This window comes from Henckelia pumila, chromosome 2 (genome assembly GCF_033568475.1).
Source record: "Henckelia pumila isolate YLH828 chromosome 2, ASM3356847v2, whole genome shotgun sequence".
NCBI lineage: Eukaryota > Viridiplantae > Streptophyta > Magnoliopsida > Lamiales > Gesneriaceae > Henckelia > Henckelia pumila.
The window spans coordinates 175870657-175942745 of record NC_133121.1 but is presented as its reverse complement, the minus strand read 5'-3'; the positions used below and the strand labels follow the sequence as shown (position 1 = coordinate 175942745).

The 72089-nt window shown below is 35.2% G+C and overlaps 3 protein-coding genes across 3 annotated transcripts; all 3 read left to right on the top strand.

Moving 5' to 3' along the window:
• The first annotated feature begins 913 nt into the window (after positions 1-913).
• On the top strand, positions 914-3424 carry LOC140878992 (uncharacterized). Its single transcript, XM_073282618.1, has 3 exons — positions 914-1170; positions 1330-2312; positions 2463-3424. The coding sequence occupies exons 1-3, from the start codon at positions 914-916 to the stop codon at positions 3422-3424; spliced, it is 2202 nt and encodes a 733-aa protein (XP_073138719.1).
• A 27000-nt stretch (positions 3425-30424) lies between these two features.
• Positions 30425-37611, top strand: LOC140878990 (putative late blight resistance protein homolog R1A-3). Its single transcript, XM_073282617.1, has 2 exons — positions 30425-30826; positions 34915-37611. Exons 1-2 carry the CDS (start codon positions 30425-30427, stop codon positions 37609-37611), a joined length of 3099 nt encoding a protein of 1032 aa, XP_073138718.1.
• Positions 37612-38403: 792 nt separating this feature from the next.
• On the top strand, positions 38404-41447 carry LOC140884365 (putative late blight resistance protein homolog R1B-14). Its single transcript, XM_073291106.1, has 2 exons — positions 38404-41070; positions 41193-41447. The coding sequence occupies exon 1, from the start codon at positions 38489-38491 to the stop codon at positions 41033-41035; it is 2547 nt and encodes an 848-aa protein (XP_073147207.1). The 5' UTR covers positions 38404-38488; the 3' UTR covers positions 41036-41070; positions 41193-41447.
• The last annotated feature ends 30642 nt before the right edge of the window (positions 41448-72089 follow it).

The following is a 72089-nucleotide window of genomic DNA, read 5'->3' as shown; positions in this document are numbered from 1 at the left end:
TGCTTTTAATCTGGCCAATTAATTGCATGTATGTCGTTCGATCTGGACTTGAAAAAGAAAAGATTGAAATTTAGATTCAAAAATATTGATCAACACATGGTTAAACCGACTAGAAATAATATTCGGTTTCAGTGTGCGATTTTAGGCGAAAGCTGAAATTCCATAACTCGTGAATGCGTTTTTGTTTAATTAAATTCATTTAGAAAGAATTGGACTGCTAAATGAAAATAGGGTTATTAATTCTAGAAATAGGTTAATAATTATTCTAGGGAATTTTGTCGTGAATATGAATGAGTTTTGTTTGATTAAATCCAATACGTGGCAATTATCGATGTCTGGTACCGTTGTGTGTTCCTGGTAGTTTTTCTAAAATTTGAATCAGTTTTAAAGCTTTTCTGCTCTTTTAATTTAATTTAAGTTTCTGTTTTAGAATAATTTATTTTAATTTAATTAGTTTAATAGTTCAGAAAAATCCTTCATTTTATTTAGCCTAGATTAATTTGAATAGTCTATATCTTAGTATTTAAACATTAGTCTCTGTGGGATCGACTTGGACTCTGTCCAACTATATTATAACTTGACCTGGTACACTTGCCAGTAATTATTTTTAATACCGAAATAATCAGTCAAGTTTTTGGCGCCGTTGCCGGGGACTATTTGTTTAATATTAGGATTGATTATTTATTTGAGACTAGGTTTTTATTTTATTTTGTTTAATTTTTATTCAAGTGGTTGATTTGTGCGCTTTATTTTTTTTCAGGAGTATATCTCATGTTATATGAGCCGTGCTCGAGATTTTGAAAACCACATACCACTTGATCTAGAGATTGAAAGCACTATTCGTCATATACGTAGAGATCGAAGGCAGCATAATTTGGCTCTAAATTTTGAATCTGAAGAGGAGCTTGAAGATATGGCTGAAGAAGAGAATAACCGCACTCTGATGGATCTTCATAGACCATTGGTTGGAGGATACGGATCCAGCATTGTTCATCCTGCAGTTCAAGAGAACACTTTTGAACTTAAACCAGCCATCATCCAGATGATACAGATGCAAGTCAGATTTGGAGGGGCGCCTTCTGAGGATCCGAACGCTCATCTGGAGCAATTCTTGTCAATATGTGACACCTTCAAATTTAATGGAGTGACTTCTGATGCTGTTCGGCTGAGGTTATTTCCGTTTTCAATACAAGGAGAAGCAATTGAGTGGCTTCGAGATTTGCGAGAGGGATCGATTACTACCTAGGATGGTCTGGTTGAAGTGTTCATGCACAAGTATTTCCCACCAACCAAAGTTACACAGTTGCGGAATGAAATCATGTCTTTCAGGCAAAAGGATGGGGAATCTTTGAATGCCGCATGGACAAGATTTAAAAAGATGCTGAGAGTATGTACGGTGCATGGGTTATCAGTGGGCCAACAAGTAAAAACTTTCTACTATGGAGTTGATTCATCTGTTCGTTCTATGCTTGATGCAGCTGCCAATGGCAGCCTCTATAGAAAGACTCCTACAGCAGCACTTGAAATCATATCAAATATGTCTGAAAGCAATGTTGGTTGGCAAGACAGCAGGAGAGAAAGGAAAGTTGGATTCCTTGAGATGGATGCTCTAACAGCGATTACAGCAAAACTCGATGGACTGAACCATCAAGTGTCCCAACTGCAAGCTAATAAATCGGCACCAGTAAAACAAGTGAATCAAGTCCAAGGAAGCACTGAGGCAGTTGGAGGACCATCAAGTGGCATTCCATTCATGCCAGATGCATTTTTTGATGGGATACCAGTTTTTGAAGGAGATTCGGTTAATTATGTGGGGAACCAAGGGCGACAACAGTTTAATCCGTACAGTTTCTCATACAATCTGGGTTGGAGAAGTCACCCAAATTTTGGGTGGAAACAGGCTGAAAATTCTGTCGAGCCTCAATGTTTTAATCTACCTCAGCAGCCTACACAGCAAAGGCCTCCGCAGCAAACAGTTAGACCTCCACAAGGTGCTGGACCTTCTATGCCGCCGGGTTTCAACACATCTGAGAACAAGTCAAATCTTGAAGATATGCTTGCAAAATACATAGCTGGAAACGAGATGAGATGGCAGAACCATGATGCCATGATGCAAAGGGTGGAAACTCAGTTGGGACAATTGGCGAACCAGTTATCTTCCCGGGCTCCAGGCTCACTACCTAGTGACACAGTGAAGAATCCTAAGGAAGTGAATGCCATATTTGTGCAACAAGCTATGACAGTCAAGACAGAGGAGAAAGAAGTCAAGGTAGAGCACACACCAGAACAAGTCATTCTCTCTCCACGCAAAGGTAAGAAAAGTAAGGAAGATGACTTAAATTCTAATGTTGATATTTCTAGTCTTCCTTTTCCCCAAAGAGCTAAACAATTAAATTTTGATCATCAATTTAAAAAATTTCTTGAAATTTTCAAGAAACTCCATGTTAACATCCCTTTTGCAGATGCCCTAGCTCAAATACCGAGTTATGCTAAGTTCTTGAAAGAAATTCTAGCAAATAAAAGGAAGCTGACCAATTTGGGTACCGTGAATTTGAATGAGGAATGTTCGGCAGTACTTCTAAACAAGCTCCCACCAAAAATTCAAGATCCAGGGAGTTTTTCTATACCTTGTGCTATCGGTAGTATGTCATTTGATAAGGCTTTATGTGATCTAGGTGCTAGTATCAATTTAATGCCATATTCACTTGCAAAAAAATTGGGTATAGGCGTAATGGAACCTACCACTATGTCCCTCAAGCTTGCTGATAGATCAATTAAACATCCTAAGGGAATAGTGGAGAATGTTTTGCTTAAAGTTGATGAATTTATCTTTCCTGTGGACTTTGTGGTACTTGATATGGATGATGATCGTGAAACACCTTTGATATTAGGACGTCCATTCTTGGAAACCAGTAGAGCATTAATTGATGTTCAGAAGGGGGAATTAATACTTCGATTGAATGAGAAGCAAGTGGTGTTTAATATGTTTAAAAGTGATTCTTCTTATCCTAAAGTAAATGATTTTTGTCTGAATGTTGATGCTCGTAGTACATGTGTAGGTAGCAATGTTGGGGTACGAAATGAAGTGAAATTGTCCTCTTTGAAGAAGAAAGAATTAACTGCAATCTCGCAAAATCCAAAATTTTCTGTCGAAGAGCCTCCTGGACTTGAATATAAATCTTTTCTCTCTTATTTGAAATATGTGACATTGGAAGATTCAAGTACACCTGTAATTGTGTCATCTTATTTGGCAGGTAGGGAAGAATCAAAGCTTGCTAGGCTCTTACGCGATTATATTCGCACAATGGGGTGGAGCATCGATGATATAAAAGGACTTGGACCCATAGTGATGGTGGATGACAGCATAGGCAGAAATCGTGGTGACGAAGGATATAGATCCACGACATCAAATGATCCACCTTAAAATTGAAAGGGAAGCATAGTCGGGCTATAGACTATAAATTTAGCGCTTGCTGGGAGGCAACCCAGTTTCTTTTCCTTTTGTTTTTTTTATTTTATTTTATTTTTTATTTCGTTTTGTTTTGTTTTTATTGTTTAATTTATTTTTAGTTCTTCTTTAGTTAATCTCGGTGAATTTTTGTGGGTGCAGATTTTTACTGAATCTGAGTAAATCGATGATTGAGGAGGAGAGAGAGCGCGTATTGTTGGGCGTCTTATCATTCAGGCTGTCACCTGCCCCTTGTGTTGCATGGCCAACGACATTTTTCAGGGAAGTGTTTTTGCTATTACTATTTTTCTTGCTTTATGTTTTATTAGCTTAACACTGAGGACAGTGTCGCATTCTAAGTGTGGGGGTAGGTCGTTCATTACGCTCTGTTTCACATCACTTAGCAAAAACTTTCAAAATAAAAGGAGATGAGCACTTGTGGTTTACATGACATACCAATTAGTTTGCTAGATTTTTGATCGCCTGAAAAATTGTTTTGTGCCTAGAACTGAATGAGATTAGCTGTAGTTGCAAGGAGAGACTTTGATATGAACTAGTTTTGCATTGACTTTATGAGACACCTTTCATGCACTTTTGTCAGACTTATGCAAGTTAATTGTGAATTGGTAAGAGGTGATCTCATGGGAAAAAAAATTTGGTAAAAGAGAGAAAAATTGCAGTTGTTATCCCTAGAACTTGTCTGATTAGTCCTCGAAGCGAAAATTTGAATGATTATGACTTAGGGATGATTTAGGCGATCTTTGGACCGTTTGAGCCTTTCAAGACTACCTGAGAAATCATTTTTTTTCCTAGTAACCCCATTGAGCCTGATAAAAATCGAATGGTGTGTGCCAATGGCACACAATTAGACCCCATTCGTCATCTCTTCTGTCCTACATTGACCACCTGATTTTTAGCCATACACTATTTTTCCTACCTAAGTTTTGAGAGAAACAAACCTTTTTGGCGCTTTTAAATATACAAAAAACTCCAAGTATTCACAAAAAAATATTTGAAGGATTTAGTGAATTATTTTTGAATGAAAGAAAGGGTTGAGTTGAAAAGAAAAAAAAAAAGAAAAAAGAGAAGAAAGTACCCGAAAAAAAAATTTAAGGGGTATTGAAAAGAAAAGGAGGAAAAAGAAGAAGAGAATGGGTTGTATTGATGAATCAAAAGAAAGTGATGAAATTCAATAATAGATGGAGAATGAAGCTTTTTAATTGCGCTAAATGGCAACTTGTTTGTTGTCTCTCATTTTTGCTTTCCTATCCTTTATTGTAGCCGTGAACCATGGCCGAACGTTATAAGCTTAAAAGACCTATTGACCGAGTCATAATTGTTCCATATTTAGTAGAGAGGGATATGAAAGAGAAGCATATGGGGCGAGAAAAAGAAAGAAAAATTTTAGTTGGTGAATAAACATGAGAGATCTTTAAACCGAAAAACTTTTGAGGAGTATAAGTTCTGACACTCACACTATACACGTCTCATTCTGTTGATCTTTTCTGGGTAGTGTTCGAGTTTTAAATTGCGACGAAAGCGAGGCTTGTGATTTTCGAAGTATGAGCTTTTGATTGGGTGTGACGAGATTTGGTAGATTGAAATATTTTGATTGTGCCACTCTGTGTCGATATTTCTCATCTCTAATTTCTTCTGATTTGTTCGAGGACGAACAAAAGCTAAGTGTGGGGGATTTGATAAGCACGAATTTTATAGATTATTTGGCATTTTATTTTGTCGTATTCGTGTTTATTTGGCATTTATATTCCGAGTTTTGTGCATAAATCGTCATATTTTCTATGTTTGTAGGTTTGACTAAGATTTGAGAAGAACTGAATATTGAAGAAAAAGTCAAACAATTCAATGACACGTTGGATCTTGGCCGGAGAACACGGAAAAATCTTAAGTAGCTAAGAGAATTGAAGGAAGGAAAAATACACGGACCCCGTGCATCGTCTGGAAGAGGGTCCGTGCATGTTCAAAGCAAAAGACCTTGGAAGAAAAATAATACACGGACCCCGTGCACTGTCTGGGAAAGGGTCCGTGTACCTTCGGCGTTTGAGATTTTCATAACAGAGAAATGCACGGACCCCGTGCACCTTCTGGAAGAGGGTCCGTGTGGCTTCGTATTTTGTTTGGGCTGAAGTTTTAATACACGGACCTAGGCACGGACCTTGTCCGGGGTCCGTGTACACTGCAAATATGGAAAAAAATAATTCGTGCAGAATTTGGGATTTTTGGAATTCTGATTATTTTGGGCAATATTAGACATTATTTTGGACGAAAATAAAGGAGGTATAAAAGGGAATAAAGCCCTAATTGGAGAGGACTTTTGAACTTATGATTTTAGACTGATAAGTTTTGGAGAGATTTTCGGGATTTGACGGCTGGAGCTTGGAAGAGAAGAAACGCGCAACGCAAGCAAGATTCGGCATTATTGCTGAGAATTTTCTTTTCCTCTTTTTTTGTTTTATTTTATTATGAATTCAAACATGAAACTTTTGTTTGATTTTATTATTATGGAGTAGTCGTCTTTTGACCGGGGCCACAATAGGGCCAGACTATTGATTTTTGTTCATGGAACGGATTGATTGAATTTTGATTTATGGAATATTTATTGATTAATGTTTGTGCATAATTCTTGCTTTTAATCTGGCCAATTAATTGCATGTATGTCGTTCGATATGGACTTGAAAAAGAAAAGATTGAAATTTAGCTTCAAAAATATTGATCAATACATGGTTAAACCGACTAGAAATAGTATTCGGTTTCAGTGTACGATTTTAGGCGAAAGCTGAAATTCCATAACTCGTGAATGCGTTTTTGTTTAATTAAATTCATTTAGAAATAATTGGACTGTTAAATGAAAATAGGGTTATTAATTCTAGAAATAGGTTAATAATTATTCTAGGGAATTTCGTCGTGAATATGAATGTTTTGTTTGATTAAATCCAATACGTGGCAATTATCGATGTCTGGTACCGTTGTGTGTTCCTGGTCGTTTTCCTAAAATTTGAATCAGTCTTAAAGCTTTTCTGCTCTTTTAATTTAATTTAAGTTTCTGTTTTAGAATAATTTATTTTAATTTAATTAGTTTAATAGTTCAGAAAAATCCTTCATTTTATTTAGCTAGATTAATTTGAATAGTCTATATCTTAGTATTTAAACATTAGTCTCTGTGGGATCGACTTGGACTCTGTCCAACTATATTATAACTTGACCTGGTACACTTGCCAGTAATTATTTTTAATACCGAAATAATCGGTCACCTAGTAAGCTAGATTCGTTCCCTTCGTTCCTTTGACGAGGCGACGAAGGGAATCCGCGGTGGAAGCGGCGGAATAACCAAGCAAAAGGCTCGACTCCATATAAAGTTCCAGCTTCGACTAAGAGCATAAGTCTTGAGAACCTACGATTTCCCTTCCCGCAAGTTGTAAGATAGAAAAACATAATGGCATCCCAAGTAGACGACATCGGGATCGAACAGATGGAAACATATGAGCTTCAACTCTTTCCTGATTTCCCATGTCTCGCACTCGAAATGGACATCTTGAAGAATATCGGTAAAGCTGGCTCTATGTTGCAAAAACCAATTGTCTCCGCGACCGTATTGTAAGAAAATATGGCACATAATTAAAAACGAGATATATACGATGACGGAAGCGGTGGCGACCGATGCCGCCATACTTGAACACTGTGCATATGGCGTCTCACATTCAGAAAAGTGAGACACGCAACGCACACTTAGTTTGAATCTCGTGCTCCCGAACTCATTGATGGTATGAAAATTTGCCTATAAATACCGAGGCTCTTGAGGTCCCTAAATACACAACTCATAACAACACAAATACACCATCTGCTAGAGAGTTGGAGTGTTTAGAGGGCTTCAACTGGAGAGGAAAGCAGCACACATACAAATTATTCGATGGCTGGAGGTAACGTTCGATCTTGCTTCCGCATATTATTTATCATGTTCATATATTGTATAAACATGATAATTGAGAAAACTCTAACATTTGGTATCAGAGCCATGATACCTCTGCCTTGAATATTTGTTCTTGATTTTGCTCGATTCTTCGTACGGTGAAACTTCGAAAAATTGATTCTCAAATTTTGATATGCAAATATTTTTGAAGCATGTATTGAGAATCGAGAGTGGACACAAGATTTTGGTAAACTTAAGAAAAGAAATTTTTTTTAAATTTTTCTGTTCGTAATTTTCAAAGAAGAATAATGTTTTCTGCAAGTTCTGAAATGAGAAACGAAGGTTGAAGATGAAGTTGTGCATGTGAAATATTTAGATATATGCATTAATGATTAATGCTAAGGAACCTTCACGTGGAGTCAGATCATTTCATTCAATTGTTGAGATAACATGTGTCGGCAAGTTGTATTTTATTTTTAATTAAAATAATAAGAAATGCCGACAAAAGTTGTATATATATATATATATATATATATATATATATATAATTTCCAATATATGTTTAGTAATTTTGCATGCTATATGTTATGTCAAATACTATGGGTATTTATTTATTTGATTAACATGCAAAATTAATATTATGTTTGACATTTATATTTTGAATTTTTAAATGCAATTATATTGGAAAATATTGGTTATATTCACATTATGTTCATATTAAATTATTATTATGATATTTATGATTTATATGAACAATTCATGTTAAAAATGTGAATAAAATTTTTGATAAAAATTTTTTTTGGCATAAAGATTCACATTATGGAGTTGAATAATAATTATGAAGTAACATTATAAAACATGATCTAAGGGAGTTTTTCACAGACCGGTTTAAACTGCCTTGACTTGCGACTAGTCTCCCTGATGAACGTTGCTCTGTCTAGAAAATAGGTTTTTAAAGAGGCCTCGCCCTACCTATCAACTGGGAGCACTCTTAGAAAGTGTCGATTATGTTACTAAGTAATTATTCTTATAAAACATTAAGTGAAGCCAAAATTTTTGTCCGGTGAACCGTATAATTTTAAATAATTAAGGTTTAGCCTCAGCACCCTTAATTATGCAAAATTATGCATTAAGTTGATTTGGATCACATAATGGACATAAATTGTAATTAATTGCATAAATATGATAAATTTTACCCCACAGAGATATTTATTATATTTATGTGATTAATTAGAATAAAATATCAAAATTATATTTTTCTTAATTTACCCACAGGAGTTAAGGAAAATTATTTTTGATAGTTTTATTATAAAATTAAAGAAAAATCTTATTGAATTAAAACTTTAGCCCATAGGCAAGTTTTATGTCACTAGATTTTTATGACATGTTTTTTAAAACATGAAATTTACCTCAAAATTTTTAAGTTAATAAGCATATATATTTTTATGCAGTTATGCAACTTGCGAGTTTTTCTGATATGAAATGTGATATTTCCGAACTAAAGGGCGATAATTATAAAATAAGGAAAGAAAGAATTCTTCTTCAATTAGGGTGGATGGATATTGATTATGCTATTCGGAAAGACAAATCACCTGCTATTACTGAAAACAGCATTCCGGATGATGTTGATCTTTATGAAAAGTGGGAGCGATCTAATCGACTCTGCGTAATGTTCATAAAGACCAAGATCTCTGCTGGTATGCGTGGTTCTGTCGATCAGCATAATAATGTCAAAGATTTACTGAAGGCTATTGATGAACAGTTCCAGTCTTCAGATAAGGCACTTGCCAGCACCCTAATTATGGAATTCTTTTCGTTAAGGCTCACCAACGTGAGAGGTGTGCGCGAGCACATCATGAAAATGCGGGATATAGCGGCTCGACTGAAGATACTTGAGGTGGATATATCTGAAACTTTCTTGGTGCATTACATTTTGAATACCTTTCCACAACAATACGGTCCCTTTAAAATTTCTTATAACACACATAAAGATAAATGGTCAATTAATGAACTTATGACCATGTGTGTTCAAGAACAAGGGAGGTTGTTAATGGAATCGGGTGAGAGTGCGCTACTGACGATAAAAGGAAAGAATCAGAATCAGGCCAATAAGAAAGGGAAAGGTAAAATACCGTCCCAAGGAGGAATTAAAAAGGAATCCAAGTGTTTTTTCTGTAAAAAGAAAGGGCACATGAGGAACGATTGCTCTAAATTCCAGAAATGGCTTGAGACAAAAGGTATTCCAATCTCATTTGTCTATTATGAATCTAATATGGTTGATATGATTTATAACACTTGGTGGATTGATTCTGGTTCTACAATCCATGTTACAAATACCTTGCAGGGTATGCAAAACCTAAGGAAACCTTTGGGAAATGAGCAAAGCATCTATTCTGGAAACAAGATGTCTTCGCTTGTCGAGGCTATTGGGACTTGCTACCTGGTTTTGGATAGTGGTTTTATTTTGAAATTGAAAAAGACTTTTTATGTTCCTGGTTTTTCTAGGAATTTGATTTCTGTATCAAGACTTGTACCATTTGGTTATTCCTTTCAGTTTTTGAATAATTCAATAAATTTATTTTATAAATCCAATCTTGTTGGGAATGATACAATTATTGATGGTCTTTTCTCTCTTTCTTTACAAAATAATACAAATACCACTATGCATGTTCAGGGAGGTATTAAAAGATGTGTTATAAATGAAGATTCCTCTATATTATTGCATCGGAGATTGGGACATATCTCCATTGAAAGAATAAAAAGATTAGTCAAAGATGAAGTACTTAGTACTTTAGATTTTGCTGATTTTGAAACTTGTGTGGATTGCATTAAAGGAAAGCAGACCAACAAGTCTAAAAAGGGTGCCAAGAGGAGTACAATATATTAGAAATCATACATTCAGATATATGTTGTCCAGACATGGACATGCAAAATCCGAAATATTTCATCTCTTTCATTGATGATTACTCACGATACATGTATATCTACTTGCTTCATCACAAAATGAAGCTTTGGATGCCTTTAAAATTTTCAAGGCCGAAGTGGAGAAGCAATGTGGAAAACATATTAAGATTGTGAGGACTGATAGAGGTGGAGAATATTATGGTAGATATACCGAGAATGGACAAGCACCTGGTCCGTTTGAAAAGTTTCTCCAAGAACATGGGATTTTTGCCCAATATACTATGCCTGGTTCTCCAGACCAAAATGGCGTAGCGAAAAGGAGAAATCGAACATTATTGGACATGGTGCGGAGCATGTTTAGTAGCTCCAAACTTCCTAAATCCTTGTGGATTGAAGCTCTTAAAACAACTGTGTATATATTAAATCGTGTTCCAACTAAGGTTGTTCCAAAAATGCCATTTGAATTGTTTAAAGGTTGGAAACCGAGTTTGCAACATATACGCGTTTGGGGCTGTCCTTCTGAAGTAAAAGTTTACAACCCACAAGAAAAGAAGCTGGACCCAAGAACTATTAGTGGATATTTCATTGGATATGCCGAAAAATCCAAAGGGTACAGATTTTATTGTCCATCTTATATCACTAGAATTGTGGAATCAAGAAATGCAAAGTTTCTTGAAAATGACTTGAATAGTGGGAGTGATCACTTTAATGACGTATTTTTTAAAGAAGATCACTTTAATGAACAACCCTCTTATTCAGGTAAAAGATTGATTGTTGTTCACACTCCTCAAGCACAAACGAGTGTTAGACAACCGATCACTGAAGTTCCACAAATTGCTGATGATATTCCAACAGATCAAGTTGTTAATGAGGATCAACAAGAAATTTTTGATCAACCAGTTACTCAAAATAACAACCTAAGGAGATCTACTAGAATAAGAAGGTCAGCGATATCTAGTGATTATATTGTGTATCTGCAATCAGATTTTAACATTGGAGCCGAAAATGATCCTGAAACATTTTCACAAGCCATGAGTTGTAACGAGTCAAAATTATGGTATGATGCTATGAAAGAAGAGATGAATTCTATGGCATTTAATGGAGTCTGGGATTTTGTTCGGTTGCCTGATGGTGTAAAAGCCATTGGATGTAAATGGGTTTTCAAAACAAAGAAAGACTCATTGGGCAACATTGAAAGATATAAAGCAAGACTCGTCGCCAAAGGATTCAATCAAAGGGAAGGAATCGATTACAAGGAGACATTTTCTCCTGTATCTAAGAAAGATTCTCTCCGTATCATTCTAGCATTAGTTGCACACTTTGACTTGGAATTACAACAAATGGATGTGAAAACTGCATTTCTCAATGAAAATCTAGAGGAAGAGGTTTATATGAAACAACCTGAAGGATTTTTCTCTAGTGATGGTGAGCAATTGGTTTGCAAATTAAAAAAATCTATATATGGATTGAAACAAGCTTCTCGCCAATGGTATTTAAAATTTCATGATGTTATCTCTTCATTTGGATTCGTTGAGAACATCATGGATAATTGTATATACCAGAAGGTCAGTGGGAGTAAGATTTGTTTCATTATTCTATATGTGGATGATATATTGCTTGCAACCAATGATATGAGTTTGCTGTATGAGGTGAAACAATTCCTCTCTAAAAACTTTGATATGAAGGATATGGGTGATGCATCTTATGTCATTGGCATTAAGATTCATAGAGACAGAATTAGAGGAATTCTAGGTCTGTCTCAAGAAACCTATATCAACAAGGTTTCAAAGAGATATCAGATGAAAGATTGTTCACCAAGTGTAGCTCCCATTGTAAAAGGTGACAGGTTCAATTTGAACCAATGCCCAAAGAATGATCTTAAATGGGAACAAATGAAAAACATTCCTTATGCTTCTGCTGTCGGAAGCTTGATGTATGCTCAGGTTTGTACTAGACCTGACATTGCATTTGTTGTTGGGATGTTGGGAAGATATCAGAGTAATCCAGGTTTAGACCACTGGAAAGCTGCAAAGAAAGTAATGAGGTACCTTCAAGGGACCAAAGACTATATGCTTATGTTCAGACGAACTGAGAATTTGGAAGTAATTGGCTACTCTGATTTAGACTACGCTGGCTGCATTGACTCTCGAAAATCCACTTCAGGATATATTTTCATGCTAGCTAGTAGAGCTGTATCTTGGAGAAGTGCAAAGCAGACATTGACTGCTACTTCCACTATGAAGGCTGAGTTCGTATCTTGTTTTGAGGCCACCTCACAAGGTGTTTGGTTGAAGAGTTTCATATCGGGGCTTAGAATTTTTGATTCTATATCTAGGCCATTACGGATATATTGTGACAATTCAGCTGCTATCTTTATGCCTAAAAATAACAAAAGTGGTAATCGAAGCAAGCACATCGACATTAAGTATTTAGCCATAGAGATCGTGTTAAAGATAAAACAGTGGTTATCGAACACATTAGCACCGAATTGATGATTGCCGATCCTTTGACTAAAGGCATGCCACCATTGAAATTTAAGGATCATACTGAAAGCATGGGACTTGGTTCCTATATGTAAATTTGTTGTAAGAACAAATTAATGAAACTCTGTTGTGATATTTTCTCATATTTGTTGTGTACACATTCATTGATTCGAGAAAAATATCAATAACGTTGGACCTCGAATAAACATAAAGTTAAGGTTTATTCATAAAGCTTGAGAGACATAATATATTGTGATACATGGAAGATAATACTCGCTTATCAGAGGACTTATCGTCATGATTCATGTATTTTGTTTTCTTATATATATTGGCTTGTATATGTGCCAAGTGGGAGAATGTAAGAAAATATGACACATAATTAAAAACGAGATATATACGATGACGGAAGCGGTGACGACCGATGCCGCCATACTTGAACACTGTGCATATGGCGTCTCACATTCAGAAAAGTGAGACACGCAACGCACACTTAGTTTGAATCTAGTGCTCTCGAACTCATTGATGGTATGAGAATTTGCCTATAAATACCGAAGCTCTTGAGGTCCCTAAATACACAACTCATAACAATACAAATACACCATCTGCGAGAGAGTTGGAGTGTTTAGAAGGCTTCAACTGGAGAGAAAAGCAGCACACTTACAAATTATTCGATGGCTGGAGGTAACGCTCGATCTTGCTTCCTCATATTATTTATCATGTTCATATATTGTAAAAACATGATAATTGAAAAAACTCTAACACGTAATCGTTCAGCACCCAAACTCTCAGGCTCTGCCCATCAAATTCTATATATCTTAGATGCCCGTCGTGTGTTGCGTGCCACATATCCCCATCTCACGACAAAGCCCGTCCGCGGCAGGAACAGGGATTACGCGGCAATTATTTCTGCTGGGATCATATGCAAGTATCCCACTACTGTATGAACATATGATCCAATGTAGGATTCCACAAAAATCAGTGGGTGTCCTTTGCAAGAAAAAAGGCTCAGGACTATTATAGGCACGTGAGAGTTTCCACTCGCCGGTTTCCGACGAGAACACTTCGAATTGGCACAGTTCCACCCCATATTTCACCACCGTAAAGCTCATGACAACCACATTTTCAATTCGAGTGAGAAATCCGCAAACGTCTCGCCAGTAGTGCTCACTAACGCCTCGGGGAAGGGCAACACACTGCCTGGTGACAGGGTTGCATACACCCCAATCCGAACCGCGCTCGTCGTTTCTTGGACCACGCGACCACCACTCGTACAAAACCAGCCCATTGCTCACTCCCTTTATCCTATAGCAATAACTCTTTTCGTTCGACCGGTTAGGAATTGGGCACTTGAGATCGCCTGAGTGCAAGTCGATCAGCAATCATCATGAATTTCAGAAAAATAGTATCCCTTATCCGAAACGAAGGCCCAACGAGGTGATATCGATCCTCGAGAAGCATGTGAATTATATTCGCCTAGGAAATAAGGGGTCGAAGTCAGGGAGCGCCACTTCTTGCACACAACTTTGAACCTATGTAATGCCACGAACGGAAGCCGCAAAAGAACTTCCATTAAAAGCGACTCCGGAAGATCATCCATCTCTCAAAGTGAAGTTTTATTGAGACGTACTGAAAAACAAACCATTCATCCTTAAATAAATCAATAGTTTTTTAACTAAGGATTATAATGTAACCAAGATCAACTTTTGAAAATTTGAAAAACAATGATTAGATGTTTGCTGAAGCAAATTTTGGTGTCACTATTATTCACCTTTTCTGGCCTAATAATTCAGAGAAATTGTAAAAAAATTCCAAATTTTGGCTCTCATAAGCAAATTGTTCGGACCAAAATATGAGATTTAGTTATTATTTAACCCGCCTCTCGCGAGTTAAAAATATGAATCCCTCTTAAATTAACCTCCCTATTGAATCCATGGATCGGAAACTTGACTTCAACTACGAACACAATTCCATGTTGAGTTTTCCCAGAACTGAATTGGATTAAAATATATGTAATATGCATGGGAGAATTTTAAAAAAAAAATTGTGTATAAATTCCAAAGAATATCAGTGGTCACTAATTCATATACAAAAACACTATATTACGGAGTATTAAATAAAACTGAAGAAATTACCGTCACTGCAACTTTAGTCGATTGGCTTTTTTTTTTTCCAAGAATTTTTCGTTCGAAAATTTTTAACCCACACACTTCTCCTTTTATGATTATTAGTATTCCACCTTGCTATGAACAAAGTATTATTTTTATATAATTATTGATAATAATTAGTAGATAGTGTTTGAATAAATAATTAAAATATAAATAAAATTAAGGTTGTATTTGGATGAAAATATTTGAAATATATAGATTTAAATGTATTTTCAATATTATTTAGATAGATAACTTTAAAAAAATCTAGAGTGTGTTTGGCAGAGCTATAAGCTCTTTAAATTTATTTGACAAATTTTTAAAAAAAAACAGTTTAAATTGTTGAAATAAGTTATTTGACATCAAATAAATTTGTTTTTTTTTTTAAGTTGTTCTACCCCTAATTTTTTTTAAATGTATTATTTTAATTCCCCATGTTATTCTTGTATATCACATTAAACTAAAAAATTAACAGCTTATTTTTCGGTCTTATTTGTGTAACATTTTTTTTAAAATCTATTGTTAAATATATAATCTAAAAAGGAATTATAACATTTATGAAATTTAAATTTAGCATTATCTTTGCAAAACATTTTTAAATTTGTCGTTGAATATATCATCTAAAACGGATTATAAAATTTAAATCGAGCATTATCTCGTAAAATGGATTATGCTGCTTTTAAAATATGTTATATTTTTTTTTGCCTTTTTGCGTAACATTTTTTTAAATATGCTGTTGAATATTTTTTATGTCGTTTCTTATCATCGTAAAAATTTATATTTAATAAATTAATCGGTCGAAGTCAGAGAAAGCCAATCCTTGCAGACCACTTTGAACCTATGTAATGTCACCATTAACGGAAGCCGGAGAAGAACCTCCATTAAAAGCGACTCCGGAAGACGATCATCCATTTCCCAAACAAGTGATTCTTATTGAGACTGAAAAACAAACCATATATTCCATCCTTAATTATCAACCGAAGTAGGTGGAAAAATAAATCAATAGTTTTGTACTAAAGATTATATAGTAAAGATGATCGAGAAAATAGTACTTTTTTGGGATAAGTAACCTTCACTACTTTTTTTCGTTTTCATCCAACAAATTTTCATTTTTTCGGTCTTGATTCGATAAATTTTGGATTTTGAATATTTTGGTGTATCTACCATGAGAATGTTCAATTTTGGAGGGAAAAAAAAACTCTTGTAGATGTTGTTGGCTAATGAAAAGTTTGATCTTTTTGTTTTATCACTCCTAAAATTAATTAACCTCACTATTTGAGAATCCATGACACCGAAACTTGATTCTATGAACACACTTTCATGTTGAGTTTCCCGGGAACTTGGATGTTGGGTTTCCCGGGAAATTGGATTGAATATACGCATGAGAATATTAAAAAAAGGTTGGTGTATAAATTACAGGGAAAATCATTCTCACTGATTCAATAGCCAAAAATCATATATTATTATTATTATTCAATAAAAACGCACCAAGAAAATTACCGCACAACGTACCTTATCGTAAATGGATCTCCAAGATTGTTCCAATATATCTATGTATGATCGGTTAGGTAAAGCTTTTTCGAAGAACTCTTCTCTGGAAATTTTTTTTACCCACACGTCTCGCCTTTTATTGTTATGATTAAGAAAAAAAAATTGACTTGATTATCACACAAAATATCATGACAAAGATTTGATTTTAATATATTTTAAACTTTGAACAAATAATATCTCTTGAAATATCTATTTTATCTCTTCTCTTTCTTGATTCTCACGTTTTTTATGGTTAAAAAAATCCTCAAGATTTTTGTTACCTTTTGTGACCAGCAAAAGTGACTAGCTCGCCGAGGATGAAGATTTTGAGATGTATTTATTGAGATTTTACTTGATGAGGGACCACTGAAATTGAACTCGAGCCATCTTTTATTGTAGGACAATAAAAGATTGATTATGAAAAATTATTTTCTTTATCAAAAATTTTCATTTTAATCGCAAATATAGATTATGTCATCTCGCTTCTCTCACAAAAGACTTGCTCTACCATGACTCTCAGCTATATACTTTCTCCGTCTCAATAATTTGCATCATTATCTAAGAAATTTATATTGAACAGAGTAGTAACTAGATAAATTCAAAGATAACAACAAAAAATAAAGAATAAATCATCAATATACCCATCCACCAATTTGACTATTGAGTACAAAGTAAAGCATCGATCCATCTTCCATCAATAGAATAATAACATTTCTTGCCAAAGAACAACGTGAGTACTGGAGCAAAACTCATGTAACAAGACAAAAGATTGTTCAAACACTACGTACATCCATGGAAACCAACAATGTTATTACTCAAATCCAACATCGATCATCAAAATCATAATAGCCTTAGCTAGTAAGATTCATTCTCTTCATTCCTTTCGGAGAGAAGGCGAGGGAACCAGTGGTGGAAGAGGCGGAATAACAAGGCAAAAGGCCCGACGCCATTTATACTTTTGGCTTCCATTTCTACGACCACGAAAAGTCTTGAGAACCTGCGACGTCCCTTCCAACATGTTGTAAGATAGAAAAACACGATTGCATCCCAAGTAGACGACGTCGGGATCCAACGGATGGAAACATATGGGCTTTAACTTGATCTTGTTTCTCAATTTCTCGGGATGGACATCTTTCAGAATATCGGTACCCGTGGCTATATGTTGCAATAGCCAATTGTCTCCGCAACCGTAATCGTTCAGCACCCAAACGCTGAGGCTCTTCTCAGCAAATTCTAGATATCTTAGATGCCCGTTGTGCATGCCACATATTCCAACCCGGCCCGTCGGAGGCAGGAAGAGGGATGACGCGGATTGCGCGGGGGCAATGAATATTTCTGCGCGGATCATATGCAACTATCCTATGATCAACATGGTGTGAACTCATGATCCAATGTAGGATTCCACCAAGATCAGTGGGCGCATGATGCAAGAAACCACGCCTGATATTACAAGCATGTGAGATTTTCCACTCGCCGGTTTCGGACGAGAATACTTCGAATCTCGCCAGCCATAAAACTCGTGACAAACCCGTCTTTCATGTGAGCGAGAAATCCCCAAACGTCTCGCGCCCGCCAGTGGTGCTGGTTAATGCAAGGGGGGAGGACAACACACTGCCTGGTGACGGGGTTGCATACGCCCCATTTCGGACCACCCTTCCACCAGTACTTGTACAAAACCAGGCCATTGCTTACTTTATTTTTACGAAGGTGGTGACCACTGACAAACTGAAGTTGTGCTCGATTTCAGTTGGACTACAAGCGTAAATAAAGAAGACATGAGCTGCTGTATTGACTGTGTGAAGCCATGACTGAGATCAAGTCTTCAAGTGGGAGAAATGTTAGGTCAACATTAAATGGTTTGTCGGGAAACATATTTAATGCTAGTTGGATGGTGGACTGCAGATGGCAGGTGAGGACGCGTGAATTAAATTCACGCGTACCGGGAGCTCTATAAATAGAGCTCCATTTCTTCAGTTTTAATATATCCCAGAGCGAGAGAGCAAAAGAAAAGAGAGTTAAGAAAAAAGAGTTTCTTGGGTTTTCTTGAGTGTTCTCTTGTGTGAGTTAGAGAAATATTTTTTTCGGTAATACTCGGGTGTTGGGATCGTGTGAGAGATATAGTATTTTGTATACACTTGTAATATTTCTCCGGTTATAAATATTTGCAGCAGCTCCGTGGACGTAGCCTATATTGGGTGAACCACGTAAATCTTTGGTGTCCTTATTGATTATTTTATTCCGCATTATATTATCGTCATGATCACTCCGGCATAATCCATAACACACTCCCATTATCCTATAGAGATTCGTGAGCGAGTCACGGTTCGACCAGTTAGGAATCGGGCATTTGAGATTGCCGGAATGCAAGTCGATCATCAATTCATGTGCATCGACTGGATCATGAGGTTCAGAACAATTGTAGGACTTACGCAAAACGAAGGCCCAATGAGGCGAGGTCGATCCTCGGGAAGTATATTGACGGTGGAAATAAGGGGCCGAAATCAGAGAGAGCCATTTCTTGCAAATGACTTTGAACCTATATAATGACACGAACGGAAGCCGGAGAAGAACCTTCATTAAAAGCCACTCCGAAAGATCATCCATCTTGAGACTGAAAACAACAATTCATCCTTAATTATTATCATCAACAAAAGGGTTTAGTACATGTCACCCGCTACTGCGGGTGTCGTGTCAAATCATGATTGGATAAAATCAGTGGACCACACATGGGACCCACTAATTTTACCCAATCATGATCTGCCACCTCATCCACAGACCTTACCCAACAAAAGTATGTGGAAAAAGGAGAATCTAAGCGACTATGCAAACATTGGTTCTTTATTGGCTGAAGACAGAACCCTGTCACATTCGTAGGTAGGCGAATTGTTATTTAATAAAAATACACAACGTACCATAATCCATGGATTGATTGTGACCAAAACTTGATTTCGAGGGTGTTTGGGAGAGCTTTTAAGCTCTTAAAAACAGCTTTTAAGCTGTTTTAGAGCTTAAAAGCTCTCCGGATCTGTTTGGTAAATTTTTTTAGAAACATCTTATAAGCTGTCAAAATAAGCTGTTTGACAGCTTATAAGCTGTTTTTAAAAAAGTAAGAGGGGAGGTACTTTTTTCAAAAAGATCTTATTTTAACATTTTATCTCTCTAAAATATCCTTAAATATTTTAATAAATCTCTATCATATCCTTCACCCATTAAATATTAAATATTATTTTTTAAAAAAATTCCAAATCACATAAATTTTTCTAAAATAAAAATATTATAACAATTTTATTTTTTAATATATGTTTATTCTAAAACTATTTTCATATATATATAACTCGAAATATTATTTTTATATAATTATACCCTTTTTGGTAATTTCGATAATAAAAAGATCTTATAATACCAAACACATCAACATTTTTAAGTTATTTAAAATAAGTTTATCCAAACACTTTAACACTTAGATTATAAAAAAAAATTATTATTTTATTAAATATACGATTTAGAAACTTATATTTATAAATAAAAATAAATATTTAACTTAAAGAATATAATATTAAAATATTTTGGATAATATTTCAAGGTTTTGTTAAGAGAAAAAATGTATCGGATAATTATTAATAAAATATTCGAATACAATTACTAAATAAATGTTGTTAAATAGCTCTCTTGAGTCTTGTTCTACATATTTGTTCTAATTAGATAATTATCAATATGAATTAATTAAATTATTAATTTATTTTTAAAAAATACACAAAAATAAAATGTCATTTCGTGATTTTACAATTTTATCGTTCCAACAATAAAAATTATGCGAATTAAGTTCACAATTAAGTGTTATATGAGTTGAAACCTAATAATATTTAGCTTATTATATTAATAAAGTTATTAATAAAATATATTATTATATTATTTCGGGACGGGTCGGTAATCTGTCGGGATAAGGTTTTATTCACGATCCCTCTCCCGATATTAATCGGGATGAGAAAAATTTCGGGTTGAGATTTTTTCGGGACTGGAATGGGATGAGATTCGGGAAGGGTCGGGATTTCGAAAATTTTTGTCACCCCTAGTCATGATAATATATCTAATAGGGTTTTCATTTTATAATTTTTTTATTTTTAATTTAATTAATGTTATATATTAATGATATTTTTAAAAAAATGTCATTAAAAAAGTATTAGGAAAGCTATTTTAATTTTCTAGTAGTGCCTCCAAACTCTGGAGTTGGGGGTCAAAATTTTGTTATTCTGAGGAACCTTCAAACTCTCTCGAGGCTTAGAAATTTTAGATCTACAAATGAGACCATTAAAAGAATTCCAAAACTAAATAAGTTAAAAGTGTTTTATGATGTGGAATTTAAGGACTGGTTGCACTACCATCTTAGCAATATCATGTGTCTAAATGAACTGGAAACATTGGAGTTTACTTCATGTAATAAGACTACTTTTTCTCTGAACGTCAAGTTCCCAGTAGCACTCAAAAAGTTAAGTTTCTGTGGTTGTCTTCTTCCTTGGGCAGATTTGACAATGGTTGGTTCCTCACCCAATCTTGAGGTTTTCTATTGGGGTTTGGCCCCACTCTTATATTTATCCCATCCACTATCATTCATATATTCCCCTTCCCATCCTCCACTTTGTCCCCCTACTTTTTCCCGTGTTTTTTTCCCATGCATGCGCCTCCTCTCCCTATGCAGTGTCCTCCCCTTTATTATTGGGTCTCCCTCTGAGCGTGTGTATTCCTTCTCTGTGTGAGATTGAGAGATAGAAAGAGAGCAAGGCCGAAAGAGAACCAGCGTGAGAGGGATTGATGGGGCAAGAGAGTGAGGCGTTCGGGCTTAGTGTTGCTGCCCTCTCTTGCCTCGTTCCTATGTGATGCTTCCTTGTGAGGCGCCTGCTGGAAGCTTTGTGCATGTAGTGGGTCGAGGGCAGTAGGCGTGAGTTGGGTTGGGAAGAGCCTTTGTGGTCTTCGCCGTGAATTGCCGGTGGTTTGGAGAGTTGTAGCGTTTGAGCTCCGGTCTCCCTTTGTTGTTATTCACGTTATTATTCCTGCCTTTTGTTTGGTTGTTGTTTTCTTGTCTTGGACAGGTTAGGAACGGAATAAACTTGATGGCGGATCGAACGGCTCGGTTGATTATTTCCCAACAGTTGTATCAGAGCTTGGTTGTCGTTGGTTCGTCGCTGAGGAACCGCCGCCCTGGACTGCCGCCGCATGGACAACCACCTGCCGCTGCCCTGCAGCCCGACTTTATAGCTGCCTGCTGCCCGATGTCGCCGCTATGTGCCGCGCACCGTGCCGCCATGTTGGTGCGGATGTTGTGTGCATTTATTGCTCTTAGAAGCCTAGGATATGTGCATGTGTTTCTGGTAGAAGCCTAGGATTTATGTGCATTTGTTGCTGATAGAAGTTTAAGATTTATGTGCATTTGTTGCTGGTAGAATCCTAGGATTTTTGTGTGATTGGTTACTGTTATGTTTTCATGCTTGGTTACTGTCTTGTTTCCATGTTTTCGCGTTTCTTTGTGATTCGCCCATGTCTTTGTGACCATGTGCGTCTTTGTGACCATGTGCATGTTTTCTGTGTGAAAATGTGTTAGCTTTGTGCTTGTGTCTCTTTGTGAGACCTGTGTCTTTGTGACTGTGCAGTTTTTGTGTGAAATTTGCTAGACTGTTTTTTCTATTTTTCTTTGTGAAAAATAGTTTTGTAGGAATATTTTTTCAGAACTTGACTGGGCTCCAAGCGAGGTGGAGAATTTACTTGGTTCAAGCCTTGTTTTGAAAATGTTGAAAAGTTTAATCTTTGTCTGAAAAATTTTAAACTTTCATATTTTTGACAGATGTGTTCTGTTTTCGGTGCGTGTTGTAGCTTACTTTATGTTTGCTGCATATTTGTATCTTGGACTAACTTTGTGTTTTGTTGTGGGGCGATGATGATGACTTAAGTGACTCTCGTAACCAGTGAACCGGTGTTGGGCCAAAAGGTGGAGATTGTTGGGGTTTGCCACTCTTATATTTATCCCACCCACTATCATTAATATATTCCCCTGCCCATCCTCCACTTTGTCCCCATACTTTTTCCCGTGTGTTTTTCCCATGCATGCGCCTCCTCTCCCTATGCAGTGCCCTCCCCTTTATTATTGAGTCTCCCTCTGAGCGTGTGTATCCTTCTCTGTGTGAGATTGAGAGATAGAGAGAGAGCGAGGCCGAAAGAGAACCAGCGTGAGAGGGATTGATGGGGCGAGAGATTGAGGCGGCCGGGCTTAGTGTTGCTGCCCTCTCTCACCTCGTTCCTGTATGATGATTCTTTGTGAGGCGCCTACTGGAAGCTTTGTGCATGTAGTAGGTCGAGGGCAGTAGGCGTGAGTTGGGTTGGGAAGAGCCTTTGTGGTCTTCGCCATGGATTGCCGGTGGTTTGGAGAGTTGTAGCGTCTGAGCCCCGGTCTCCCTTTGTTGTTATCCACGTTATTACTGCCTCTTGTTTTGGTTCCTTTGTTTTCTGTTTTGTGCAGGTTAGGGAACAAGGAAGAGGATGAAAGGTGGCTGATCGGTCGACGATTTCCCAACTGTGGTATCAGAGCTGGATGGCGAGGACGACGGATTCCCAACATTCTCCAACTGTGGGAACCTCATGAAGGATAATTTTGTGAGCTAAAATTCTTGCATCTTCATTTGTTAAATTTGGTGCATTGGAGAGCCGACAATTCTCGATATTTCCAGTTGCGGGTCCTTGGAGGAGATCCCATTTGAAATTGGAAACATAAAAACACTTGAATGGATCAAGTTTGAGGGGTGCATATATACCCTAAGCAATGACTTCTGTGCGATTCATACTTGATCAACAACGAAGCTTTGACAATGATGATCTTCAAGTTTGTATTAAGTAATATGTGTCAATATTGTTGGATGCGGCAAATGTGGTTGATTACCTATTAATATTCAACTTGACTTGCATGTTATAAATCAGGTTACTGTCAAGTTTCAACTATCAATGAAGTTAATTTGGTATTACAGTTCTATCTAATCTGGCGATTGATAGCTACGTACCATCTTTTGTTTAACATCCTTTGGCTTCATCATCTCCTTGTTCTTGAAGGCATCAGTGATTTACTCGTTTACAATGGAAAATGTTGGATTCGAGGAAGTATTGTTTGTAGAACGCCAAAATAACTTATCCCATTAAACAGTTTGCAAAATAATTGCTGATTTAATCTTTTTAAGTTCATACAATTTTGTTTTGCCATTTTAATGATGCAACTGGTTGGTGTTTTTGCTTGTCCTTTTGGTGTTCTTGACGTAGCCTGCAGAAAATATGTGTGCGCAAGTATTTGACTGAGAATTACAAAAGTTGTGGTTCACACATCGAGCGGGGATATACTCTCCATTGCGCAAACTATAAATGGTTAGTTTTCTTTATTTTATTTTTCCAAAAAAAAAACTATATATTGTTGGCATGTTCGACACAAATTTGTGGTTTATATAATATATGTTATTTGGATGAATCAAGTTGTCCTTAATTTACATATTTCCATAAAATAATTTAGGAAATTTACCACTTTGTTCATAAATATTTGTCATTTTTCAATTTTAATTTTCTATATGGTCAAATTTTAGTTTTAGTCTACTATTTTTGTAATTGTCAAAAATTAAAAAAAAATATAGGATCAACTCTCAAGTTCAATAACATATATGATCAAAATTGCAAAAAGACAAATATATATGATTGAAATTGTAATGTTCTCAAACTCCTCTGATCAGGGACGAATCTATATAAGGACCCGGGGGGCCACGCCCCCCCCCCCCCCCCCCCCGGAAATTTTAAACTTTTTTAGTGTTATATATGAATTGTTTTTAACAATAATGTATATATATATTAATAAGCTATTTTAGTTAATGCTTAGGCCTTTAGCCCACTGTTCGAATCCCTTTGTAAAGACCCGATATTCATATGTTAATTAATTTTTGTGTTAAAAATATGTATGAATAAATATCGGTTTATAGACGATATTAAAATACATATTTTATTTATAGAGCACACATGAGTTGAAATAACTCAAATTTGGGTCAAGTTTTAACCCCGAATTAATAAAATAAGACACACATTAAACCAATGCATTCCTTCTCTACGTCGTCTTCTTTCTTTTCTTTGTTAAATTTTTCCCATCACTTCAAATCGCCGTAACTTTGCCGTTGGTTATAAATTTTTGAAAATAAATATAGTTCCGAAATCCTCACAAAGTAAGCTTTCTTTTGATTCCGATTTCGCAAGTTTTCTCGCGACCTGTTCGAACCCGATTCCGACCATCCGCCATCGTTCCGCTTGTTTCGCCGTTGCCGACCACCGCCGAGCATAGAAGAGGTGTTGTTAGTTAGTTTGAAGCTTTCTTTTGAAGGTTTGAAGGTATAATTCGAACCTAGGATTTTTAATTTTGGGAATTTTGGTTCAATCGAATTTCTATAATTGATATTTGATTTATTATTGGTTGTAGGTATTATATTGAAGCCGATTGAAGATATCGGTTAATTTTCAGAATTTAATTGGGAATTATTTCAAAATTTCAGATTATATTATGTGGGATTTTCGATTTGTAGAGATGTTTAAATCATGGTTTAGATGTTTAGATGTGTTAGAATTGTTCTACATTAAGTTCAGGAATTATTAGCCATTTTCTGAAAATTTTAGATTATTCAATGTTGGGTATTTCGACTTTTTGAGTTTTAGCCTTAGCTCTGAAAATTTTTAGATTTGTAAAGGAATAGGAATTGATATGAAATAAATGGTTTTTCCACAGGATTGGAATTTTCAAGAATTACTTGAGATATTTCTGTCGTAAATTAAGTGTTGGTTGATGTACGTATGAGTTGTTTATATTACGACGCCTATAATGACATGTAATGATATTAAGTATTTTGTAATGAGTGATAACGTGCTTTTATGTGCTTATGTGAATTATATGATTGAATTCACTCATTTTCATTTATTGTTATATGAAGAATTGAGAATAATCCCTATTTTCTTTTAATAAAATAAAATAAATTTAATATATATTTATTGGAAATATTAAGGGATATTCGTCAAATAAACATGTTGACAATTTTTCATAGCACGTTGAGGCTTGACTCCTTTGATTGCTATTGATATTGATATCTTGAGATGTATTGAGTCATCGATGGAGCGAGTGACATTATTTAGTGCACTTCTGAGTTAGCACGAGACCGAGCGGGTAGCAACCGTGCTCTCGATGCTACGTACGACACTCCTGATGACAGCATGAGGCCGTGCGGGTAGCTCCTGTCGCCCTCGATGCTACGTGTGTGGATTAGCAGTGATGATTCGAGGTCTGTTGCGTTCCTGGCATAGGTGGCCACTGAGATTATTGTGATACGATTATTTGGACTCCATTTGGTATCCCTTATTCTATTGATACCTGCCACACATTGCATTGCATTTCATTGCATTGTACTTGATTTTATTCATATCAGTTATATTTGTCGTAATTTTCCTAGTTCTTCGTACTGGGGTCCGACCCATGTTTTCTTTTATGTTGTGATTGTTTGTGATTCCATAGCAGGTTATCCAGAGGGATTTGACGTATCTGGTGGAGCGTCATCTAGTGGTACCCAGTGAGTCGAGCGTGGAGTCGAGTTCCCAGATATATATATATATATATATATATATATATATATATTTTCCAGGGACATGCCCTATGTATCTGTATTGATAGTTTTTACTTCGTTTTGGATTTGTTGGTGTGATCGAGCCTTGCCGGCTCTGCATGTGTTTAGTCTTAGCCAGTGCAGCTATAGGTTTGTAAATTGGTGTTGTGACTCTATTTTCGAGTATACATATATTGCTGGTTGTGTTCTACAGGTTTTTGGGATGTCCTATTTATGAATAGGTCATGCCGAATTTTCTGTAGGCCCAAAACGCAAATTTTAACTCGTTTTCGCTGTTTACATTCATTAATCTTGGTTGTTTGATAATTAAATATTAAATCAGGATACGGGCCCTGTTGAAGTATGCTTCTATCATATTGAATGAGAATAGAGAAGAGATCGGATCGAATAGTACAGATCAGATGAGCTCGGTGATCAGATGAGTTCATGGCCAGATCGTATACTGGGATCAGATTGATGTGATGGTCAGACGAGTCTTCGGATGAGTTCATGCAGATAGATTGCTCGAGTATTGTGACTTGGTTAGAAGTCAGATGAAGTGTCTAAGAAGTTATACGCTTGCAGGCAGATCGATGCAGATCGAAATACAAGGGCAGATCAAACTGATGAATGAAGACTTATCGGGCTGGACCATGTTGAATTTATAATTGGGTCATAAGTTACTGTTGACCTAAAGCCCAAGATGAAAGTCGGTCTAATTCTCTATATAAGCAGATGGAAGCTGGCCGAAACGAAGAGAACAGAAAATCAAATTCTTCAGAATATATTGAGAGAAGAAAAGAGAGATTTCGGAGGAGAGAAACAAGCGAAGATTGTGACGGGAAGAATTCAAGTATCAAAAGCTTGAATTGAGTCTGTATCTAGTTTGAGAGTTTTTCGTTGTCCATCACTATAATAAGCTATGTTCTTGAGCTTGGATTGTTCTGTTGGTGATTAATAAAAGAGTGTGTGTTGCTCTCCCGTGGACGTAGGCATATCTTTGCCGAACCACATAAATACTTGCGTCGTTTAATCGCTTTTGCGTGAGTTGGTTGATTGATCTGTGTGCGTTGGTTTTATCTGATTTGTGGGATTATAGTTCTTATCTGTGTGTTTTGTTTGCCTGATGAATTCTCGATCTTCAAATTTCGGATTGATTCCTTACAAGTGGCGCCGTCTGTGGGAAATCAAGCAAAGATGGTGGGATCAATGAAGTTTGATATTGAGAAGTTTACTGACAAGAACGATTTCTCACTCTAGATGATTAAGATGCGTGCAATCCTGATATAACAAGGATTGGTGGAGGCTCTTAAGAAGAAGGAGGAGATGTCCGATGAGATAAGAACAAGGATGAATTGCTCGAGAAAACACACAGTGCAATTATTCTCTGTCTGGGAGATAGACCTCTTCGGGAGGTGGCCAGAAAAGAATCTGCAGCGGCGGTGTGGCTCAAACTCAAAAATTTATACATGACGAAATCCCTGGCTAATCGTCTGTAAATGAAACAGAGATTGTATTCCTTTGTGATTAAGGATGAGAAGAACCTTGAAGACCAGATCGAAGAATTCACCAAGATATTGGATGACTTGGAGAATATTGAAGTAAAGCTTGAGGATGAAGATCGAGCTTTGATACTTCTGAATGCTCTTCCTAAAGCATATGAAAATTTCAGGGATGCTTTGCTATATGGAAGAGAACAGACGATAACAAGGAACTTGGGTAATATGAAGTGCTATGCCTGTCAGAAGGTTGGACATCTGCGAAGAGATTGTCCTGAAAGGAAAGGGAAGCAACAGGAAAAACCCAAGGATGATGGTACTCTGGCCATAGCTACAGATGGATATGACTCAGCAGAAGTATTGGTGGTTTCTAAAGGTGATCAAAACCACGAGTGGATACTGGATTCAGGATGCTCCTTTCACATGTGTCCTATAAGATCTTGGTTTGAAAAATTGGAGGAATCAGATCAAGGCATGGTACTGTTGGGGAATAATCAATCATGCAGGATAAAGGGCTCTGAAAATATCAGAATAAGGATGCATGATGGAATCGACAGAGTACTCACCAAGGTGAGGTATGTGCCCGAGTTGAAGAGAAACTTGATATCATTGAGAACGCTTGATGCTCAGGGATATTCATTCAAATCAGGAGCAGACAGTATCTCAGTGTCAAAAGGATCTCTTGTTGTGATGAAGGCTGTCAAAAGGAACCTCCTGTATGTACTACAAGGTGATACGATTATTGGAAGTACAGCAAGTATTCAGGAACAGCAAGACAGAACCAAGCTATGGCATCTGAGGCTTGGACATGTAAGTGAGAAGGGATTATATGAGCTGTCTAAACAGGGTCTGTTAGGTAGAGATAAGATCGAATCGCTTGAGCTGTGTGATAGTTGTGCTCTTGGGAAATCTAAAAGAGTATCTTTTGGTCAAGGAAGTCACACAACTGAGCAACCATTGGCCTACATTCATTCAGATCTATGGGGTCCTTCTCGGACAAAAACTCATGATGGAGGCAGATACTTCATGTCTTTGATAGATGATTACTCAAGGAGAGTATGAATATTCATCTTAAAGACTAAGAATGAAGCTTATGACAAGTTCAGAGAATGGCTGCTGGCATTTGAGAACAAGAGTGATCGAAGAGTGAAACACCTGAGAACAGATAATGGGCTGGAATACTTATCAGATAAGTTTGTCAAGCTATGCAAAGAGAAAGACATTACCAGACACAGAACAGTGGCAGGAACGCCACATCAAAATGGCCTGGCAGAGAGAATGAACAGAACTCTTCTGGAAAGGGTCAGATGTATGTTGATCAATGCTTCTCTTCCTAAGTCCTTCTAGGGATAAGCATTATCTACTGCGTGCTATTTGGTTAATAGGTGTTCATCCAGTGCGATTGGTTTCAAGACACCAATGGAAAAGTGGAGTGGAACACCTGCAGACTAGTCAAACTTGAGGGTATTCGGATGTCTAGCATATGCTCATATGAAACAGGACAAGTTGGAAGTAAGGGCAGTCAGATGTATATTCATTGGGTATCCGGATGGTGTGAAGGGTTATAAGGTTTGGAACCTGGAGTCAAGAGGTCCAAAGTGCTTCAACACCAGGGATGTGAAGTTTGATGAATCCAAACTGGGATATAAAATGAATACAGATGGAAAGGATAGTCAGATCACTGTGAATGATAAACTACCGATTGAAGTGGAGTCTTCTGTGCCAGATGAAGAGGCATATGAGATGCAAGATGATGATATGACAGCGAGTGATCCAAAAGAGGACTTAAGAACTTATAATCTTGCAAGGGACAGAACCAGAAGGGAGATCAGAGCTCCTAAGAGGTTTGGTGAAGCTGATCTGGCTTGGTATGCACTGAAAGTAGCTGAGGAGGTGGAGTATTCAGAGCCAAATACTTATGATGAAGCTATGGCGAGTAAACAGAAAAACAAGTGGATTGAAGCTATGAATGAAGAGATGAACTCACTTGAGAAGAATCAAACCTGGAAGCTAGTAGATAGACCGAAGCATCAAATAACATTGGGATGCAAGTGGATCTATAAACAGAAGGAAGGAACTCCTGGTACAGATCAAATCAAGTATAAAGCAAGATTGGTTGCAAAGGGTTTTGGTCAAGTAGAAGGGATATATTTTAATGAGGTCTATTCTCCAGTGGTCAAACATTGTTCCATCCGGATTATGTTAGCACTGGTGAACCAGCTCAACTTGGAGCTTGAGCAGATGGATGTGAAAACTGCGTTTCTACACGGTGACCTGAAAGAAACCATTTATATGGAACAACCAAAGGGCTTCATACATCAGAAAACCCAGAACAAAGTCTGCTTACTGAGAAAATCATTGTATGGGAAAAGTCCTAGAAAGTGGAACAAGAGGTTTGATGAGTTCATGATTGATATTGGTTTTGTGAGAAGCCAATATGACAGATGTGTCTATGTGAAAAAGGAAGATGGGCAGGTTATCTTGTACCTACTGATTTACGTTGATGATATCTTGATCGCAAGTAAAAGTAGGACAGAGATATCATCCTTGAAACAACAGCTCAACACAGAGTTTGAGATGAAAGATTTGGGTGAAGCGAAGAGAATTCTGGGCATGGACAAAGTGAGAAACAGAAAAAGACAGGAGATTCATCTGAGTCAGAAGAACTATTTGAAGAAGGTTGTTCTGCGGTATAACATGAATCATGCAAAATCTGTCTTGACCCCTCTGGGACAGCATTTGAAGCTATCTGCGAATCAGTCACCTGAAAGTGAGGAAGACAAGATGAAGATGGCTGGTATTCCATATGCTAGTGGAGTGGGGAGTCTCATATATAGAATGGTGTGTAGTAGGCCTGATCTGGCATACGCAATCAGTGTAGTGTCAAGATTTATGGCTAATCCGGGAACATATCATTGGGAAGCTTTGAAGTGGATTCTCCGATATCTCATAAACACAACTGGGCTGAGATTGAAGTTTGAGAAACAACAAGATGAGATTGATCCGGTAGTTGGATATGTGGACTCAGATTTTGCTGGGAACTTAGACACGAGAAAGTCGTTGACTGGTTATGTGTTCACTTTTTATGGCACAACGATCACCTGGAAGTCTAATTTACAGTCAGTGGTTGCTCTTTCTACCACTGAGGCAGAATTCATAGCTGTGATTGAAGCCATAAATGAAGGATTGTGGTTAAAAGGGATGATAGCGGAGTTGGGTGTAAAACAAGATCAAGTTGTAGTACACTGTGACAATCAAAGTGCAATACACTTGACGAAACACCAAATCTATCATGAACGATCGAAACACATAGACGTGAAAATGCATTTCGTGAGAGATGTAATTGAAAAAGGAGATGTGATCCTTGTGAAGATAGCATCAGAAGAAAACCCTGCAGATGCTATGACTAAGTCACTGCCGTATGCTAAGTTCAAGAAATGTTTGGACTTAGTTAATGCGGTGATTGGAAATTAGCCAAGGCGGCTAGGATGGAGAGCAGCATTCCTTCTGAAAGAATCAAGGTGGAGATTGTTGAAGTATGCTTCTATCAGATTGAATGAGAATAGAAAGAGATCGGATCGAATAGTACAGATCAGATGAGCTCGGTGATCAGATGAGTTCATGGCCAGATCGTATACTGGTATCAGATCGATGTGATGGTCAGACAAGTCTTCGGATGAGTTCATGCAGATAGATTGCTCGAGTATTGTGACTTGGTTAGAAGATAGATGAAGTGTCTAAGAAGCTATATGCTTGCAGGCAGATCGATGCAGATAGAAAGAGATCGGATCGAATAGTACAGATCAGATGAGCTCGGTGATCAGATGAGTTCATGGCCAGATCGTATACTGGTATCAGATCGATGTGATGGTCAGACAAGTCTTCGGATGAGTTCATGCAGATAGATTGCTCGAGTATTGTGACTTGGTTAGAAGATAGATGAAGTGTCTAAGAAGATATACGCTTGCAGGCAGATCGATGCAGATCGAAATACAAGGGTAGATCAAACTGATGAATGAAGACTTATCGGGCTAGACCATGTTGACTTTATAATTGGGTCATAAGTTACTGTTGACCTAAAGCCCAAGATGAAAGTCGGTCTAATTCTCTATATAAGCAGATGAAAGCTAGCCGAAACGAAGAGAACAGAAAATCAAATTCTTCAGAATATATTGAGAGAAGAAAAGAGAGATTTCGGAGGAGAGAAACAAGCGAAGATTGTGACGGGAAGAATTCAAGTATCAAAATCTTGAATTGAGTCTGTATCTAGCTTGAGAGTTTTTCGTTGTCCATCACTGTAATAAGCTCTGTTCTTGAGCTTGGATTGTTTTGTTGGTGATTAATAAAAGAGTGTGTGTTGCTTTTCCGTGGACGTAGGCATATCTTTGCCGAACCACATAAATACTTGCGTCGTTTAATCGCTTTCGCATGAGTTGGTTGATTGATCTGTGTGCGTTGGTTTTATCTGCTTTCTGGGATTATTGTTTTTATATGTGTGTTTCGTTTGCTTGGTGAATTCTCGATCTTCAAATTTCGGATTGATTCCTTACACGCCCTTTCACCCTTTCACCTCTTTTCAATGTTTTTTTTAAAATTTTCCTCTTTTCATTTTTTTTTCAATTTTTTTTATTTATTTGTCTTAGGCTAATGAATTAATTGACACATGCCAATATTTTTTAATTGGGTCAATTTTAATGTCTATTATTAAGCTTTTATTAAATTGAATTATTTTTTTTGTTTCATATATTGACGTTAAGCTTGAGTATTTCCTATAAAACTAAAACTTTATTTTCAAAATTTTATTTTAACTCACTTTTTTTTTTGAATTAAAAAACGTCTAAAAATTAGTAAAATTATAAAATCTTCCAAACTTTAAATTAAAATTTTAAAATAGAATATAAAATGAAAAAAAATTAGGATTTTTATTAAGTTCAAATTTGATTTCACTAATAATGACAAATCTTGTGGAAACATAAAGTTTCTTAATTTTTTCCTTTCTATACATTCTCACACTCAACACATAAAGTTTTAAGAAAATAACGCAAGTCAAAAGAACGAAACTAATAGTTATTGCTGAAAATTGGTAGCTTCATCACCGCCAAACATTGCCACCACTTAATATGCGGCCCCCCAAACCTAGCTTATATCCTGGATCCGCCCCTGCCTCTGATTGTTTTCATCATTCATCTCTCATATAATATCATGTTTTTGTTTGTTTCTCAGAATTATATATGTATGCGTTCGTCGAAATTCCCGCTGACGATACTCTACTTAATAATAAAAGGGAAAATAAGTTTTTTGGTCTTGTAACTTTATTCCCTTTGGGTTTTGGTCCATTAACTTTTCCGATGTGGGTTTTGGTATACTAACTTTGCATTTTCAGTGTTTTTTGGTCCAACTGTATACGTGTCAGCTTCTGATTGGTCCACGTCATCATTTTGAACCAATCAAAAATTGACACGTATGCAGTTGGACCAAAAAACACTGAAAGTGCAAAGTTAGTGTACCAAAACTAACATCGAAAAACTTAATGAATCAAAACCAAAACATAGACAAGTTAATGGACCAAAAAACTTATTTTTCGATAATAAAATAAGTAAATAAAAGGAACCCCGAAAAAAAAATGTTGGAAAGTCAATAGAAAATAAAATACTTGCCAAGTTGAGTGATTTATCCAAAGTTTTTATGTGTTACTTGTGCTGTTGGTTCTCTTACGATTGCAGAAAATTATGTTCAAGTATTTTACTTTATTTAATATTTTTTTAATTGGTTAAGGAGCTCGCGTTGCATACTTACATTACCAAGTCCATGTATGAGTCTATGACAACACTGAGGAGGAGAATTGGCTTTGATGGTTAAACTTTTGTCAACATATTCTATAACTTTTCCAAGAAATTTTATTGAAATTCAATGAACTAGTGTTTTTATTTTAGTGTGAATTAGATCACAAATTTATTATCTTTAAAGTTGTCTTTCTATATAATAAATTTCAAAGTCTGTAGATCCCACAAAGGAAGATAAATGAATGGTACGTAGGTGAAAGTGAAACCATCGATAATCTTATTTTGTTGGAATAGTCGATAAACGAAGTGCCAAATTGAGTCTTATTCAAGTTGGGTACAAATGATGCTTGTGATATTGGTTTTCTTACGATTGCAGAGAATTATGTTAAAATAAATTAATCTATGTTAATGTGGGGCCCATCATCATCTCAAGTTGCAAATAATTTATGTAATTGAGATTCCACAAGTTGTCGATTTTATGACCAAGTCCATGTAAAACAATATGAAGGAACACAATTTTGTCAAACATCTATAACTCGGTGAAGAAAATTTTATTGCAATTTTGATTTATTTTAGTTTTAATTTTTGTGTGATTTTATTAAGAGTAACACTCCTGTGAGACGGTCTCATCTGTGAGACGGTTTTATCTGTGAGACGGGTCAACCCTACCCATATTTATAATAATAAGTAATACTTTTGACATAAATTGTAATACTTTTTAATGGATAACCCATACAAGAGATCCGTCTCATAAAAATGATCCTTGAGACCGTCTCATAGGAGTTTTTGCCTTTTATTAATGAACTTGACTGGAAAGAGTACAAATTATTTAGTGATTATGATAATAGAAATGAAATTATTGCATGTTTCAATGAAAAGTGAGCTGTACATAAATAAATTTTTTGGGTAAAAATTTTCTGGGAGTTATATTAATATATAGCATGAACATTATTTTTTTGAAATTTCTTTGGGGCTCGTGAACATCTTCTATATCAGTTGCAACCAAAAATACCTTTTAATTATTGTTAGTCAACTTAAATTCATAATTCTTTTTTATGGCACTGGAACTCTCAAACGCAACTTTTCGAGACGTGCACTGAGTCAAGTTGCAATATAAATTCTTTTTCATGGTAATGACCTAACTCAACCAGAATTGTCCAAGACCATATATAAAATTCTTTTGTAATTTTATCCAACCGACATAAGATAATTACGCACTAACATGACATCCCTCACGCTCAAGAATAAACATCTAAAGCACTATAGACGAATATTTGTCCAAGTCCATATTTACAACTCCAATAATTTTATGCAACCGATATGCGAAACGATTATACACTAACACAATAAATTCATTAAAATACGTACAACTTATCTTGTTAATTAGTCAACCCAAAATAGAATTTAAAGAATGTTCATCAGTGCAAATGTTTGCAAAAACCCACAAACTATTTACTACACTTTAGTTCTCGCAAACACCAAGAGTTATTACAGCAAACAATTCTGTTGTCGCATAACAAACTGCTGATTCATTCAACATCACAGTTGGACACGTTGTTGCAAGACATACGTACCCTTTTTGAGGAAGTAAAGTATCAGAGATCGATGGCTTATTCGGCTGTTTTATCTCTTACGCAGATTCTTCAACAAATCAAGGCTCCTGCTGGTCACTGCATTCTTTATAAAAAACAACAGATTGAATCCCTCGAAGAGAAGGTTAGTTTCCTGCTTGATTTTTTGGAGAATAATTCTGCTTATACTAGCGAAGCAGTAAAAAATTTGGAAATGAAAATTCGAGATATGGCTCATAGAGCCGAAGACATAATTGAATCCTATATATACAATTCCATTGTAGATGGTAGAATCATGAGGAGACTGAGATACCTAATTTGCAAAGGCATGGACACATTAATAAAAGAAACACATATCATTCACCAAGAGGCATTGAGAATTCATAAGCGTATATTAGAACAAATATATGCACAACAAAGGACACATTTGCCTCATGTCAATAGACCAACACTCACATTTTGTGACAAAACCCCACCTATGGTTGGATTGGTTGATGACACGATGAAAATAAAGGAATGGCTAACAAGTTCATCGTCTAAACGTGAAGTCATTTCAATTGTTGGGATGGGAGGCATTGGAAAAACTACTTTTGCACGAAGTTTGTTCTATGACTCACTTATTGTCTATCATTTTCAAGTTCGTGCTTGGGTGACGGTATCTCAGGAATATCATATGCATGACATCTTGATAGGGCTTCTTGATTCAACTATTCAACAGAGTCCAGAAATGAGAAAAGAAAGTTGTGAAGAACTAGCCGAACGTCTGTACAAAAGTTTGAAAGGTAAGGCATACCTCATTGTGATGGATGACATGTGGGACACTAAGGTGTGGGATGAGTTGAAGAGGGTTTTCCCTGATGATAATAATGGAAGCCGGATCGTTTTGACAACTCGACAAACAAATGTGGGAGTTCATGTAGCCTCATTTGACCATCTTCATACCATGAGTTTTCTCGGTCCTAATGAAAGTTGGAACTTATTTTGTGAGACGGTGTTTGGAGGAGAATGTTGCCCTCCGCATTTGGAGAGAATCGGTCGGGAGGTCACAAGAAAATGTATTGGACTTCCACTCTCAATTGTTGTGATTAGTGGTCTGCTATTGATGGACAAGACAGTTAGTTACTGGAAGGCTATTTCCATTTCTCTAAACTCAATTCTATCTGCAGATGGATCCCAATGTTCATCAGTCTTCTCCTTGAGTTATAATCACTTGCCAGTTCACTTGAAGTCTTGTTTTCTATATTTTGCAATTTTCCCAGAAGATTATGATATCGAAAGGTCCAAAATTGTCAAGTTATGGGTTGCTGAGGGATTCATCAAGCCCAATGAATCTAAAACCCTGGAAGATACTGCAGAGGAGTATTTGGAAGACCTTTTGAAAAGAAATCTTATCATGGTTTCTAAACTAGGGAGTACTGGCAGAGTTAGGACATACAGAATCCATGATCTTTTAAGGGACTTTAGCACAACAGAAGCCCAAAAAGAGAAGTTTTTTCTTGTCACCACCAGGACTAGGTTCACCACCATTCATCCTGAAGTCATAAGAAGTCAGCGCCGTGTTAGTTTTCATAAATGCTGGCTTGAGGATGACATTCATTTCTTTAACTCAACTAAACCAGCTTTAATCCGATCACTTGTACGCTTTGACTCGGCTGATCATTGTAAATTTATGAGCAAGCTTTTTTGTTTTAGACTGCTAAGAGTAGTGGTTGTGACTGGTGTGTTATCTGAATTTCCAATTGAGGTTGTTAGATTGGTGTATTTAAGGTACCTTTCTCTTAATTTTTGGAAAGATATTAATATTCCGGCATCTATATCCTCTATTTGGGGTCTTCAAACCTTAATTATTAATATATCAGGAACACGTAAGTTTTCACCTGAGTGGACTCTAGCAGTATGGAAGATGCCACATTTGAGGCATGTGTGCATTGGAGGCGCTTGTTATTTACGGTGTCCTCCAAGTTCAAGATTTGAGGGTGGAAATTTTGGTATACTGGACAAACTTGAAACTCTATGGTGGGTAAGAAATTTCAGATTTACGGATGAGGTCGTTAAAAGAATTCCAAATGTGAAGAAACTGAAAGTCTTTTATGATGAAGAAGCTGAATGGCCGCCGCACTTCCATCTGAGTAATATCGTGCTGCTGAATAAGCTACGAACATTAAATATCACTCACTCATTCTTTACTCGGATATTGGGAAGAATTTCTCTACTAAACAATATCAGGTTTCCCAAATCACTCAAAAAGTTAACTTTGCATCATTGTTCCCTCCCTTGGAAAGATCTGACAATTGCTGGTTCGTTGCCTAATCTTGAAGTTCTCAAACTAAAAGCTTTATCCTGCCAAGGTGAAGTGTGGGAACCAAATGAGGGAGAATTTCCAGAGCTAAAATTCTTGAAGCTTGATAGTTTAGATTTGGTGCATTGGAGGGCCGATTATTACCACTTCCCCAAGCTTAAGTGCCTTGAAATACGTGACTGCTACCAATTGAAAGAGATCCCAATTGGAATTGGAAACATAACAACACTTGAGATGATCTTATTGGATTTTGCTATTCCCTCAGCTGTGGCTTCTGCTAAGCTCATACTTGATGAACAACGGAGCTTCGGTAATGAGGTCCTTCAAGTTGGTATTGTTGGAATATATATGAATCGATCGAGTTTAGGGTAGTATTTTCGCTTTTATATTTTGTATAGCTACATAAACTCTTTTGTACTGTACACATCATTCAATTTTCAAATAATACAATTACTTATAACGCGTGATTAGGGTGAACACAACAAGCTGCCTTGTAAATATTATACGCTAAACTTCTGTTTGGATTGATTAATTTCAAATGCATTTAAATGTATTCTCGTTGTAAGACCATTGAGATTCAACTTCACCCATTACATGTTTATATAGAATTTTAAATAATCGCAGTTTAAAATTCATTCTATCTTTATCACTAACTTTGGTACACTTGATAAGTATATTGTTTCATTGTCAGAAAAATATACTCAAAATCCATACGTTTGAAATTAATAATTACAAACACAACTTCATGGATTTCATTACTCGTATCACGTCACAACAAAGGTCGAAATTAGAATTAAAGAAACGTTAACCTTAAAATAAAGGTTGTATGAATGGCAGGGGATCATCTATATAATCTTTTGTAATCAACAAAAGATACAGGAATTTTTAAAGATAGTTTTGCGAATGAATTTAAAATATTATAATGATCTACTTTTAAGATTTTTGAATCTTGGAATGTGATGTTATGGATTAAATAATTGCAGAGCGAGGCAAAAGAACACTGAGATCCGACAAAAATGACATACAGCTAAAAATTGCACTATTTCTGAAGAGAAAAAGATTCAGTGATCAATCAAACCACAATCTATTGTTTCCTTTACTAATCATCCACTTAGCATTCCAGCTACTCTGAGAATTTGATCATTTTCTAATCCTGATCCTTACAAACTCTGTTCTTGTTTGCTGTAGACAAAATATCCTTTGATTCTTGTTCCGCTGCTTCGATTTTGTATTTCAGAGAACAAAAGGGATGGCTTTTGCTGCTGTTCAATCTTTGATGGAGCTTCTTGAACGAATAATGGATGCTGATTCCATTTGGGTTCTTGATAATGAAGAGCAGATTGAACTTCTCCAAGAGAAGGTCAGTTTCCTGCGTGATTTCTTGGAGGACTTTTCGATGGCTACCGGCGAAGAAGTGGAAGATTTGGAGATAAAAATTAGAGATATAGCTTATGAAGCTGAAGACATAATCGAATCATATTTGTGCGATCTGCTTCATGCAAAATCTGACGAAACGAGAGACCAAACCTTGTGCCAAGATTTGGAGAAAGCCATCGAAGAAACATGTTGTATCCATGACGAGGTGATGGAGATTAGACGCCGTAGATTCGACCCAAAATATATGCAGCAAACGGATTGTTTGTCCGTGGATAGATCAAGACTCACGTTTACGGGCAAGAACATGACCATGGTGGGACTTGATGGTGAATTGATGACGATAATGGATTGGCTCACGAGTTCATCTTCTAAACTAGAAGTAATGTCGATCGTGGGGATGGGAGGTATTGGAAAGACTACTCTTGCCAGAAATGTTTTCGACGACCCGCTTATTGTCTATCAATTCGACATTCGGTCTTGGGTAACAGTGTCCCAAGAATATCAAGTGAGTGAGATCTTAGCGAGGCTTCTTGGACGTTCAACCAGCGAACAAAGTCAAGAAAGCGAGGGAAAATTAGCCCAGCGCCTGTACAAAAGTTTGAAAGGCATTAGATATCTGATTGTAATGGATGATTTGTGGGAGACTAAGGCGTGGGACGATGTCAGAAGGTTGTTCCCTGATGACAACAATGGAAGTCGAGTTATTTTGACGACACGGCTAGCTGATGTTGGTGTTTATGCCACCTCAGATGACCATGTTCTCAATTTGAGTTTCCTGAGTCCCAGTGAGAGTTGGAGCTTGCTATGCAAGAAAGTGTTTGGAGAAGAATCTTGTCCTGATTATTTGGTGGGAGTTGGGCAGGAGATTGCGACATATTGTCGAGGGCTTCCACTGTCACTAGTAGTTGTTGGAGGCCTCTTGTCTATGGAGCAAACAGTTGGTTACTGGGAGACCGTCGCGGATTCCATCAACTCACTTCTGGCCACAGATGGTGGCCAGTGTTCAGAGATCCTGTCCTTGAGTTATAATCACTTGCCAGCTCGTTTTAAACCTTGTTTCTTGTATTTTGCAGTATTCCCAGAAGATTATGATATCCCAAGGTCCAAGCTTATCAAGTTCTGGGTTGCCGAAGGATTTTTGAAGCCCGAAAACTCTAATAGCTTGGAAGATACAGCAGAGAGATGCTTGGAGGAACTTGTGAACAGAAGTCTCATCATGATTTCTAGGCCAGGATATGTCCGCAAAGTTAAGACGTACAGAATCCACGATCTTCTGAGGGAGTTCTGTGTAACAAAGGTTCAAAATGAGAAGTTTCTACATTTAGCTAATAGGCATCATGTCCCTGCACACCATGAAGGCATAAGAAGTGAGCGTCGTGTTGCCGTCCATCCAAATTTTCCTTTGCAAGTTTATGATTATAAACCAATTGGACCAGCTATACTACGTTCATTTCTATGTTTTGCTATATTATCGTCTGTTAATCTTACTGGTTATAGAATGCTAAGATTATTGGATTTTTCTAGAACACGGTTACATGATTTTCCGAAAGTTGTGGTGACTCTAGTGCATTTAAGGTACCTTTCTCTTCGTTGCAAACAAGTGAGCGTTTCTCCCATGATATCCTTAATTTGGGGTCTTCAAACCTTGATTATTGATACATATGGGTACAATATCGAGTCTCTTTACCATTTACCCCACGGAATATGGAAGTTGCCAAGCTTAAGGTATGTGCGGATCGGTAGGTGTCATCTACCAGATCCTCCATGCTCGAGTGCCTTGATGAACCTGCATACTCTTAAGATTATACCGAATTTCAGATTTACGGATGAGATAATCGAAAAACTTCCCAAGTTGAAGAAACTGGAAGTCTATTACGACAAGGGATTTAAGGATTGGCCGCAGTATCATCTTAGTAATATTGTGTCTCTACATGGATTGGAAGCATTACAAATCACTTCTTGCTCGGAGATAGATTTTCCAGATAACTTCAGGTTTCCATCGTCACTCAAGAAGTTGAATTTGTCAGGTTGTCTTCTTCCTTGGGAAGATTTCTCGACGATGGTAGGCTCGATACCATGTCTTGAGGCTCTGATACTAAGAAATGATGCCTGTGAAGGTAACGTTTGGGAACCAAATGAAGGAGAATTTTGTGAGCTAAAATTACTGAGGCTTTGTTCTTTAGATTTTGTGCATTGGAGAGCTGATGATTCCCATTTTCCCAAGCTGAAGTGCCTGAAGATTTCCTGGTGCAACGGCTTGGAGGAGATCCCGACAGAAATTGGAAACATCGCAACACTCGAGATGATTGAGCTGGAGCGTGTACGATCCTCAGCTAGGACTTCTGCCGAAAATATACTAGAGGAACAGCGAAACTCCGGTAACGATGCCCTTCAAGTTCATTTCAAGAATATCTGGTGAAAGCTCTCAGAATATCTTTTCAAGTCATAGTCAGTGTGAGTAAAATTCTTTTTAATTTCGAACTAAAGATGAGTATTAAGATCAAAACTAATAACTTTCATGCTATATATACTTGCTTGTTAAAATTTGGGATGGATTCACAGTTATTTGTTTGTAGGGCGTCTCTTCCTAGATCTGGCCAATCAAGGATTCAATAAGCAGTCGTATTGCAACTCAGAAGTATCGGCTGTTTTACGCGGACGGACGAAAATCGCCTTTCGAGATGATGTGAAAATTGAAGGATATAACTGAAGTATAAGCAGTCTTTCGTAGAGTTTTTTCATTTAATGAAACAAGCGATCCGTGTTTGGCTTTTGTTCTGCTTTTCTTGTCACTGGGATTGATTGTAAAAGTTGTTTCTGAAGGTGGAGCTTTGTATTGAAATATACACTATTGTGTTAAGTTGTTTTTCCACCATAAATTTGCAAGTAAATTAATGTTTTTATGCTTACGTACGTGCATCATAATATACAATCCATTATATTGTTTGGTATATGCATGATAAAGATTATGATAGGTCTGTCCAACCCACACTTGACTCGCACATTAGAGATTATTATCATTTTTACGAGGTTTAATAATATCTTATTGGAGGAAGAATAAAGCTTGACAATGTTTTTTCTCTATAATACCCTACAATTTAAATAAGTATAAATTCAATGGCCTATGTTGGGAATGTATTCAGTGTGAGTATTATATTCTATTTACTTTTTCAAACTGTCGGTGAATATCAAGCTCAAAATATAGTTGCTGAGTGTATTAATTACTTTCTTTGCGTGCCATTAATTCATGATGTATATATTCACAATTCGAAAATTAGAACTTATAATAATTTTCATGATGTATACATGTTTATTATTTGGGATGAATTCACAGTTATTTTTTTTCCAATAATTGGTGGATTTGAATTAAACTAGTAAACAGCGCGTGCGATACACGTGGTGATACTTTGTTTATATAATATATATGTATTTATTATTTTTATAATTATTGAGATATTTACGGCCTTATAATAAAAATCATATAAACTTTAATTATTTATTATGAAAATCAACGGAAATAATACAATGATCATTTTTTTTTCATTTTTAATTATGTTAATGGTGAATTTGTAATTTCAATCCTGTAACTTGAATGTTTTCATTTTTAGTTATATTATTTTGAATTTTTATTTTTAATCATGTCACTTGTATATTATTTTTATTTTGATCATTTAACTCGCATGTTTTTTTTTGTTCTGTTTTGGTATATACATTTTCATTTATAGTCATGTAATTTGCATATTATTTTTATTATTTGTCATTTAACTTGTATTATATTCCTATATATTTTTATATGACCTTACTTATAGTATAAATAAAATTGCAAATTTGTTATTTCACAATGATAAAACTTTACCCTTATATTCACACTTTTAGATAGGTAATAGATAATAGATAGATAGATTTCACAATGATAAAATTTTACCTTTTTTATTCACATTTTTAGGTAGGTAATAAATTTAATTTATACTCCTATATTAATTTCGTAAATATATGTTTTTAACTCTAATTTTTAATATTATTACCGAAAAATTTTAGTTTTTAGTTTTGTTATTTTCAAGATTTATATTCTTATATTTTTTTAATTCTAACTTTTTATATTAATACCGTAAGTTTTAATTTCTTTTCTTTTGTTTTTTTAAAAATTTATTTATCTATTTGATTAACTGCAACTCAATTAAGTCACAAACTAAAATTTAGTTTATTCTTATATATTTTTATATTGCCTAACATTACATAAGGTGTAAAATAAAAAAAATTGAAAAAAATGAAAAAAAATAGTTTTTTTAAAAAATAATAATTAAAAATAAATTATGTAATGGTGTTAATGGACGCATTAGTTGCAATTTAATGAAAGTGTATGATGTATTTATGGATATTAATATTTACATATAATATAATAAAAATATTTATTTACTTTTATGTCCTAACTAAAATGTTGTTTTTACTTTTATATCTCTATATATTTTTATACGACCTTACTTATAGTGTAAATAAAACAACAAAGTTGTTATTTCACAATGGTAAAATTTTATATTTTTATTCACACTTTTAGATATGTAAGGTAATAGATTATTAAATATACATGATTTTATTTTAATAATTTTAGTGAAAATATTTTTTATTTTTCAAACACACACACACACACACACATATATATATATTCACTTTATATATCATTTTTAATATTTTTAAAGCATCATGTAGAAAATTCCAATACAATTAATCGAAAAATACACAATCTAAGGACAAAATAGAAAATTTAGAGTGAAAATATTTATTATGTTAATTGTTTTAAATTGAAATAATACACAATCTAATAAAATAAATATTTATCATCTTTAATAATTTTAATAAATATATATTTTTATTTTCCAACATCTAATCATTTTTATGTTATCGAAATAATACACAATCTAATAAAATAAATATTTATTATCTTTAATAATTTTAATGAATAGATATTTTTTTCCAACATCTAATAAATTTTATTCTAATTTTTTTAGATTTTTCTAAGAATTATGTACGATAAAATGTTATTTCTCTAATTTATTTTTATTATCAAATTTTTATTCAATTTTGATGTATTGTTGTTTTCAAATTTTCTTAAAAGTATGTTGTAATCAAATTTAATTTTTCTGTTATATATTTTTTCATAAAAACCATTTTGATGCTCACGTGTTTTAAATTTTGTTTTCTTAAATTTATAGCAAATAATTCAAACCAATTCACTGAAGATGAAGTTTTATAATTAAATAAGATGCGAATTAACACAGTGTATTTTTAATAACAAATAAATTATATGAAAATAATTTATTATTTGATTGCATTTATATTCTAATAGTATATGATTAACTTTATAAATGTAGTATGATATTTAAAAAATCAATTAACACGTGTCTTGCACGTTAGATACGTGAAAATGTATTAGATATAACATAAAACAAATCATAAATTTAAATTTATTCACCTTTAAAATAAAAGTAAAATAAGTAATAATTAAAATTTTGAATAATATTGCATTTGTTTTATTTTTTTTAAATATATAGTAAATTTCTAATATTTGATAAAGTCTTATGTTTGAGTCTTAAATTTATTTAGATAAATATGCATGGATTACATTTTGACATTTATTTTTGGAAAAATTGCTTTTTTGATTCTATAAGTTTCTTTATTTGTAATTCCGATATTCTGTGTATCAGATTTCAAAGTCTGTTGTATTTGTTTAGTTTTGTTTAGTTTTTTTTTTTTTTTTTTACGATTTTAGAGTCCTTTTTTCGATGTGATACTTTTGTAGCGTAAACGTTTATAGTATTGCATCAGCATTTTTGATGAAAAATAACTAAAATTTCCAAAAATCGAAATACACAAGATAAACTGAAAGTGAAATTTCGATATCGCTAAAAATCATCTATATCTGTTAAGTCCTTGTGTTTCAAATTTTGAATACAAATGCCTACCAAAACACGTATAAAAAAGGGGATGCGCTCAAACTTGAAAATATTGGGATATAAGTGCACAAGATTTGAAAACAAAAAGAGTTAATAGATAATTCATTTTTCATAATGGGTTTTTAAGAATCTTGAGATTTTATAGGGGTAATTATCTAATATGAAAATACAGACCCAAAATCATAATTTTCAAATATTAGCGGACCAAAATTACAATTTTTTCTTTATTTTCCATAATTATCTTTGATTTATTAATATTTATGAATGAGATTTATAATATTTAATTTTATTTAAATTCCAATTATCCATAAATTTTATATTATATTTTTCTTTAATTTTTTACATTCATTTTCCACCAAATGTTCAAGAAATTATTTATTGAAAAATTCTTTAATGAAATATTTTTTATTTCTATTCACACTTTTAAAGATAAAATTATTAAATATACATGATTTTTTAAAAATAATTTCAGTTAAAATATATTTTATTTTTCAAACATATATTCACTTTATACATCAATTTTTATATTTTTAAAACACTGTGTAGAAAATTTCATATCAATGCAATTAATCGAATGAAAATACAATCTAAGGAAAAAATAAAAAATCCACAGTGAAAAACTTAGTCATTCTATTTAGACTTTTATAGTCATAATAAAATAAATATATATTATCTTTAATAATTTTGAATAATACATGCATATTTTTATTTTTCAACATCTGAATCATTTTTATGTTAATTGTTTTTAGATTTTCCTAAGAATTATGTTTCGATAAAATTTTATTTCTCTAATTTATTTTTATGATCATATATCTATTGAATTATGAAGTAACATTATTTTAAAATATTTTTATAAGTATGTCGTAACAAAATTTTATTTTTTTTATTAGAACTATTTTTAAAAAAATGTGTTTTAAATTTTGTATTCTTAAATTGATAGAAAATAATTCAAACCAATAATTCATTGAAGGTGAATTTTTATAATTAAATAAGAGGTGAATAGACACAATGTATTTGTAATAACAAAGAAACTATATGAAATAGTTTATTTTTTTATTTCACTTATATTGCTATAGTATATGATTAACTTTACAAATGCAATATGATATTTTAAAAACCAATTTAAATGTTGTGTTTAAAGAGTTCAAAAAATTTTATATTATTTTTTATTTTCTTTCTAATATAGCATGCTTTAATTAACAGATTATCACATTATGAAACTTATTCTCCATAAAATTTATGGTGATGTTATATATCTATATATGATATTAAACACAAATTTTGTAGAAGTGTAAATATTGCTTAAATATTTTAAATGATCAATTATTTTATTCTCATAGTACAAAAAGTATGTGAATTTTTCTATTGCTCTTCATTCACCCTTTTATAGTAGAAATAAAAATCCAAATGTTTATTGACTACTAAATGACACAAACCGAATTTCTAACTGTTACACACCAAAAAAATTGAGCAACAATATTGTTAAAAATTAAATATAAATTATTTTTATTTAAATTAATAATGAGAATAATTAAGAGTTTTTTTAATTAATTTGTTCATTAGCCTATTTTTTTTAATTTTTTTTCATATTTTAAATTTGTTCCTTAGCCTATAACTTCCATTTTACTCCCTTTCTACTATTAATTGTGTCAAATTGTCAAAAATTTGTTATGCATAAATTTCATATGTTATTATTTGTTTTTCATTTAATCCATGTATTTTCAATATTTCAATATAAAATTTTGTAATAATATTAAACCATAATTTTTCAAGATAAAAAATCATTATTACCCATAAATATTAATATTAAAAATAAAAATAAAAATGATTCACTTAGAACATAATCCACCAGATCAGACCAAATTAAAAAAACCCAAAAAAAAACTCACTAAAAAAAACTCAGATATTAAGAGTCAATTAAAAACCCAATAACAATAAGACGCAATAAAACAAACAAACTCAATATTTAGATCAAATTAAAAAAACCCAAAAAAAAAAATTACACTCACTAAAAAAACTCAGATATTAAGAGTCAATTAATTTAAATAAAAATAATTTATATTTAATTGTTAACAATATTGCTACTCAATTTTTTTATGGTGTGTAACAATTAGACATTCGGTTTGTGCCATTTAGTAGTCAATAAACATTTGGATTTTTTTTCACCTTCCAAAAGTAAAATATTTTACATTATAAAAATATTAGCCAAATATTGTGTGTGAAATTTTATATTATATAGTATACATAGTTTATCAATAATTAATTTTGAGGTAATAAAAACAAACTCAATTATTAACAATAAATACAAACTCAATTATTAACTCATTAATCCATGTAGGGAGAGGGAGGAGTTATTGTGCTTTCTCAAACGTCCTTATAATTTTCATGTAGTTCTAAAAAATATCCCTTGCATTTAACACTCCAATGAACAAAATTTGGACAATTATGACAATACACAATGAAAAATCTTTGCCCTCCATTCACCCTTTTATAGTAGAAATTTTGTAATAATATTAAACCATAATTTTTCAAGATAAAAAATCATTATTACCTATAAATATTAATATTTAAAAAAAAATGATTCACTTAGAACATAATCCACCAGATCAGACCAAATTAAAAAAACAAAAAAAAACTCACTAAAAAAACTCAGATATTAAGAATCAATTAAAAACCCAATAAAAATAAGACACAATAAAACAAACAAACTCAATATTTAGATCCAATTAAAAAAATCCAAAAAAATTACACTCACTAAAAAAACTCAGATATTTAGAGTCAATTAATTTAAATAAAAATAATTTATATTTAATTTTTAACAATATTGCTGCTCAATTTTTTTATGGTGTGTAACAATTAGACATTCGGTTTGTGTCATTTAGTAGTCAATAAACATTTGAATTTTTTTTCACCTTCCAAAAGTAAAATATTTTACATTATAAAAATATTAGCCAAATATTGTGTGTGAAATTTTATATTATATAGTATACATAGTTTATCAATAATTAATTTTGAGGTAATAAAAACAAACTCAATTATTAACCCATTAATCCATGTAGGAAGAGAGGAGTTATTGTGCTTCCTCAAATGTCGTTTGACCATAAAATATGCGCACAAGGGCACTACTATGGTGGGATTTGATGATGAGTTGTTGAAAATAAAGGATTGGCTTACGAGTTCATCATCGAAACTTGAAGTAATCTCAATTGTTGGGATGGGAGGTATTGGAAAAACCACTCTTGCAAGAAACGTTTTTGACGACGGGCTTATTGTTTGTCACTTTCACAATCGATCTTGGGCAACAGTGTCTCAAGAATATCAAGTGCATGACATCTTAGTGTAGAAACGTTTGGGGAATATATTTTTCATATATTCAGAAAGAAAGATACAATGTATATTTGATGCGATCATGGATGGCTCGCATGCTGATCAAGTGACTAAGGATCTGTTGGAGATACCACGAGGACCGGTTACGAGAGGCCGAGCTCAGAAGTTTAAGGAAGCACTTCAATCTTTGTTGTTGAAGACACAAGAGGGCGTTGGATTTCTTGATATTCAATTTGGAGGAAGTTATAATCTTATTGAGGTCAAAAGAGGTCAAGAAAGTGAAGAAATTGAAGACCCTGCTCGAAGCCAAGGCGCGCCCGCGCCCTAGAATCGCGCGCCCGCGCCATTATTTTGCGAAGAAGAAGCGCGCTCGCGCTTACGGATGCCAAATTGACGATGTTTTGCGAGCTCTCGGCGCGCCCGCGCTACCTTATCGCGCGCCCACGCCATTGTCTGCGCAACTTCGGCGCGCCCGCGCCATGTCCTTTTACACGCACCGAAGGTGTTTATGTGTGTGTTCGGGATTTTTAATATTTTGGATTTACTTTGTTTATTTTAGGTCTTTTATTCCTACTAGGAAACTTTAGGAGATATCTTTGATATCTTTTTGATTTATTTTGCGTTATCTTTCAATATTTTGGGTTGTAATATAAATACTACAATATTGGAGAGCCGATTCCCACTTCCCCAAGCTTAAGTGCCTTGTAATAGGTTGGTGCTTCAACTTGAAGGAGATCCCGATTGAGTTTTGAAATATACCAACACTCGAGATGATCGAATTGGATGATGCAAGCCTCCCAGCTGTGGCTTCTGCAAAACTGGTATTTTAATTTAAAATATCATGTTGTGCATCAGTTCAATTTAAATATCATGTTGAGATATGGTAAATTTAGTTGATGACCTCTGGTTGTTCAATTTAAATATCATGTTGTGCATCGGTGATCAGATGAGTTCATGGACAGATCGTATACTGGGATCAGATCGATGTGATGGTCAGACGAGTCTTCGGTGACTTCATGCGGATAGATTGCTCGAGTATTGTGACTTGGTTAGAAGTCAGATGAAGTGTCCAAGAAGCTATACGCTTGCAGGCAGATCGATGCAGATCGAAATACAAGGGCAGATCAAACTGATGAATGAAGACTTATCGGGCTGGACCATGTTGACTTTATAATTGGGTCATAAGTTACTGTTGACCTAAAGCCCAAGATGAAAGTCGGTCTAATTCTCTATATAAGCAGATGGAAGCTGGCCGAAACGAAGAGAACAGAAAATCAAATTCTTCAGAATATATTGAGAGAAGAAAAGAGAGATTTCGGAGGAGAGAAACAAGCAAAGATTGTGACGGGAAGAATTCAAGTATCAAAAGCTTGAATTGAGTCTGTATCTAGCTTGAGAGTTTTTCGTTGTCCATCACTGTAATAAGCTCTGTTCTTGAGCTTGGATTGTTCTGTTGGTGATTAATAAAAGAGTGTGTGTTGCTCTCCCGTGGACATAGGCATATCTTTGCCGAACCACGTAAATACTTGCATCGTTTAATCGCTTTTGCGTGAGTTGGTTGATTGATCTGTGTGCCAAGCTTAAGGTATGTGCGGATCGGTAGGTGTCATCTACCAGATCCTCCATGCTCGAGTGCCTTGATGAACCTGCATACTCTTAAGATTATACCGAATTTCAGATTTATGGATGAGATAATCGAAAAACTTCCCAAGTTGAAGAAACTGGAAGTCTATTACGACAAGGAAGTTAAGGATTGGCCGCAGTATCATCTTAGTAATATTGTGTCTCTACATGGATTGAAAGCATTACAAATCACTTCTTGCTCGAAGATAGATTTTCCAGATAACTTCAGGTTTCCATCGTCACTCAAGAAGTTGAATTTGTCAGGTTGTCTTCTTCCTTGGGAAGATTTCTCGACGATGGTAGGCTCGATACCATGTCTTGAGGCTCTGATACTAAGAAATGATGCCTGTGAAGGTAACGTTTGGGAACCAAATGAAGGAGAATTTTGTGAGCTAAAATTACTGAGGCTTTGTTCTTTAGATTTTGTGCATTGGAGAGCTGATGATTCCCATTTTCCCAAGCTGAAGTGCCTGAAGATTTCCTGGTGCAACGGCTTGGAGGAGATCCCGACAGAAATTGGAAACATCGCAACACTCGAGATGATTGAGCTGGAGCGTGTACGATCCTCAGCTAGGACTTCTGCCGAAAATATACTAGAGGAACAGCGAAAATCCGGTAACGATGCCCTTCAAGTTCATTTCAAGAATATCTGGTGAAAGCTCTCAGAATATCTTTTCAAGTCATAGTCAGTGTGAGTAAAATTCTTTTTAATTTCGAACTAAAGATGAGTATTAAGATCAAAACTAATAACTTTCATGCTGTATATATACTTGCTTGTTAAAATTTGGGATGGATTCACAGTTATTTGTTTGTAGGGCTTCTCTTCCTAGATCTGGCCAATCAAGGATTCAATAAGCTGTCGTATTGCAACTCAGAAGTATCGGCTGTTTTACGCGGACGGACGAAAATCGCCTTTCGAGATGATGTGAAAATTGAAGGATATAACTGAAGTATAAGCAGTCTTTCGTAGAGTTTTTTCATTTAATGAAGCAAGCGATGCGTGTTTGGCTTTTGTTCTGCTTTTCTTGTCACTGGGATTGATTGTAAAAGTTGTTTCTGAAGGTGGAGCTTTGTATTGAAATATACACTATTGTGTTAAGTTGTCTTTCCACCATAAATTTGCAAGTAAATTAATGTTTTTATGCTTACGTACGTGCATCATAATATACAATCCATTATATTGTTTGGTATATGCATGATAAAGATTATGATAGGTCTGTCCAACCCACACTTGACTCGCACATTAGAGATTATTATCATTTTTACGAGGTTTAATAATATCTTATTGGAGGAAGAATAAAGCTTGACAATGTTTTTTCTCTATAATACCCTACAATTTAAATAAGTATAAATTCAATGGCCTATGTTGGGAATGTATTCAGTGTGAGTATTATATTCTATTTACTTTTTCAAACTGTCGGTGAATATCAAGCTCAAAATATAGTTGCTGAGTGTATTAATTACTTTCTTTGCGTGCCATTAATTCATGATGTATATATTCACAATTCGAAAATTAGAACTTATAATAATTTTCATGATGTATACATGTTTATTATTTGGGATGAATTCACAGTTATTTTTTTTTCCAATAATTGGTGGATTTGAATTAAACTAGTAAACAGCATGTGCGATGCACGTGGTGACACTTTGTTTATATAATATATATGTATTTATTATTTTTATAATTATTGAGATATTTACGGCCTTATAATAAAAATCATATAAACTTTAATTATTTATTATGAAGATCAACGGAAATAATACAATGATCATATTTTTTTTTAGTCATGTTAATGGTGAATTTGTAATTTCAATCCTGTAACTTGAATGTTTTCATTTTTAGTCATATTATTATGAATTTTCATTTTTAATCATGTCACTTGTATATTATTTTTATTTTGATCATTTAACTCGCATGTTTTTTTGTTCTTCTTTGGTATATACATTTTCATTTATAGTCACGTAACTTGCATATTATTTTTATTATTTGTCATTTAACTTGTATTATATTCTTATATATTTTTATATGACCTTACTTATAGTGTAAATAAAATTGCAAATTTGTTATTTCACAATGATAAAACTTTACCCTTATATTCACACTTTTAGATAGGTAATAGATAATAGATAGATAGATTTCACAATGATAAAATTTTACCTTTTTTATTCACATTTTTAGGTAGGTAATAAATTTAATTTATACTCCTACATTAATTTCATAAATATATGTTTTTAACTCTAATTTTTAATATTATTACCGTAAATTTTAGTTTTTAGTTTTGTTATTTTCAAGATTTATATTCTTATATTTTTTTAATTCTAACTTTTTATATTAATACCGTAAGTTTTAATTTCTTTTCTTTTCTTTTTTTAAAAATTTATTTATCTATTTGATTAACTGCAACTCAATTAAGCCACAAACTAAAATTTAGTTTATTCTTATATATTTTTATATTGCCTAACATTACATAAGGTGTTAGGAATTCAAGATCTAAGTTTCGGTGTTTGAAAAATTACTCAAGTCATCAATTGAAGAAGCAGATCAATTGAAGAAGCAGAAGAAGCAGATCTATGCACAAGAAAGCATATCAAAGAAACATCATCTGGAAAGCAATCAAGTAGGCAGATCAATCAAGCAAGATCAAATTATTATAGAAGATCAAAGAGCCGTTGTGCTAAAAGACAAAGGCAATAAATGAAGATTTGAACGTTGCCAACAAAGAACCAGAAAGTCAAGAGATACATTGGCGGCTCATTCAGATCACCTGTCGGCAGCTTAACAGCTATATTCTGAAGGCTATAAATACTCAGAAATAAAAACACAAGAAGGAGAGCCAAGATATTGAGAATGATATAAATACAAGAATACACGATCAAGTTAAAAGCTTCAAGAGCAGTTGAAGCAGAGCAATTGAAGCACACACTCAGTGTCATATCAGATCAAGTGAGGATCATTTTGTGCTGAGTTTATTCAGTTGTAAGATTGTAACAGATCAGTTGAGTGGTCTGTCAAAACACTATCTTTGTAACAATGATCAGTCGAGGGCTGAGTTCTTGAGTGTCTAGGAGTTCTGAGATAGGCAGAGGTGTAAGTCCTATCTTGGATCGGATCTGTGCAAATTGCTTGTATAAGATCAAAGTCTTCTAGAAGAGAGTGAATCCTTCCGAGGTGGAAGAAGGGGTGACTTAGGAGATTGAGCTTCGAACATCCAGAAATAAGTCTTTGTGTTATTTCTTATCTGTCAAACACATTCACTCACCTCACGAATTCAACCAAGTCATTTGATCTGTGTTTGATCTGTTAGTCAATCTCTTCCGCACTGATTGATTAACATAGACACACGAGAAAGACAAGAGTTCATTTACTAACCTATATGAACTCCATCTGAACTAAGAAAGGCATTTTTCGATCCTAACAAGTTGTAGTAGCCCGGTTCCATTTTACAAGATTAGGTAATTTTAAACATGTTAGAAAATGACATATAATTTTAAAAGTGTCAAAACATGTTTAAGGAGTCCTTATTTGGTTAAAATAAGTGGAAAATCAGATCCAAAACGTCCGAAAATGGTAGGGTAGGTCCCGGGGGTCCAAAACCAGTTCGGAAGCAACCGGAAACAGTTCGGAAGAAGCGGTTCGATAGGAGCTTCCGAACCAGTTCGGAGCTTCCGATCCCCGTTCGCAGCTTTCGATCCCTGTCCAGTGTCAAGTGTCTTCGAGGATTGAACACGTAGCTGCAGGTGGAGATTGGAGCTTCCGATCCTACGATCGGAGCTTCCGATCGTGGCCTATAAATATGGGTTTCGAGGGCCACAATTTCACACCAATTCCTATCTTTCTCTCTCGGTTTCAGCCTGGTTTTAGGAGTTTAGGAGTGATTCCATCCTTCCTAGGCTTGGTCCGGAGGTTGGCGAGGCGCTCCAGGGTTGCTGCGGCGGAGTGGTGCCCAAGTTCTGGGGCAATCGTCATCAGCGGGCTGACGACGGACGCAGGTATAGCTTTGACTCCTTATAGTAAATAGGAAGTATGTTATAGCGCAGTTAAGGCTTTTAGAATATTGTTATAATGCATGAGTATTTTGCATTGTAGTGCGGATTATAGGCTTGGGCTTTAGAGCTGGTATAGCTTGCATAGTAGAACTAAGGTACGTAAGTACAGACTGAGATAGCCAGCTGAATATACATGTTTATGTGTTGCATAATTATGTGTTGCATTATTATCTGTCATAATATGCATGATTTACTGTTCATGATTTGTATGCGGCATTTGCATAACATGTTGAGCCTGTTATCCTTTTGAGATAACCAATTGTTCTAGGGTCGCTCAGCCCTAGGGTTGTTGTTATTATACGATCGGGTACCGTGTGACACTCACTGGACCGACGGGGCAGCGTGTACGGTTTTTACCCAGGACGGTGATAGTCCAAGATCGGGTTCAGTATGTATGGCACCTACTGGATCTTCGGAGCAGCGTGCGCATACTGGAGGCGCCTATGAACTGAGCATGATTTTCCAGATATGATCCCAGTTACCCAGATCATTCATAGTTCATGTTGCATGCATCATATAGACCTGTATATTCAATACTTTACGTACTGGGCGTTAGCACTCATGTCCCTGCTTTTATCTCGGACACCCCATTCGACGGGGCAGGTTTTGCAGGTGGACCAGGAGCGAGATCAGTAGTTGATCAGTGACCAGGGCTTGGTAGCAAGGGTCATCAGAGGATTTCTAAATTAAGATTTTATTCGGTATATATTCGATTGGTTGTATCAAGATTTATTTATCTTGGAATTGTTTATCTTTAAGATTTTCCGCTGTTATATCTCTGATTATGTTTAATTAAGTTAAATGCATGCTTAAGTTCTGATTAGTAGGTGATCACGCTGACGGTGGGGTGATCAGGACGATCGAGAGCATCGTCGGGGCCGTCATCACCATCGCCATGATGATCGCAGGCGTTTCAGCATGCATAGGTTTATGCAGATGGGTCCGAAGCCTTTAGTCGGAGGAGAGTCACCAGAGGATGCGGAGAACTGGCTACGACGTATGGAAGTTTTTTTCCGGGAGTTCCGATGCACTGAGGAGCAGCGGATGGAGACTCTTGATTTCCTGGTCGAAGAACGAGCTCAGAAGTGGTGGGATTCTACTTCTGCGCCTTTTATTGCAGCCCAAGGAGTTGCTACCTGGGATGATTTCCGCACGGCTTTTCATAAGCTATATTTTCCTCCTGCTCTCCGACAGACGAAGACAAGTGAGTTGCTGGGTTTGCGGCAGGGATCAATGTCGATTGAGGAGTACCAGTTGAAGTTCTTTGAGTTGTTGCCTTATTGCCCCCAGATTTCCGATAGTTCAGAGGCGAAGTATAATCTGTTCCTCCAAGGCCTTAATCTGGAGATTCATGACCGAGTTGCTGTGGGAGATGACATGACTTACGAGGGTTTAGTGAGTCGATGTCACCAGGCAGAGGACAACATTCGACGCAACAGGTCATTCATCTCGTCAAGACCCACGTGTTCTTTGGGTCCCCGTACTCAGTCGTTTAAGAAATCCGGATCTTCTTCATCTACAGGATCTGGTGAGACTCGTCAGTCGGGCAAGAAAAAGTTGCAGTGTGATCATTGTGGGAGAGATCATCCCACTGAGAATTGTAGAGCCGCTGCTGGAGCTTGTTTCATCTGTGGAACTGTTGATCACTTCAAGAGAGATTGTCCCAAGCGTAGCGGACAGAGTGGACAAGCATCTAGGATGGGATCTCAGGTGAGTAGACAGTCTGAGGCATCAGTGCAGCAGAGGACCCAGAGTAGACATCATGGAGATGGTCAACAGTCTCGGATGCAGGGTCAGATTTATGCTTTGCAGGGATCTCAGACGCAGTCAGAAAAGAATGATGACACTCAGAATGATTTTGACGGATGATGTATTTGAGTATTCCGTTTGATAATTCTGTTTTGTGATAACAGAATGTTAATAAGTTGTATTCTGACAATCATGTGGATTTATGATTTGGGAATTTTCTAAATTTAAATTCCAAGTATTTTCTGATCAATATTCAACTGTGTTGAATTAGTTGATATTTGCATAACCAAGGATTAGAGTTGTGCTAGTTTTTAGATGATCAGTTCTAGGATTTTTCCTTTGATTCAAAAACTCAGTGATTTGACATAGTGCCAGAGTTGACTTGTTTCCTCAGATACTCAGTGTTTGAGTAATTGTTTATTGATGATGGATTTTCATCATACTTTTAGTGATGCATTATACCAGGTGCTGAGGACTGTGCTGGATTGTTCAAAGACGGGATATGAAGCGCGACCTATGCCAGTGTTTTTTGGGAGGTTTATTCCAGATAGGCTATTGGGGGAGGCTACCTGAGTCTTGATATTTTGTACAGTTATAGCAAGGGGTATAATTACCAAAAGGAATATTCTTATGAATTTTATATTGGTACTGGATTAGTGCCAAGATAATTAAAAGTTATCGTCTGACTTTATCAGAGATACAAATTTTAGTTTCCGTTGACAGAATGGTCTTGAAAAGGATTCTTTGACAAGAGTACATTCTGGATGGAAAGTTTTCGCAGGTGGTACTGGGGGAGAACCAGGAGATTCGATCAGTATAGTCTGGCCTTAACAGAGTTTTAGATAGGGATCGGGGATATGATCAGCATGGTGATTTGGGTTTTTTATTAAGTGATTGTAAGACTTATTTGGGTGGTTTTCCCATGAGATTAGAGATATGATTTTGAGTTGTCAAGTGATTACAATTTTTCATCAGGACACAGTGATGATTGATAATGAGAGAATAAAGAACTTGTTGTTCTTATTCAAGTCCATATCGGTACTTAATATGTTTATTCAGTATTTTACTGCATTCAGTACTTAAGATTGTTCGAGGACGAAATATCTTAAGTAGAGAGAGAATGTAGTAGCCCGGTTCCATTTTACAAGATTAGGTGATTTTAAACATGTTAGAAAATGACATATAATTTTAAAAGTGTCAAAACATGTTTAATAAGTCCTTATTTGGTTAAAATAAATGGAAAATCAGATCCGGAACGTCCGAAAATGGTAGGGTAGGTCCCGGGGGTCCAAAACCAGTTCGGAAGCACCCGAAAACAGTTCGGAAGAAGCGGTTCGATCGGAGCTTCCGAACCAATTCGGAGCTTCCGATCCCCGTTTGGAGCTTCCGATCCCTGTCCAGTGCCAAGTGTCTTTGAGGATTGAACACGTAGCTGTAGGTGGAGTTTGAAGCTTCCGATCCTACGATTGGAGCTTCCGATCGTGGCCTATAAATATGGGTTCCGAGGGCCACAATTTCACACCAATTCCTATCTTTCTCTCTCAGTTTCAGCCTAGTTTTAGGAGTTTAGGAGTGATTCCATCCTTCCTAGGCTTGGTCCGGAGGTTGGCAAGGCGCTCCAAGGTTGCTGCGGAGTGGTGCCCAAATTCTGGGGCAATCGTCATCAGCGGCTGACGACGGACGCAGGTATAGCTTTGACTCCTTATAGTAAATAGGGAGTATGCTATAGCACAGTTAAGGCTTTTAGAATATTGTTATAATGCATGAGTATTTTGCATTGTAGTGCGGATTATAGGCTTGGACTTTAGAGCTGGTATAGCTTGCCTAGTAGAACTAAGGTACGTAAGTACAGAATGAGATAGCCAGCTGAATATACATGTTTATGTGTTGCATTATTATCTGTCATAATATGCATGATTTACTGTTCATGATTTGTATGCGGCATTTGCATACCATGTTAAGCCTGTTATCCTTTTGAGATAACCAGTTGTTCTAGGGTCGCTCAGCCCTAGGGTTGTTGTTATTATACGATCGGGTACCGTGTGACACCCACTGGACCGACGGGGCAGCATGTACGGTTTTTACCCAGGACGGTGATAGTCCAAGATCGGGTTCAGTATGTGTGTCACCCACTGGATCTTCGGAGCAGCGTGCGCATACTGGAGGCGCCTATGAACTGAGCATGATTTTCCAGATATGATCCAAGTTATCCAGATCATTCATAGTTCATGTTGCATGCATCATATAGACCTCTATATTCAATACTTTACGTACTGGGCATTAGCGCTCACGTCCCTGTTTTTATCTCGGACACCCCATTCGACGGGGCAGGTTTTGCAGGTGGACCAGGAGCGAGATCAGTAGTTGATTGGTGACCAGGGCTTGGTAGCAAGGGTCATCAGAGGATTTCTAGATTAAGATTTTATTCGGTATATATTCGATTTGGTTGTATCAAGATTTATTTATCTTGGAATTGTTTATCTTTAAGATTTTCCGCTGTTATTTCTCTGATTATGTTTAATTAAGTTAAATTCATGCTTAAGTTCTGATTAGTAGGTGATCACGGCGCTGGTCACTACACAAGTGGTATCAAAGCGAGGTTCTTTCTCGTCTCTGAACATATTCAAATGGCCGCATTCAGTGATATTGCTAAAAGCTTCTGGTACACCACTATGGACAAATGCACTGCCAAAACTATTGAGACATGCTCAAGGATCTTTGGCAGCAGTTAATCAAGCTTGGAACAGATGAGGAGGCTGAGCATATCAGGAGTCCAATGATTGAAGATCTTAAAGAACTCTGCTGCTCAGATAGTTCCAGATCAAATGATGAAGAGAGCACAAGTCAACCAATTCATTCATCTGACTTTCTCGAACGTTGCTCAACTGAACCAATCGTTTTTATTGAAGAATCTTGTTGTTCAGCGAGCACATCAAGTTCTGATGACAAAGATGAAGATAGCTGCCTTATGGCCAAAAGTGATCAACCATCTATCAGCAATCAATCATCAGATCAACTCTTCTCCAGTGAACAGATATGGGTACCATAGCATATTTTTATTTGTATTTGCAGGTGACAAGTACTGAGAAGAATTGAGAAAGGAATTACAGTACAGCAAACTTCAGAAATTTATTAAGCATCAGAACAAGAAAGTAGCGCCCCTTGCTAGCGCGATAGCACCCCTGGATAGCGCGATAGCGCCCCTCAATAGCGCGATAGCGCTACTAGCGCTCCTTGGAAGCGCGATAGCGCTTCAGTAGCGCTCCTCCAAAGTGCGATAACGTTGTTGCTACGAAGAGCATGCGAGCCCGCACCAGTCTTGGAGACTAGATGAAGAACTGTGAAAAATAAAAGATCGATGGGATTTCATCTACATATAAAAGAGATTTTGAAGATCACAAGAATACACCACACAACCCAAAATTTGAAGAGAAACGCAACAGTTTGAGGGGGAATGAAGATTCTCTCTGGCATCTTAATTAAAGAAGAAAGCAAATCAGTCGAGAAGAAGAAGGAAGAACAGAAGAACTGAGCAAAGAAGATCAATAGACGCAAAAGGAGCCAGATCAACTTGGCGGTAGCATATCAACTCGAAGATACAGAGCAAGAGATAAGAATCCAGATAAGTTGGACCAGATCAACTTCAGATCAAATCAGATTGGACAAGACCAGACAAACCAAACCATACCAGATCAAAGTTCAACTAGATCAGACAAGATCAATCGGACCAGAAAAGATCAAAGTTCGAACCAGACCAGATCAAATATCAACCAGATCAGATCAAAATTTGACCAGAACAGATAAGCTCATCTCCAGAAACACTTAAAAAGGACCAGTTCAATATCACCAGAAAAGATCAATCAATTCGTCCAAGTGAACACTTCATTTGGAATCACCTTTTAAGGGGGAACAGATTCAAAGAAAGTAAGAGCAGATCAAAGAACGACTAAAAAGGGAAAGATAATCAGTTGATGCGATTGTCAAAAAGAGGGAAAATGACAGATAAATTGATTACCTTTATCAAACACCAAAAAAGGGGAAATTGTTAGGAATTCAATATCTAAGTTTCGGTGTTTGAAAAATTACTTAAGTCATCAATTGAAAAAGCAGATCAATTGAAAAAGCAGAAGAAGCAGATCTATGCACAAGAAAGCAGATCAAAGAAACATCATCTGGAAAGCAATCAAGTAGGCAGATCAATCAAGCAAGATCAAATGATTATAGAAGATCAAAGAACCGTTGTGCTAAAAGACAAAGGCAATAAATGAAGATTTGAACGTTGCCAACAAAGAACCAGAAAGTCAAGATTTGAGAGTCATTTAAGGAGATACGTTGGCGGCTCATTCAGATCACCTGTCGGAAGCTTAACAGCTATATTCTGAAGGCTATGAATACTCAGAAATAAAAATACAAGAAGGAGAGCCAAGATATTGAGATTGATATAAATACAAGAATACACGATCAAGTTAAAAGCTTCAAGAGCAGTTGAAGCAGAGCAATTGAAGCACACACTCAGTGTCATATCAGATCAAGTGAGGATCATTTTGTGCTGAGTTTATTCAGTTGTAAGATTGTACCAGATCAGTTGAGTGGTATGTCAAAACACTATCTTTGTAACAAGGATCAGTCGAGGGCTGAGTTCTTGAGTGTCTAGGAGTTCTGAGATAGGCAGAGGTGTAAGTCCAATCTTGGATCGGATCTGTGCAAATTGCTTGTATAAGATCAAAGTCTTCTAGAAGAGAGTGGATCCTTCCGAGGTGGAAGAAGGGGTGACGTAGGAGATTGAGCTCCGAACATCCAGAAACAAGTCTTTGTGTTATTTCTTATCTGTCAAACACATTCACTCACCTCACGAATTCAACCAAGCCATTTGATCTGTGTTTGATCTGTTAGTCAATCTCTTCTGCACTGATTGATTAACATAGACACACGAGAAAGACAAGAGTTCATTTACTAACCCATCTGAACTAAGAAATGCATTTTTCGATCCTAACATAAGGTGTAAAATAAAAAAAATTGGAAAAATGAAAAAAGTAGTTTTTTTAGAAAATAATAATTAAAAATAAATTATGTAATGGTGTTAATGGACGCATTAGTTGCAATTTAATGAAAGTGTATGATGTATTTATGGATATTAATATTTACATATAATATAATAAAAATATTTATTTACTTTTATGTCCTAACTAAAATGTTGTTTTTACTTTTATATCTCTATATATTTTTATACGACCTTACTTATAGTGTAAATAAAACAGCAAAGTTGTTATTTCACAATAATAAAATTTTATATTTTTATTCACACTTTTAGATAGGCAAGGTAATAGATTATTAAATATACATGATTTTATTTTAATAATTTCAGTGAAAATATTTTTTATTTGTCAAACACACACACACACACACATATATATATATTCACTTTATATATCATTTTTTTATTTTTTTAAAGCATCATGTAGAAAATTTCAATACAATTAATCGAAAAACACATAATCTAAGGACAAAATTGAAAATTTAGGGTGAAAATATTTATTACGTTAATTGTTTTAGATTGAAATAATACACAATCTAATAAAATAAATATTTATCATCTTTAATAATTTTAATAAATAGATATTTTTATTTTCCAACATCTAATCATTTTTATGTTATCGAAATAATACACAATCTAATAAAATAAATATTTATTATCTTTAATAATTTTAATGAATAGATATTTTTTTCCAACATCTAATAAATTTTATTTTAATTTTTTTAGATTTTTCTAAGAATTATGTACGATAAAATGTTATTTCCCTAATTTATTTTTATTATCAAATTTTTATTCAATTTTGATGTATTGTTGTTTTCAAATTTTAAGTATGTTGTAATCAAATTTAATTTTTCTGTTATATGTTTTTTCAGAAAAAACCATTTTGATGCTCACGTGTTTTGAATTTTGTTTTCTTAAATTTATAGCAAATAATTCAAACCAATTCACTGAAGATGAAGTTTTATAATTAAATAAGATGTGAATTAACACAGTGGATTTTTAATAACAAATAAATTATATGAAAATAATTTATTTTTTGATTGCATTTATATTCTAATAGTATATGATTAACTTAATAAATGTAGTATGATATTTAGAAATTCAATTAACACTTGTCTCGCACGTTAGATACGTGAAAATGTATTAGATATAACATAAAACAAATCATAAATTTAAATTTATTCACCTTTAAAATAAAAGTAAAATAAGTAATAATTAAAATTTCGAATAATATTGCATTTGTTTTAGTTTTTTAAATATATAGTAAATTTCTAATATTTGATAAAGTCTTATGTTTGAGTCTTAAATTTATTTAGATAAATGTGCATGGATTACATTTTGACATTTATTTATGGAAAAATTGCTTTTTTGATTCTATAAGTTTCTTTATTTGTAATTCCGATACTCTGTGTATCAGATTTCAAAGTCTGTTGTATTTGTTTAGTTTTGTTTAGTTTTTTTTTTTTACGATTTTAGATTCTTTTTTTCGATGTGATACTTTTGTAGCGTAAACGTTTATAGTATTGCATCAGCATTTTTGATGAAAAATAAATAAAATTTCCAAAAATCGAAATACGCAAGATAAACTGAAACTGAAATTTCGATATCGCTAAAAACCATCTATATCTGTTAAGTCCTTGTGTTTCAAATTTTGGATACAAACGCCTACCAAAACACGTCGAGATAAGGGGATGCGCTCAAACTTGAAAATATTGGGATATAAGTGCACAAGATTTGAAAACAAAAAGAGTTAATAGATAATTCATTTTTCATAATGGGTTTTTAAAAATCTTGAGATTTTATAGGGGTAATTATCTGATATGAAAATATAGACCCAAAATCATAATTTGCAAATATTAGCGAATCAAAATTACAATTTTTTCTTTATTTTCCATAATTATCTTTGATTTATTAATATTTATGAATGAGATTTATAATATTTAATTTTATTTAAATTCCAATTATCCATAAATTTTATATTATATTTTTCTTTAATTTTTTACATTCATTTCCACCAAATGTTCATGAAATTATTTATTTAAAAATTCTCTAATGAAATATTTTTTATTTCTATTCACACTTTTAAAGATAAAATTATTAAATATACATGATTTTTTAAAAATAATTTCAGTTAAAATATATTTTATTTTTCAAACATATATTCACTTTATACATCAATTTTTATATTTTTAAAACACTGTGTAGAAAATTTCATATCAATACAATTAATCGAATGAAAATACAATCTAAGGGCAAAATAAAAAATCCACAGTGAAAAACTTAGTCATTCTCTTTAGACTTTTATAGTCATAATAAAATAAATATATATTATCTTCAATAATTTTAAAGAATACATGCATATTTTTATTTTCCAACATCTGAATCATTTTTATGTTAATTGTTTTTTAAATTTTCCTAAGAATTATGTTTCGATAAAATTTTATTTCTCTAATTTATTTTTATGATCATATATCTTTTGAATTATGAAGTAACATTATTTTAAAATATTTTTATAAGTATGTCGTAACAAAATTTTATTTTTTTTATTAGAACTATTTTTAAAAAAATGTGTTTTAAATTTTGTATTCTTAAATTGATAGAAAATAATTCAAACCAATAATTCATTGAAGGTGAATTTTTATAATTAAATAAGAGGTGAATAGACACAATGTATTTGTAATAACAAAGAAACTATATAAAATAGTTTATTTTTTTATTTCACTTATATTTCTATAGTATATGATTAACTTTACAAATGCAATATGATATTTTAAAAACCAATTTAAATGTTGTGTTTAAAGAGTTCAAAAAATTTTATATTATTTTTTATTTTCTTTCTAATATAGCATGCTTTAATTAACAGATTATCACATTATGAAACTTATTCTCCATAAAATTTATGGTGATGTTATATATCTATATATTATATTAAACACAAATTTTGTAGAAGTGTAAATATTGCTTAAATATTTTAAATGATCAATTATTTTATTCTCATAGTACAAAAAGTATGTGAATTTTTCTATTGCTCTTCATTCACCCTTTTATAGTAGAAATAAAAATCCAAATGTTTATTAACTACTAAATGACACAAACCGAATGTCTAACTGTTACACAACAAAAAAATTGAGCAACAATATTGTTAAAAATTAAATATAAATTATTTTTATTTAAATTAATAATGAGAATAATTAAGAGTTTTTTTAATTAATTTGTTCATTAGCCTATTTTCTTTTAATTTTTTTTTCATATTTTAAATTTGTTCCTTAGCCTATAACTTTCATTTTACTTCCTTTCTACTATTAATTGTGTCAAATTGTCAAAAATTTGTTATGCATAAATTTCATATGTTATTATATGATTTGTTTTTCATTTCATCCATGTATTTTCAATATTTCAATATAAAATTTTGTAATAATATTAAACCATAATTTTTCAAGATAAAAAATCATTATTACCCATAAATATTAATATTAAAAATAAAAATAAAAATGATTCACTTAGAACATAATCCACCAGATCAGACCAAATTAAAAAAACCCAAAAAAAAACTCACTAAAAAAAACTCAGATATTAAGAGTCAATTAAAAACCCAATAAAAATAAGACGCAATAAAACAAACAAACTCAATATTTAGATCAAATTAAAAAAAAAACCCAAAAAAAAATTACACTCACTAAAAAAACTCAGATATTAAGAGTCAATTAATTTAAATAAAAATAATTTATATTTAATTGTTAACAATATTTCTACTCAATTTTTTTATGGTGTGTAACAATTAGACATCTGGTTTGTGCCATTTAGTAGTCAATAAACATTTGACTTTTTTTTTCACCTTCCAAAAGTAAAATATTTTACATTATAAAAATATTAGCTAAATATTGTGTGTGAAATTTTATATTATATAGTATATATAGTTTATCAATAATTAATTTTGAGGTAATAAAAACAAACTCAATTATTAACAATAAATACAAACTCAATTATTAACCCATTAATCCATGTAGGGAGAGGGAGGAGTTATTGTGCTTTCTCAAATGTCCTTATAATTTTCATGTAGTTCTCAAAAATACCTCTTGCATTTAACACTCCAATGAACAAAATTTGGGCAATTATGACAATACACAATGAAAAATCTTTGCCCTCCATTCACCCTTTTATAGTAGAAATTTTGTAATAATATTAAACCATAATTTTTCAAGATAAAAAATCTTTATTACCTATAAATATTAATATTAAAAATAAAAATAAAAATAAAAATGATTCATTTAGAACATAATCCACCAGATCAGACCAAATTAAAAAAACAAAAAAAAACTCACTAAAAAAAACTCAGATATTAAGATTCAATTAAAAACCCACTAAAAATAAGACACAATAAAACAAACAAACTCAATATTTAGATCCAATTAAAAACACCCAAAAAAATTACACTCACTAAAAAAACTCATATATTAAGAGTCAATTAATTTAAATATAAATAATGTATATTTAATTTTTAACAATATTGCTGCTCAATTTTTTTATGGTGTGTAACAATTAGACATTCGGTTTGTGTCATTTAGTAGTCAATAAACATTTGGATTTTTTTTCACCTTCCAAAAGTAAAATATTTTACATTATAAAAATATTAGCCAAATATTGTGTGTGAAATTTTATATTATATAGTATACATAGTTTATCAATAATTAATTTTGAGGTAATAAAAACAAACTCAATTATTAACAATAAATACAAACTCAATTATTAACCCATTAATCCATGTAGGGAGAGAGGAGTTATTGTGCTTCCTCAAATATCGTTTGACCATAAAATATGCGCGCAAGGGCACTACTATGGTGGGATTTGATGATGAGTTGTTGAAAATAAAGGATTGGCTTACGAGTTCATCATCTAAACTTGAAGTAATCTCAATTGTTGGGATGGGAGGTATTGGAAAAACCACTCTTGCAAGAAACATTTTTGACGATGGGCTTATTGTTTGTCACTTTCACAATCGATCTTGGGCAACAGTGTCTCAAGAATATCAAGTGCATGACATCTTAGTGTAGAAACGTTTGGGGAATATATTTTTCATATATTCAGAAATAAAGATACAATGTATACTTATATACAATCTCACGAGATAAAGATAAGAACATAAATAAATAAAAAGATACAAAAAATATACACAATATTTATAAAGATATATTTCCAATAGGCCCCCTCAAGATGGTGGATGCGGAGAGACACCTATCTTGGAACAAAGAAGGCGAAGACGTGAACTAGCAAGAGGCTTGGTTAGGGCATCAGCAAGCTGGTCAGAGGATGATACATGAGAGACACGAACTTTACCACGTTGAACCAGCTCACGAACAAAATGATAGTCCAGAGCAATATGCTTCATGCGAGAGTGAAAAACTGGATTAGCACAGAGATAAGTAGCCCCAACATTGTCACAATATATTGAGGTTGGAGATGAGACAGTAGTAAGGCCGAGTTCATCAAGCAGCGAACGAACCCATTGTAGTTCCGCAGCAGTGGAAGCAATTGCACGATATTCAGCCTCAGTAGAAGAACGAGCAACAGAACCCTGCTTACGTGAGAACCATGAGACGGGATTGGGACCCAGAAAAACAATATACGCACCAGTAGAGGTGCGATCATCAACATCACCCGCCCAGTCAGCATCACAAAATGCGTGAAGAGATGGCGAGTTGTGGCAGCGAAGCATTTGACAGTATGAGCAAGTGCCATTAAGATAGCGGAGAAGACGTTTGGCCGCCCCCCAATGTAGAGAAGAGGGAGCATGCATGAATTGTGATAGCTTATTAATTGCAAAGGCAATATCCGGACGAGTAAAGGAGAGATACTGCAAACTACCAATGATCTGACGATATAGGGTAGCATCAGCAGGAGGCGAGCCATCCAAGAGGTGCAGAGGAGCAGTTGTGACAAGAGGCATGGAGACGGGCTTCGAATCAGCCATGTTTGTCTTAGTGAGAATATCAAGGAGATACTTTCGCTGAGATAGGCAAAGGCCCCCTGAAGTGGTAATAACTTCAACACCCAAAAAATAAGACAGAGAACCCAGATCTTTTATGGAGAACCGAGCACCCAACTGATCAATGAAATTCTGAAGAGTAGCAACATCATTTCCTGTAAGAATTAAATCATCGACATAGACAAGGAGATACATGATGACGTTACCAGAACGAAAGATAAATAAGGATGTATCAGCGAGTGAGGCAACAAAACCAATACGGATTAGAAACCGATGCAGGGCCGTGTACCAGGCCCTTGGTGTCTGTTTAAGACCATAAATTGCTTTGTTTAACTTGCAGACATGTGCCGGAAAATCAGAGTTAACAAAGCCAGGTGGCTGAGCCATATAAACACATTCGTCCAGATGACCCTGAAGGAAAGCATTGTTCACATCCATTTGACGAAGAGACCAACCACTGGAAACAGTCAAGGACAAGAGAATTCGAACAGTGGTGGGTTTGGCCACATGACTAAAGGTTTCAGTGAATTCAGGACCCAGACATTGATGAAACCCCTTGGCAACCAGACGAGCCTTGTAATGCTCAATAGAACCATCAGACTTCTAAGACCCACTTGCAACCAACAACATTTTGCGTCATATCCAACGGAACAAGATCCCAAGTACCGTTACGAAGAAGTGCATCAAACTCCTCAGACATGGCAGCACGCCAGCGAGGATCCTTGAGAGAAAGAGTGTGCGATGTAGGCTCAGATGGGACAGCGTCAGTGATAGCAGTGAGACCGAAGCGGGGATTGGGTTGAAAAATATTATTTTTGGATCGGGTGACCATGGGATGAGTCTTAGAATCAGGAGGAGTAGGTGGTGGGTTGGCAGGCGGGATTGCGTGGGTGGGGAGTGGCTCGGTTATTGGCCCGGGTTTGGGTTGTACGGCAGGGGACACAGGGCGATGGAGAGATGGAGCTAGGCGTGGGGCAAAAGGTTCAACAGGTAAAGAATCAACGACATAGGGGTCCTCCACAGGCGATCCAGGCGGCGTACCAGAGCAACATCCATTGTCAGAACCATCACTGGCAAAAGGGAAAGTAGACTCAACAAAGACAACATGACGAGAGACAAAGACGCGACCAGAAGATGGCTCATAGTAGAGATAGGCACTTTGCGTAAGAGAATAACCAAGGAAGACACAGGGGGATGACCGGTGTGTAAGCTTATGAGGAGAGTAGGGACGGAGCCAAGGATAACAGAGACAACCAAAAATTCAAAGTTTGGATAGGTTAGGTGTCGTGCCGAAGATACACTCAAAGGAGGATTTATATGAGAGGTTTCGTTTTAGTAGACGATTTATGAGATAGGTGGCAGTGGCAAAGGCAAAAGGCCAAAAATGAGTAGGGACTGACGCATGTTGGAGAAGGGCAAGCCCGGTTTCCACAATATGACGCTGACAACGTTCAGAGTAGCCGTTATGTTCAGGAGTATGAGGGGGAGTGGTGAGATGAGAAATTCCATGCACACTAAGAAAGTCTTTGAGGGCAAGAAATTCTCCACCATTATCAGTATACAGAGTGAGTATGGGACGATTAAAGCGCTTCTCAACCAAAGATTTGAAACATTTAAAGACAGATAAGACATCCGATTTATGTTTTAAAGGATACAACCAGATATATTTGCTATAGTGATCAACAAATATAACATAGTATTTATACCCATCATTTGAGATAATCGGAGAGGTCCAGACATCAGAAAAAATTAGATCAAGAGGAAATGACGAAGTAAGGGAAGAGTCATGAAACGGAAGTTTGTGGCTTTTATTGCATAAACACGAATTACAATGAAAGTGACGAATTGAAGACGAACATGACACAGACTTAGACACAACTAAATAACGTAAAACTCGAGCAGACGGATGACCTAAACGACTATGCCAAGTAGGGAGTGACACGACAGAAGCAGAGAGTGCCAATGGCGGAAAAGACGAAGACGCAGACCATGAGTAGACACCGCCTTTAAATGGACCCTGATGGAGAATAGCCCACGTGCGAGGATCTTTCACCTGAAAATCAGAGGAAGAGAAAATAACAATGAGATCATTAGTTTTACAAAGTTGAGACACATATAACAGATTTTTGTTAATGGAAGGAACGCATAGGGCGTGTGGAAACAAAAGCTTAGAGGAACTAGAGGGTGGTAGGAGACAACCTGTGTGAGTGATGGGGAGACCACTGCCATCACCAACAACAACTCCATCATAGCCAGCATACGGAGTGTGGAGAGATAGGTTAGAGAGATCGGCGGTGACATGATGCGTGGCGCCAGAGTCTAGGAGCCAGTCACACGACGTAGGCGAGGCAGCAATAAACGCGGCGGCCGAGGAAAATGGCAAACTCGGGGCAGCGCGTGGTTGACCACCATGGGGCGCAGAAGATGGAGCTGGCGTGAATTTAAAGTCAGGACAGCGACGAGCAGAGTGACCCTGACGACTGCAGAGCTGACAGCGCCCAAGATACGGGCGCGAGAAACGCTGGCCCTGCGCCTGGGCGGGCTGGTGGAATGCAGACCGCGGATTCCAGGCATCGCCGTGACGAGGCTGGGCAGTGGAGGCGCTGAGAACATTAGCAGGTGGCGGGTGGCGGCCTTGATGGTCGGAGTGCTGGGTCGAGTGGGCTGTTGCCGGAAGGGCAGAAAGAGAGCCCCGTCGAGCCAGTAGATGAGCCTCATGATTGAGAAGCTTTTCATGGAGCTCCTCAAACGAGATGGCAGTGTCACGGGCTTGAATGGCATGAGCAAGCTCCTTGTAATCATCATCAAGGCCATGCAAAACTTTGATTGTAAGATCTTTGATGTCGAGCGGAGCATTCATGAGGGCCAGTTCATCAGCCTTTGATTTGATGAACTGCATGAATTCAGTTATGGTTTGAGATCCCTTGACCGGATTCCGAAGCTGTGTTTTGAGTTGAGTGATGCAACCACGAGAGGGCTTGCCATAGGTATTGGCAAGAGTGGTCCATGCGTCGGTGGCAGTGGTGGCAGTAGCAATAAATGGAATCAAGGAGGGAGAGAGGGATCCAATGATTATGTTCAGAATCAACTGGTCCTGACGGATCCAAGAGGTATACACAGGATTCAAAGAGGAAGTGGCAGGAACGGCAGCAGCGGTGGCCGTGGCCGGCGTCGCAGCGACGGGGATGGTCCGTGGTGGACAAGGGTAAGATCCATCAATAAACCCAAGGAGATCATGACCAGTGAGAAGGGTCATGAACTGGAGACGTCAGGAAAGATAGTTTGTGGATGTCATCTTCAAAGGCGCATGAGCAGCAACATTGAAGGAGATTGGAAGCGTGATAGCTGGACCGGGTGCAGCATCCATGTTAGTCGGCGGAAGAAAAAAAAAATATATTGGAAGAGGAGGGGTGGCGGTGGCAGCTTCGGCTTGGTAGGGCTAGGGTTTAGTGGCGTAGGCCGGGAGCTCTTGATACCATGTATAAATGTTTGGGGAATATATTTTTCCTATATTCAGAAATAAAGATACAATGTATATTTATATACAATCTCACGAGATAGAGATAACGAAATAAATAAATAAAAAGATACAAAAGATATACACAATATTTATAAAGATATATTTCCAATACTTAGCTGGGCTTCTTCTACATTCAACTAGAGAAGTAGGCCAAGAAAGTGAGGGAGAATTAGCTGAGCACCTGTACAAGAGTTTGAAAGGCAAGACATATCTCATTGTTATGGATGATTTGTGGGAGACTAAGGTGTGGGATGATGCCAAGAGATTATTTCCCGATGATAACAACGGAAGTCGAATTATTTTGACCACGCGGTTAACTGATGTAGGTGTTCACGCAGCCTCAAGTAACTATGTTCTGAAGATGAGGTTTCTAAAATACAATGAGAGTTGGGATCTGCTATGCAATAAAGTGTTTGGAGAAGAATCTTGCCCTCATTATTTGGTGGGGATTGGGCAGGAGATTGCAGAACATTGTCAAGGACTTTCGCTCTCAATTGTTGTTGTTGGAGGTCTCTTGTCTATGGATAAGACAGTTGGTTACTTGGAGACTATCGCCTCTTCTGTGAACTCACTTCTGACCAGAGGAGGCAGTCCCTGTTCAAAGATCCTTTCCTTAAGTTATCATCACTTGCCAGCTCATTTGAAACCTTGTTATCTGTATTTTGCAGTATTCCCAGAAGATTAAAATATTCGAAGGTCCAAACTTATCAAGTTATGGATTGCTGAGGGATTTTTAAAGCCAAAGAATTCTAATAGCTTGGAAGATGTAGCAGAGAGATATTTAGAGGATCTTGTGAATAGAAGTCTTACTATGTTTTTCAAGTTAGGATATGGTGGAAAAGTTAAGACATACAGGATCCATGATCTTTTAAGGGACTTCTGCATAACAGAAGTTCAAAAGGAAAAGTTTTTTGATGTCAGTAATAGGTATATCCCAATTTATCGTGAAGACATAAGAATTAGGCGTCGTGCTTGTATTCATCCAAATATTCCTTCGGAAGATTGCTTTGAGTACATTTTTAACTCAAATGGACCAGGTTTACTAACACGATCACTTATATGTTATTCATACACTTATTTATCTGCGTGTAATCTTGCATGTTTTAGACTGCTAAGAATATTGGATATTTCTGGAATAAGGTCATTTGGATTTCCAATTGAGGTGTTAACACTAGTACGTTTAAGGTACCTTTCTCTTTGTTGTTACAAAGTGACTGTTCCTGCGACAATATCTTCTATTTGGGGTCTTCAAACCTTAGGTATTGAAACATTAGGTGGTGATGGTTGCTACTTACTTTTACCAGAAGTATGGAAGATGCCAAGATTAAGGCATGTGCTGATCGGAGAATTTTATTTACCTGATCCTCCAAGCTCTGGAGTTGGGGATGAAAATTTTGTTTGTCTAACGGACCTTCAAACTCTGTCGAGGGTAAGAAATTTCAAATTTACAGTTTAGATCACTAAAAGATTTCCAAAACTAAATAAATTGAAGGTATTTTATGATGTGGAATTTGAGGACTGGCTGCTCTACCATCTTAGTAATATTGTGTCTGGACCATGGTTCGCAGAAACGGTATCGGAACGGCCGGAACGTAAGGAACCTTGACGAAGTTCCAATGCTTGAAGGTAGATGCTTTGGCTCGGCGTTTTCCGTGATGAGAATGGCGATTTAACGGCGGAACGGGCGATAGAACGGTGGAACGGATCGGGATCGGAACAAGGGGAACTTTGAAGATAAATTTCTGCCCATTTCCATGTATTAATATTTGGAAAATGGAAATCCAGCCTTTTCTGCAAGGCCCAGAAGGCAGAAGAAGATAGACATTTAGTAGAGGGAAATTATTAAGACATGACTATTGACTAGTGAAAATAAAAAAAATTAAAACTAAGAAGAAAAAGAGACATTAGCATGTTGTGACTTGTGAGTCTTGTGACTCACTGACTATGTCCTATCTTATTGTTTTTAAATGATGAAAACTTTTTTTTTTTGTTTTGTTTCGTAAAAAGTCGGATGTTTTTATTCAATAAACAGTTCGCCCGTGAATTACCCTTCCTCATCTTTTTATTTCGCTCTATATATCGGATCGATTTCTTCTCTCATTCTCATCATAATTCACGGCAAAACCAACCTCTTCCTATGCATTCTATTTCTCTCTATATATATTCGATCGATTTCTGCTCTTATTCTCAGTGTTATTCTTGTCTTCATTATTTCCTAAGAGATAAGTAATGTTTAAA

Bases quoted from the DNA above. Each gene is read 5' to 3' on its own strand.
- LOC140878992 (XM_073282618.1), top strand. From the start codon at position 914: ATGGCTGAAGAAGAGAATAACCGCACTCTGATGGATCTTCATAGACCA. The intron at 1,171-1,329 runs GTTATTTCCGTT...CATGTCTTTCAG, and splicing joins TCTGATGCTGTTCGGCTGAG to GCAAAAGGATGGGGAATCTT. The intron at 2,313-2,462 runs GTAAGAAAAGTA...TCCCTTTTGCAG, and splicing joins CATTCTCTCTCCACGCAAAG to ATGCCCTAGCTCAAATACCG.
- LOC140878990 (XM_073282617.1), top strand. From the start codon at position 30,425: ATGGTGTGTAGTAGGCCTGATCTGGCATACGCAATCAGTGTAGTGTCA. The intron at 30,827-34,914 runs GTACACTGTGAC...TCAACATCACAG, and splicing joins TAAAACAAGATCAAGTTGTA to TTGGACACGTTGTTGCAAGA.
- LOC140884365 (XM_073291106.1), top strand. From the start codon at position 38,489: ATGGCTTTTGCTGCTGTTCAATCTTTGATGGAGCTTCTTGAACGAATA.